The sequence below is a fragment of the Schistocerca piceifrons genome, chromosome 8 (genome assembly GCF_021461385.2).
Source record: "Schistocerca piceifrons isolate TAMUIC-IGC-003096 chromosome 8, iqSchPice1.1, whole genome shotgun sequence".
Lineage (NCBI taxonomy): Eukaryota > Metazoa > Arthropoda > Insecta > Orthoptera > Acrididae > Schistocerca > Schistocerca piceifrons.
In genome coordinates this window covers 163,172,547-163,244,635 of record NC_060145.1, presented here as the reverse complement: position 1 = coordinate 163,244,635, position 72,089 = coordinate 163,172,547, and the positions used below count along the sequence as shown (strand labels likewise).

Sequence of the window (72,089 nt, the reverse complement as noted above, 5' to 3'; positions counted from 1 at the left end):
CCGGTAGCACCGCAACGGAATTTTTTGGCGGCACGGTAGCTCAGCGTGTTCGGTCAGAGGGTTACGTGCTCTCTGTAATAAAAAAACTGAGTTATTCGATTAACAACGAACTTCAATGGATGTTTTACGACGTCCGCCCTGAGCAGATGCAATGATCAAAAGCGAACAAAATGAGATTTTTTTAAAAAAAAAAAAAAAAGGTAGCTGAGTGGTCAGCGTGACAGACTGTCAATCCTAAGGGCCCGGGTTCGATTCCCGGCTGAGTCGGAAATTTTCTCCGCTCAGGGACTCGGTGTTGTGTTGTCCTAATCATCATTTCCATCCCCGTCGACGCGCAGGTCGCCGAAGTGGCGTCAAATCGAAAGACCTCCACCAGGCGAACGGTCTACCCGACGGGAGGCCGTAGCCACACGACATTTCCATTTTTTTTTACCTGTATCTTGAAAGCAGCTGTTCCGTAAACTAACTCCACGGCATAAACAGGTATGCTTTATTTTGCATCAAGATCAGTTGCGCATTTTACAAGACAATTATAATAAACTTCGCGTCGCTCAACAACCTGGTGCAAGTCTATCAATTGGACGCAACTCCAGCGATTTGAGTTTCCTTACACACTTCTAATCTCAACAATTTCACGAGATACCCGTTCACTAATATTAATAAAAGAAATTGTATTGAAACAAATTATATTTTAATTTTAATTTTTAACTAAATTAAATTTTTATATTTCATCTGTAAGTGCGGCATAATTACACATTGAACACCTTTCAATCGATACAAAACTTTCCAATACTATTATGAATTAATGACTCACATGGGCTTGACGAGTATTACAAATCTGTTTTATTTCAGGATGGATCTAGGACAAATTCACATGCATTTCCCCATCTAACTTTCTCAAGCTTCCACGTTTAACTTTTTCATGTTAGTCATAATATAAAATTCACTTTCATACGAATGTGTTGAAGGAAACTGCCATAAAGCAATGAGTGCTGTTTTACACTAGTGAGAGTAATCTTGCTGAACAGAAATATAGAATTTGCATAAGTCTGATTCTTAATACTTAAGTTTTAAAGCTCAGTTATTCTTCAGGTCTGCTAGTTCTTCCTCTTCAAGAAGTTTACAAGTACTGCAAAGCGCGAAAAGATTTCTTATCCAGTGTTACTGGTTTATATCTAGTGTTGGGAAATATTCATCCAACCTTTCTAATTGCACTATATGATCTTGAATCAATGCTTGTATTTTGTTGCTAACTGTACTCCTTTCATATGTGATCTGTGATTACACTGGACGAGGAGGAGGATGGTTTGTACTATTTTATCAGAAATTTTTCATTTGTTCTACATTCTGAATTTACCAGTCACTCGACACATTTGATACTACAGCTCGACACCTCAGGGAGACGGGGCAACGACTCTGGTAAGTTCTGCACAAGAGTTATGACACTGATTAATTCGATACGCCGTCGTTTATCTGATTTGGTCACTCAGTGCACACCCAATACTTTGTAAAATTACAGACTGAATTCGTGCACAGTTCTGTTAACAGAGTTTGTCAGGGCAGCAAATATGTGTGGTTATTGCACAAAGCTTTAAAACCATTCAGCAGTTTGCTGAGGACGATTGTATGGAAAATATTGACAGTTCAATAATTATTGTGTCCTATTTGAGCAGCAAATAGACAAAATGTTGGAAACTCATTCTTCAGCCGACTATAAAACTCTGAAAAGTCATATCCCATGTATTGCCAAACTATGCATTAATTGTTATATCAGCCTAAGACACGGATATATTATGAACATAATGCTTGAAGTATGCGTAAAAAACTTTAATAAAGAAACGAACAATGAACTGTTTGCATCTGCTAAATGCTAATGTACAAAGAAACAGCCAACTCGTTACAGCACGTTTAAGTGGAAATTTCACGAACTTAAGCCTTTTTAATTGCCGTACACGAAATTAAAGCCGACTCCTTCGACAATTTTGTCACGAACATTTTATTTTGAGCAATAAAAACATCACAGTAGAAACTCATGTTCGCTACACACGAAAGTTAATAAGAAAAATATTTATTTTGAGTAACAAAACGGAATAAGAGTGCAAACTTTTGTTGTCTCTTAATCTTCTAGGCTTCTTTTGGGCTGTAAATTTTTGAACAACTCGTAGTAAAAACCTGAAAAGAATCTGTGCAATCTGGTTGTAGTGCACTTTGCTGGTTTTGCTTACAAACACAAAGCAGGCGAGAGTGTGTTTGTTTTCCGGCGGGAAAGGCAACATAGTACACTCAAGTAGACTTGGCCACTGTTCCTATGTTTCGATACAGTGTATCGATACCTGGAACTGTTTCAGTGTTTCGGAACGGTTATGGTTCACTGTTTCGAAACAGTGGTGTTTCATTCCGCCCCTGTCTCGGATCTCGAGCCAGACACAGAAACTGTATCGTTGTTTCAAAATAAGACTGTTTCAGTCCACCTGCGCCTGGAACGGACTAATTGTATCGAAAAAGTGATGTTTCATTCCGCTCTGTGTCGGACGAGATTCGGGCTCGGCACAGGTATTGAAACACAACATACCACTTCATGAAACACTTTCAAGAGTGTCGAAATCTTTTGCCAAGCAATAGTATGAAGCTTAAGATATCCGAAAATAAAGCTTCGTTTCTAGCTGACTGTCCTATTCCGAAATGGCGTAACATCTGCTTTATAAACACTAACCAAACAATAAAACAACGCATACTATTCGCATTCAAAATAATAAATATGTGAAAATCATTCAGTTGAATTACACTTTTTTTTTTACAACATACGCTTCTCTATTCATGTACAGTAATCATATTAAGAAACGCAAGTAAGACTACAACATTTTAAATAAAAAAAAGGCGTAGAGTGACAGTTATTAGACATGTACATAAATTTGATGTAGGTATAATTGCAAGCAATCTGTTTGACATATCACTGACAGTGTAATGGTGAACGGGAAGCATCGTAAATTTATAGTAACGGTTCTAAACACCTTGAAACACAAAAATATTTTTTCTGTTATATTTTATTATTTGTTCGAATTATTTGGCGTTATTTGTGAGTCTATAGTCACTGTGTCTATTATCCACAATGATTCCCTTTGTGTGCATGGAAATTAGCAGGATGGGTATATTAGCCATGCTAATGGAATGTGGGAATCCCAGTAGCATATCTGTAGTTTCTGCAGTTTGCTCCCACCTCCAGTTCCGTTCGTGGTGGTTCTTCAGCCTTCAGCTAAGGCTTTCCTCAGCCAATTGAAAAGTATGAAAGTCACATGACACAAAAGCAGCGCATTTGCTGCAGGAAATACGAAACTGCCAAGACGCCTAAGTGCTAGTTTCATACTTTTTGCGATATGATTAGCGCTCTCGCACCTCATTTGTGTTTATATGGGCATACTTATACAGTAGACATTCAAGATGATAAACATCTAGAGGGTTGGATCCCCTCCTTCGAAAGCGTCAGATTGCAAAGCCTGGGCTACTCTCAGGGTGGAATCTCCGTCTTCGAAGATTGTGTTTCTCTGTGTCTGTCTGTGTGCCCGCCGCTTGCTGCTGTCGCTGTTCGTTCGTTCGTTCGTCCGTCCGTCCGTCCGTCCGCCTGCTCGCTGTCCATCGCCGTCGTCGTGACCGCTGCCGCTGCCGCTGCCGCCGCCGTTACCGCCGCCTGCTGTTCGTCCGTCTGTTCGCCGCCGACCATTGCCGACGCCGACGCCGTCGCTGCCTGCTGCACATCCATCTGTCCGTCGCCGTTCGTCTGCAATGAGTACGCCCACCTCCACCGTCATCTACACCTCCCCCTCCCCCTCTCCCACAGTCACTTCCCTCCTAACACCTCCCCTTCCCTTCCCCCACTTACCCATCCCCCTATCTCCTCCCCTGCTGTATACCCACACCTCTACACCCTTCCTCCAGCCTCCACACCCTCAACAGCTCCCACTCCTACCCCCGCCCTCACGTACGCCTCTGTTGCCGCCTCTGCTGCCACCCCTCAGGTGGTTGGCTTCCCCTCTCTCACCGACCCCGTCGCTTCGTCTTCTGGATCTCCCGCACGCATCACGTCGCGCCGAGCCAACATCGCCACCACTGAACCAGCTGCTTCTCCCGGTGCCTCCACTACGCCACAGGGATCTGCCACCTGCCACCTCCCTCTCCTCCCAGTCCCTCTCCCCTCCACCCAGCCTCCAGTCTCCAAAAAAACCCCAAAAGCGCGTCCTAACCGACTCTGCTCCCACCACTTCCCACAAAAAATCAACACCACCTCCCCCTCCCCCTGCCATCACCATGGACACCACCCCTCCTCCTGCCACCCATACCTTGGCCCCCACCCTCCACACCTTTGTCCTGTCAACTCCTGATCCTAAGTTCCTCGACGCTCGTACCCTCACCAAGGAAATACGAAAGTACTTACCTGGTGCTCCCATCTCCCAACTCATTCCCCGCAGGGACTCAGTCCTTATCAAGTCCCCGTCCCCATCCTTTCACACAGACCTCCTGCAAAAACTCCCACGAGTTATGTTTGGCCCCCACGCCTCTCTGACACCCTTCCTTTCCGCTTCCACTCCTCGTCAGCCCCAGCCTCCCCGTCGCCCCCCCACCTACACCGCCGTGATCACCAAGCTCAGCCCGGTGATCACAGAGGATGAGTTGTTGGTAGAACTGAACTCCCACCCGGACTTGGAAATCCGCTCTGCCCACCGTATCCACAATGCCTCTGGTCCCACCTACCTCATGCGGGTATTCTCTGAATCCGCCCCATCCATAGACCATCTCCTCACCCAGGGTGCCCTGATATAATACCGTCGCCACCCTGTTGAATCCTCCAAATCCCCTCCCCAATCCTACCATTGCCAGCGGTGCCTGATGTACAATGACCACTTGACTCCCAACTGCAAAAGCCCCCCCACCTGTCCCCATTGCAAGGCCCCCCACTTTCTTAAGAACTGCCCCAACCTCGCTGCTCCTCCTTCCTGTAATACCTGCAATGGCCCCCATCCCACATACTCCCACAAGTGTAAAGCTAAACCCCCTCCAGCCACCCCTGAACTTACAGTCCCAGTTCGCCCCGTCGATCCCCCTGTCCATCCCAACAATTCCCTCCGTCCACCCCCCACGGCCGAGGACATCATCCAGTTCATTACCGTTGTACTCCAAAACATTCACCCTTTTCAGTGCCCCCACACCTTCCAACAAATATCCCTTGCTGCTCGCTCTGTTTTCCACCTGAACACCTTCGCCACTTACTCCCACAACCAAGCCCACTTCACCTTCACCCGCCTCGACACCCTAGTTTAAGTCTCTTCCCTTCCCTCTCTTCCCCTCCTCCTTCCCGTCATAGCGCGGCACGAGTCTCGCATCCTCTTCCAGAACATTCGCTCCTTCCGCTCCAACAAATACCTCCTCATGCACACCCTCTCCCACCACCAGGTCGACACCTTCCTCTTGAACGAAACCTTTCTCCAGCCCCACCATTCTATCCGCACCTCCCCCTATCTCCTCCACTGCACTGACGCTCCTGGTCCTCGTGCGCAGGGTGGAGTCGCGATTGGCCACCTTAAGCATATCCCTGTCCGGCCACAACCTCTCCTCAATGACCCCACTGAACACCTTATCCTTAGCGTCTTCTTCCCCTCCCTCACCATTACCTGTGCTACCATCTATGTCCGCTCCACTGCTCCTCTTCCATATGACTTCATCTCACACATTGACCACACCTTCTCCACCTATGTGATTGCCGCCGACCTCAACATCCATAGCCGCACTCCTGCTGCCCTTCGGCGGTGGCATCAGTTCCTCTCCACAATCCAAGGTGACCTTGTTCCCCTTCCCCAGCACACCCGACCCGAAAGTAACACCACCCCCGATGTCATTGCCTCCGCCAACCTCCTTGGGCACATCACTGTCGCCGTCCTTGACCCCACAGGTAGCGATCACCTCCCTGTCCTTCTCACCATAATGTCTGCATACCGCCCCCCTCCGGCTCCGCATCCTGCACCCTCTCCCAAGGTCGTCCATGACTATCGCCGTGCCAACTGGGATGCCTACCGGGACTCCATCTCCACCCAGGTCGAAAGCCACCCTCTTACCTATCGCCGTCCTGACGACATCGTCCACGCCTCGTCCTTCCTTCAGAAGGTAATTACTGACGCCGTGGAGGCCCATGTTCCTACTAAAACCATCCACCCATACCGTCCCACTCTTCCTCTGCAGGCTGTCCTCCTCCTCCGTGAATCCCGCCGCCTCTATCGCTCCTTCCTGCGCACTCGTGACAGGGATACACTCCAACGCCACCGGCAAGTACAGCGACACGTACGGAGCCTTATTACAGCAACGAAACGCCGAGACTGGCGCCAGACCTGCACACGACTCAACGCCACCCTCCCTATCAACTCCTCCAAGTACTGGTCCGCCTTCCATCGTCTTACTGGTTCCCTTTCCGCTCCCCACTACCCGCTTCTCCATAACGATCGCCCCCTTCCTGACAACCTCAGTAAGGCCAACCACTTTACTTCCCACCTTTCCGAGGTCTTCTCCATCCCCGATGATCCCCACTTTGATTATTCTCTTTTCCCCACCGTCATGGAACGTGCCAATACCTCGGTCGCTCCACTTGCTCCTAGTCTCCAGTACTTGGGGCAGTTGCCCCCCTCCGACATCAACACTCCCATCACAGCACAAGACATTAAATTTCTCCTCCAATCCAAACGCAACACGGCCCCTGGTCATGACTGTCACCTACCGTCACCTTCGAGAAAGCCCCTATTCCTTCCTAACTGTCCTCGCCCATCTCTATAATGTCATCCTCTCTGCTGGCTTCTACCCTGACCTGTGGAAGACCTCCCGCATCCTCTTATTCCTCAAACCCAACAAACCCCCTTCTGCCGCCTCTTCCTATCGTCCCATCTGCCTCACCTCCGTCTTCAGTAAGGTCTTTGAATCCATCCTCTCCCACCGTATCCATCAGCACCTTGCTCAACACCACCTCCTCCCCCTTACCCAGTGTGGCTTCCAACCCTCCTTCTCTGCTGACGACCAACTCCTCAACCTTGTTCACCTTCTGTCACTCCAGCTCAACTCCCGTTGCTCCACCATTTTTGTTTCCCTTGACCTCCAAAATGCCTATGACCGTGTATGGCATCCCGGTCTCCTCTTTAAACTCCAAACCTACGCCCTGCCTATCAATTTTGTCCGTCTGGTCGCTTCCTTCCTCTCGCACCATCCTTCCTATGTCACCTTCCACAACACCAACTCCCGTATATTTCATCCCACGGCTGGCGTCCCCCAGGGTTTTGTCCTCTCCCCTCTCCTTTATCTCTTGTATACAGCTGATATGCCCAAGCAACCCCCACCAGTCCACCTTCTCCAATCTGCTGATGACACCGCCTTCCTGGCCCTCTATCCTACCCTTCAACGGTCTCAACGTACCCTCCAAACCCACCTTAACCAGTTCACCACTTGGTGTAACCAGTGGTTCCTCCGTCTCAACCCCTCCAAAACCCAGGCAATCATCATAGGCCGCACCACTCGCTCCTTTCGCCTCCATGATTTCTACCTCACCCTTTATGGTCGTCCTATCCAACTCACCCTCACCCTGAAATACCTTAGCCTCACCCTTGACCGACACCTCACCTGGACCCCTCATCTCCTGACCATCCAGCAGAAAGCCCATTCCTGCCTCCGCCTGCTGAAACTCCTGTCCGGCCGAACATGGGGATTGCATCCTTCTACCATCCTCCACACCTACGAATCCCTCATCCGTCCTATCCTCTGTTATGCCTGCGTCACCTGGATCTCCGCCCCCACCCGCTTTTACAAGGCCCTCCAAATCCTTGAACGCCATGCGCTCCGCCTTGCCTTCCGTATGCGCCTTCCTTCCCCCACACGGCTCCTGTATGAACTGATCCCCTTCCCCCACCTCCTCCTGTTCCTCCAACATCTCCGCATCCTTTACATTGTTCGCAGGCTTGATCCCCCCCACCCTCTGGTTTCCTCCTTCCTCTCCACCCCCCGCCCGTTGCCGCGCCTCTATCGCTGTATCCCTCCATCTCTCCACCTCCACACCCTCCATCTCCTTCATCAGGGCAATTTCCAACGCCTCCCCCTCCCGGATGATGAACTTCGCCGTGACATCTACCCTTCCTTCCAACTATAAACTGGCCTTGTTCCCCCCCCCCCCCTCCCCAAGGGCCCCCTTTTCCTCTTTCCTCCTCCTCCCAGAGCGGATTTTCCTCCGTCCCCCCCCCTCCCCTGAGACCCTGCACCCCATACTTGCCTCTCTCCTTCCCACATCCCTCCCTACCTGGCCCTCTTCCACGCGCCCCCCGCTCCCCTCCCCCATCTCTTCCCCTCGCTCTCTTCTTCAGGTCTCCCTCATCTCCTAGCGCCTGGCAGATCCTCTGTATTGATCATCATCAGTGTGCCACATCAGTGTTGTGTTTAGTGCTGTTTCTCGTGTGCGTCAAGAGGTGTGATTTTAATTGTGTACTGCCTTGAGGTTCGCCGTCAGTGTTACGTTATGTGCTATGCCATCCGTCAACACCTTTATGCTCCCGTCATACTGTGCCTTGTGTTCTTTTAATCTTCACAGTGTGTGGCTTTTTGTGTGTGCTACTTTTGAACAGTTTTTTTTTATCTCCATTTTACAGACACCCCGTTTTTTGTCTATTGCCTTCCATGATGTTCCCCTTTTTTATATCTATGTTCACCTTATTCTCTCCTTTGCTGTTTTTAAATGTCTTCTATTGTTTTGTCCTATGTCTTTCGGCTGAAGAGCAGCGCATATGCTGCTGCCAGCCCGCCCCGATGGGGAATTGAAATACAATAAAGAAAAAAAAAAGATGATAAAATGTGTAGGTTTATTAGATTACAAAACATAAACTGTTTCACTGTTTCGAAACACCGTATCGAAACATTACATTGTACTGTTTCATTTGTTTCGAAACATTTACGTGTTTCAATTTGCCCATCTCTACACTCAAGTAAAACCAGGAGCGCTGGCAGTCACGCCCCGCCTCCTGTCCGTGTGGAGGTGGAATCATGTGACCGGCCTTTGGCCGTTGTGGAGGGGAGACTGCAAATTCCGTGTGAAACTTGAGTCTTGCCCGCTCAACGCCGGCCACTGCGCAAGCGCGGTGGGGGAACACATTATATCGGACGATCAACGATTAGAAGTAGAATGGCACAGTTTCAAATGTTCAAAAGTGTGTGAAATCTTATGGGACTTAACTGCCAAGGTCATCAGTCCCTAAGCTTACACATTACTTAACCTAAATTATCCTAAGGACAAACACACACACCCATGCCCGAGGGAGGACTCGAACCTTCGCCGGGACCAGCCGCACAGTCCGTGACTGCAGCGCCTTAGACCGCCTGGCTAGGCACAGTTTACAAGAAGAATTAAGAAGGAAAAGCATGCTCCAAGACAGCTGTCGCAGTCTATTGAAAGCTGACCGTAGCAAATGCTAAAACTAACTTATCAGTAACGTTTAGATCACTTTAAGAGTGACAGCGACCAAAACAGTACAAAAAATTGCAAATTGCCTCTCTATTTACTACATGGTAACGAAGTTTAAGGTTCTGAATATCCATGCTTAACAATCGTATACAACAATTCGTTCGACGAAAGATGAGTACCCAAGGACTGGAAAGTTGCGCAGGTCACACCAGTGTTCAAGAAAGATAGTGGGAGTAATCCACTAAATTGCAAACTGATATCACTAACGCCGATATGCAGCCGGCTTTTGGAATATATACTGCGTTCGAACGTCATGAATTACCCCGAAGAGAACGGTCTATTGATACTCTATAAAACATCGTTCTTGTGAAACACAACTAGCTCTTTACTCGCACGAAATGCTGAGTGCTATTGACAAGAAATTTAAAATTGAATCTGTATTTCTAGATTTACGGAAGGTTTTTACAGTGTACCACACAACTAGCTTGTAGTGAAACTGCTTAAAGAATATCGTCTCAGTTATGTGACTGGTTTCGTGATTTTCTGTCAGAGACGTCACAGTTCGTAGTAATTGGCGGAAAGCCATCGAGTAAAACAGAATTGATTTCCGGCGTTCCCCAAGGTTGTGTTATAGCTCTCTGCTGTTCCATATCTACTAGGTCTACAACTTTGCTTCCACCGTTTTTTCTCGAAGTTCGGAGCTTTATTGCGAAAATCTTACAAAAAAATTATGAGTCATAGTATTGCCCATCGCTGGCCGCTACATTCTCGCCTTTTTCGGATAGTATACGAATTCCGTGGCAGAAGAACTGGGCGTCTTTTGTGGGGGGGGGATCCATGAAACGATTCAATTTTGCACTTGTTCATATGATCGGAAGTACTGGTCAGCCAGACAGTATGACACTGATCGAAAAAGGTGGTAGTCAGAGAAAGCAACGTATGGAGAATACGGCGGGAAGTATAGGACATCTCATTTCAACGTTTCCATGTATATTTAGACGGATTTTGCGACGTGGGGTCGAACACTGACCTGCTGCATAATTACCTTTACGTGTCTATCGCTGTATTGTGGCCATTTGTGTTCTATATCTACATCTACATCTACATTTATACTCCGCAAGCCACCCAACAGTGTGTGGTGGAGGGCACATTACGTGCCACTGTCATTACCTCCCTTTCCTGTTCCAGTCGCGTATGGTTCGCGGGAAGAACGACTGCCGGAAAGCCTCCGTGCACGCTCGAATCTCTCTAATTTTACATTCGTGATCTCCTCGGGAGGTATAAGTAGGGGGAAGCAATATATTCGATATCTCATCCAGAAATGCACCCTCTCGAAACCTGGCGAGCAAGCTACACCGCAATGCAGAGCGCCTCTCTTGCAGAGTCTGCCACTTGAGTTTGCTAAACATCTCCGTAACGCTATCACGCTTACCAAATAACCCTGTGACGAAACGCGCCACTCTTCTTTGGATCTTCTCTATCTGCTCTGTCAACCCGACCTGCTACGGATCCCACACTGATGAGCAATACTCAAGTACGGGTCGAACGAGTGTTTTGTAAGCCACCTCCTTTGTTGATGGACTACATTTTCTAAAGACTCTCCCAATGAATCTCAACCTGGCACCCGCCTTACCGACAATTAATTTTATATGACCATTCCACTTCAAATCGTTCCGCACGCATACTCCCAGATATTTTACAGAAGTAACTGCTACCAGTGTTTCTTCCGCTATCATATAATCATACAATAAAGGATCCTTCTTTCTATGTATTCGCAATACATTACATTTGTCTATGTTAAGGGTCAGTTGCCACTCCCTGCACCAAATGCCTATCCGCTGCAGATCTTCCTGCATTTCGCTGCAATTTTCTAATGCTGCAACTTCTCTGTATACTACAGCATCATCCGCGAAAAGTCGCATGGAACTTCCGACACTATCTACTAGGTCATTTATACAGGGTGTTACAAAAAGGTACGGCCAAACTTTCAGGATACATTCCTCACACACAAAGAAAGAAAATATGTTATGTGGACATGTGTCCGGAAACGCTTACTTTCCATGTTAGAACTTATTTTATTACTTCTCTTCAAATCACATTAATCATGGAATGGAAACACACAGCAACAGAACGTACCAGCGTGACTTCAAACACTTTGTTACAGGAAATGTTCAAAATGTCCTCCGTTAGCGAGGATACATGCATCCACCCTCCGTCGCATGGAATCCCTGATGCGCTGATGCAGCCCTGGAGAATGGCGTATTGTATCACAGCCGTCCATAATAAGAGCACGAAGAGTCTCTACGTTTGGTACCGGGGTTGCGTAGACAAGAGCTTTCAAATGCCCCCATAAATGAAAGTCAACAGGGTTGACGTCAGGAGAGCGTGGAGGCCATGGAATTCGTCCGCCTCTACCAATCCATCGGTCACCGAATCTGTTGTTGAGAAGCGTACGAACACTTCGACTGAAATGTGCAGGAGCTCCATTGTGCATGAACCACATGTTGTGTCGTACTTGTAAAGGCACACGTTCTAGCAGCTCAGGTAGAGTATCCCGTATGAAAGCATGATAACGTGCTCCATTGAGCGTAGGTGGAAGAACATGGGGCCCAATCAAGACATCACCAACAGTGCCTGCCCAAACGTTCACAGAAAATCTGTGTTGATGATGTGATTGCACAATTGCGTGCGGATTCTCGTCAGCCCACACACGTTGATTGTGAAAATTTACAATTTGATCACGTTGGAATGAAGCCTCATCCGTAAAGAGAACATTTGCCCTGAAATGAGGATTGACACATTGTTGGATGGACCATTCGCAGAAGTGTACCCGTGGAGGCCAATCAGCTGCTGATAGTGCATGCACACGCTGTACATGGTACGGAAACAACTGGTTCTCCCGTAGCACTCTCCATACAGAGACGTGGTCAACGTTACCTTATACAGCAGCAACTTCTCTGACGCTGACATTAGGGTTATCGTCAACTGCACGAAGAATTGCCTCGTCAATTGCAGGTGTCCTCGTCGTTCTAGGTCTTCCCCAGTCGCGAGTCATAGGCTGGTTCAATGGTTCAAATGGCTCTGAGCACTATGGGACTTAACATCTGTGGTCATCAGTCCCCTAGAACTTAGAACTACTTAAACCTAACTAACCTAAGGACAGCACACAACACCCAGTCATCACGAGGCAGAGAAAATCCCTGACCCCGCCGGGAATCGAACCCGGGAACCCTGGCGTGGGAAGCGAGAACGCTACCGCACGACCACGAGCTGCGGACTCATAGGCTGGAATGTTCCGTGCTCTCTAAGACGCCGATCAATTGCTTCGAACGTCTTCCTGTCGGAACACCTTCGTTCTGGAAATCTTTCTCGACACAAACGTACTGCGCCACGGCAATTGCCCCGTCCTAATCCATACATCAAATGGGCATCTGCCAACTCCGCATTTGTAAACGTTGCACTGACTGCAAAACCACGTTCGTGATGAACACTAACCTGTTGATGCTACGTACTGATGTGCTCGATGCTAGTACTGTAGAGCAATGAGTCGCATGTCAACACAAGCACCGAAGTCAACATTACCTTCCTTCATTGGGCCAACTGGCGGTGAATCGAGGAAGCACAGTACATACTGACGAAACTAAAATGAGTTCTAACATGGAAATTAAGCGTTTCCGGAGACATGTCCACGTAACATCTTTTCTTTATTTGTGTGTGAGGAATGTTTCCTGAAAGTTTTGCCGTACCTTTTTGTAACACCCTGTATATATTGTGAAAAGCAATGGTCCCATAACACTCCCCTGTGGAACGCCAGAGGTTACTTTAACGTCTGTAGACGTCTCTCCATTGAGAACAACATGCTGTGTTCTGTTTGCTAAAAACTCTTCAATCCAGCCACACAGCTGGTCTGATATTCCGTAGGCTCTTACTTTGTTTATCAGGCGACAGTGCGGAACTGTATCGAACGCCTTCCGGAAGTCAAGGAAAATAGCATCTACCTGGGAGCCTGTATCTAATATTTTCTGGATCTCATGAACAAATAAAACGTGCTGGGTCTCACACGATCGCTGTTTCCGGAATCCATGTTGATTCCTACAGAATAGATTCTGGGTTTCCAGAAATGACATGATACGCGAGCAAAAAACATGTTCTAAAATTCTACAATAGGTCGATGTCAGAGATATCGGTCTATAGTTTTGCGAATCTGCTCGACGTCCCATCTTGAAGACTGGGACTACCTGTGCTCTTTTCCAATCATTTGGAACCTTCCGTTCCTCTAGAGACTTGCGGTACACGGCTGTTAGAAGGGGGGCAAGTTCTTTCGCGTACTCTGTGTAGAAGCGAATTGGTATCTCGGCAGGTCCAGTGGACTTTCCTCTGTTGAGTGATTCCAGTTGCTTTTCTATTCCTTGGACACTTATTTCAATGTCAGCCATTTTTTCGTTTGTGCGAGGATTTAGAGAAGGAACTGCAGTGCGGTCCTACTCTGTGAAACAGCTTTGGAAAAAGGTGTTTAGTATTTCCGCTTTACGCGTGTCATCCTCTGTTTCAATGCCATCATCATCCCGGAGTGTCTGGATATGCTGTTTCGAGCCACTTACTGATTTAACCTAAGACCAGAACTTCCTAGGATTTTCTGTCAAGTCGGCACATAGAATTTTACTTTCGAATTCACTGAACGCGTCCGCATAGTCCTCCTTACGCTATCTCTGACGTCGTTTAGCTTCTGTTTGTCTGAGAGGTTTTGGCTGCGTTTAAACTTGCAGTGAAGCTCTCTTTGCTTTCGCAGTAGTTTCCTAACTTTGTTGTTGAACCACGGTGGGTTTTTCCCGTCCCTCACAGTTTTACTCGGCACGTACCTGTCTAAAACGCATTTTACGATTGCCTTGAACTTTTTCCATAACCACTCAACATTGTCAGTGTCGGAACAGAAATTTTCGTTTTGATCTGTTAGCTAGCCTGAAATCTGCCTTCTATTACTCTTGCTAAACAGATAAATCTTCCTCCCTTTTTTTATATTCCTACTAACTTCCATATTCAGGGATGCTGCAACGGCCTTATGATCACTGATTCCCTGTTCTGCACTTACAGAGTCGAAAAGTTCGGGTCTGTTTGTTATCAGTAGGTCCAAGATGTTATCTCCACGAGTCGGTTCTCTGTTTAGTTGCTCGAGGTAATTTTCGGATAGTGCACTCTGTATAATGTCACTCGAGCTCTGTCCCTACCACCCGTCCTAAACATCTGAGTGTCCCAGTCTACATCTGGTAAATTGAAATCTCCACTTGAGACTATAACATAAGGAAATTTATGTGAAATGTATTCCAGATTTTCACTCAGTTGTTCTGCCACTAATGCTGCTGAGTCGGGAGGTAGGTAAAAGGAGCCAATTGTAACCTAGCTCGGTTGTTGAGTGTAACCTTCACCCATAATAATTCACAGGAACTATCCACTTCTATTTCACTGCAGGATAAACTACTACTAACAGTCACAAACACGCCACCACCGGTTGCATGCAATCTATCCTTTCTAAATACCGTCTGTGCCTTTGTAAAAATTTCGGCAGAATTTATCTCTGGCTTCAGCCAGCTTTCCATGCCTATAACGATTTCACCTTCGGTGCTTTCTATCAGCGCTTGAAGTTCCGGTACTGTACCAACGCAGCTTCGACAGTTTTCAATTGCAATACCGATTGCTGCTTGGTCCCCGAATGTCCTGACTATGCCCCGCACCCTTTGAGGCTTTTTTTTTTTTGTGGTTTTAGGGCGCACAACTTTAATGGTCATTAGCGCCCTGACTACGTTAAGAATGCACCGCGAGGCACAAGTTTAAAACAACAACTAAAAGGGAAAACACGATAAAAGACAGACTGACAGGCACAGGATTAAAAAACAGCATCATCAAATGTCCTTAGAGAGGTTTGTCAAATTCATGAAACGAAGAACACGAGCAGCTGCTCGTGGGTCATCCGCTAAAATGGCATCTAAAGTACATGGCAGGTTAAGATCTTGACGCAATGTGTTAAAATCAGGACAGGACATTAAAATGTGGCGGACCGTCAGCAATTGCCCACATGGGCAGAACGGCCTCGGCGCAGCCGTCAGCAGATGGCGATGGCTGAACCGGCAGTGTCCAATGCGTAACCGGGCCAAAACTACCTCCTCCCGCCGAGAAGGGCGGGAGGAGGACGTCCAAGCCGCGGGAAGAGGTTTCAAGGCCCGAAGCTTGTTGTCTGTAAGTGCAGCCCAATCAGCATGCCACAGCGATAAAATGCGCCGACAAATGACCCTGCTATAATCTGATGAAGGGACACAACAAGAAGCTGTCCGAGGCTGGAGGACCGCAGCCTTGGCCGCGGCATCTGCAGCTTCGTTCCCAGGGATACCGACATGGCCAGGGACCCACATAAAGCTAACCGGAGAACCGACGTCCACCAGCCGCTGAAGAGAGCGTTGGATCTGGTGCACGAAAGGGTGAACCGGATACGGATCACTGAGGCTCTGGATGGCGCTCAGGGAATCGGAGCAGATGACATAAGCCGAATGTCGGTGGCGGCAGATGTAAAGAACAGCCTGGTAGAGGGCAAAGAGCTCAGCTGTGAAGACTGAACAATGGCCATGGAGCCGGTATTTGAAACTTTGTGCCCCGACAATAAAAGAACACCTGACCCCGTCATTGGTCTTTGAGCCATCTGTATAAATGAAGGTCATATTGATGAACTTTGAACGAAGTTCAACAAAACGGGAGTGCTAGACTGAACCGGGGGTAACCTCTTTTGGGAGCGAGCTGAGGTCAAGGTGAACGCAGACCTGAGCCTGGAGCCAAGGTGGCATGTGGCTCTCGCCCACTCGAAAGGTTGCAGGGAGTGAAAAATTAAGGAGTTGAAGGAGGCAACGAAAGCGAACCCCAGGGGGTAGCAGGGCAGACACATACAACCCGTATTGACGGTCGAGAGAGTCGTCAAAAAAGGAACGATAAGACGGGTGGTCGGGCATTGACAGTAGCCGACAGGCATACCGACAAAGCAGTATATCGCGCCGGTAGGTGAGTGGCAATTCGCCAGCGTCAGCATGAAGACTCTCTACGGGACTAGTATAAAACGCTCCGATCGCAAGTCGTAAACCCCGATGTTGTATGGAGTTGAGGCGGCGTAAGATGGATGGCCGTGCAGAGGAGTATACGAAGCTCCCATAATCCAGCTTGGAGCGGACGATCGACCGATATAGACGAAGCAGGACGGTTCGATCCGCTCCCCACGACATACCACTGAGAACACGGAGGACATTTAAAGAACGGGTACAATGGGCAGCCAAATATGACACATATGGAGACCAGCTAAGTTTCCTGTCAAATGTAAGACCTAAAAATTTTGTTGTCTCCACGATTGGGAGAGCAACGGGACCGAGTCTTAAGGACGGTGGGAGAAACTCTTTGTAGCGCCAGAAGTTAATACAGACCGTCTTCTCGGCAGAAAAACGGAAGCCATTGGCGACACTCCAGGAGTAAAGACGGTCAAGAGAACGCTGAAGACAGCACTCCAGGACACGTGTACACTGCGCGCTGCAATAGATGGTAAAATCGTCCACGAAAAGGGAGCCTGATACATCAGTTGGGAGGCAATCCATTATTGGATTGATCGCGATGGCGAAGAGAGCGACGCTCAAAACTGAGCCCTGTGGCATCCCATTCTCCTGGCGAAAGGTGTCTGACAGGACAGAACCCACATGTACCCTGAACTGTCGATCCATTAAAAAGGAACGAATAAAAAGAGGGAGGCGACCGCGAAGGCCCCATGTATGCATGGTGCGGAGAATGCCCGCCCTCCAACAGGTGTCGTAAGCTTTCTCCAAATCAAAGAACACAGTCGCGGTCGGACGCTTCCGCAAGAAGTTATTCATAATGAAGGTCGACAAGGTAACCAGATGATCAACAGCAGAGCGGCGCCTACGAAATCCACATTGTACATTGGTAAGTAGGCGTCGAGACTCGAGCAGCCAAACCAATCGAGAGTTAACCATTTGCTCCATCACTTTACAGACACAGCTGGTAAGCGAGATGGGTCGATAACTGGAAGGCAAGTGCTTGTCCTTCCCCAGCTTAGGAATCGCGACAACAATAGACTCGCGCCAGCATGCGGGAACATGTCCCTCAATCCAGATGCGATTGTAAGTACGAAGAAGAAAACCTTTACCCGCAGGAGAAAGGTTCTTCAGCATCTGAATATGAATAGATTCAGGCCCTGGAGCGGAGGACCGTGATCGGCCAAGTGCGTTTTCGAGTTCCCGCATGGTGAATGGGGCATTATAACTTTCACGATTCGAGGAGCGGAAGTTAGGTGGCCTAGCCTCCTCTGCCTGTTTGCGGGGGAGGACGGCAGGGTGGTAATGAGCGGAGCTCGAAACCTCGGCGAAAAAGCGGCCGAAGGCATTGGAGACATCCTCAGGGGCCACAAGGACGTCATTCGCGACCGTCAAGCCAGAAACTGGTGAGTGGACCTTAGTGCCAGATAGCCGGCGCAGGCTACCCCAGACAACAGAAGGAGTAAAATTGTTGAAGGTGCTTGTGAAAGCAGCCCAGCTGGCTTTCTTGCTTTCTTTAATAATACGACGACACTGAGCACGTAATCGTTTATAATTGATACAATTCGCCACTGTAGGGTGGCGTTTAAAGGTGCGTAAAGCACGTCGACGAGCACGTAAAGCGTCTCTAGATGCTGCAGTCCACCAGGGGACCGGTACGCGACGTGGAGAAGAAGTAGGGTGAGGGATGGAATATTCAGCAGCAGCGAGAATGACTTCCGTGAGGTGTGCGACCTGACGATCGCAGCTTGTGAAGGTTTGATCCTGAAAGGTCGCCCTGGAAGAGAAGAGCCCCCAGTCTGCCTTGGAGATGGTCCAACTAGAGGAGCACGGAGAGGGGGTATGCTGCAGGAGATGGATAACACGCGGGAAGTGGTCGCTCGAATATGTAACAGAAAGTGCATACCACTCAAACCGGCGTGCAAGTTGGGGAGTACATATAGAGAGGTCTAAATGGGAATAGGTGTGAGATGTGTCCGAAAGAAAAGTAGGGGGCGCCAGTATTGAGGCAGACAAGATTGAGCTGGTTGAAAAGGTCTGCTAACAGGGAGCCCCTCGGGCAGGATGCTGGAGAGCCCCAAAGGGGATGGTGGGCATTGAAGTCTCCAGTTAACAAAAATGGTGCAGGTAGCTGAGCAATAAGTTGCATCATGTCTGCCCTGGTAACGGCAGATGACGATGGAGTGTAAATGGTACAAATGGAAAATGTAAAAGTGGGGCGAGTAATGCGGCTGGCAACTGCCTGCAGGCCGGTGTGCAACGTGATGGGATCGTAGTAAATATCATCCCGGACCAGCAACATAACCCCTCCATGAGCCAGGATACCTACCACAGAGGGTAGGTCAAAACGCACAGAGGTGTAGTGTGCCAAGGCAATTTGATTGCATAGATGTAGCTTCGTTTCCTGGAGGGCTACGACGAGCGGACGGTGCAAGCGGAGCAGCAACTTCAAGTCCTCTCGGTTGGAGCGAATGCTGCGAATATTCCAGTGAATAAGTGCCATCGTAAGAAGAAAAGGAAGATGAAAGAAGGGGTCACCTCGAAGGCCGCTGAGGGCCTGGCTTCGAGCGAGCACTGCCGCCGCTATCAGTAGGCGGACAGTCATCGTCCATTGGGTCTATAGGTTCATCAGCCATCTTGGGAAGATGGCCGGGAGGAGGAGCTTCCTCCGCCGGTGAACGGCCAGATGTTCGGCTACCAGCGGTGCGGCCAGGCGAAACGGATGACGGCCTGGGGCGGCAATCGCTGGGTGGCGCAGGAGAAGAAATGCGCCGTGGCGGAGAAGGAGAACTGTGCTTCCTATGAGCCTTCTTGGAAGGACGTTTGGTGGTAGTACTGGTCGAAGGCTGGGAGGTCGAGGTACGTAGGAAGTCTGCACGGGACGGTTCCTTCTTGAAGGCCCGTGCATCTGACTTCTGGGTCTTCATCTTGGCAGAAGCTGATGAAGGTGCTTGTGTCTGAGGGGTGACGGGAGGAAGAGGAGACGTCGACCGGGCGATCTTAGCACTGGCCGAACGGACGACCGTGGTGCTGAAGGTCAGATCGCATGTCTGGGTTGCCACCTCCCTGGTAGTCCGAGGAGAGGCGAGGACAGTACTGTATTTCCCTGCTGGGAGCAGCGTGGGCTTCCTACTAGCCAATAGCTTGCGAGCAGCCGAGGTGGACACTTTCTCTTTGACCCGAATTTCTTGGATACAGCGTTCTTCCTTATAGACAGGACAGTTGCGGGAGGATGCGGCATGGTCACCCTGACAGTTCACACAACGAGGAGACGGAGGTGGACAGTCACCCTCATGGGCATCCCTGCCACAAGTGACACATTTAGCCGCATTAGAACTAGACTGTCGAGTGTGATTGAAACGCTGACACTGGTAGCAGCGCGTAGGTGTCGGGACATAGGGGCGAACAGAAATAACCTCGTAGCCCGCCTTGATGCACGATGGCAGCTTAACACTATCGAAGGTCAAGAAAAGTGTCTGGGTCGGTACAAGGTCATTGTTGACCTTTTTCATGACCCTATGGACAGCCGTCACGCCCTGCTCAGCGAGGAATGATTGAATCTCCTCATCAGTCAATCCGTCGAGGGAGCTAGTATAGACCACACCACGAGACGAATTCAAAGTTGGGTGAGCCTCCACCCGCATAGGGAACGTGTACAGGAGTGTGGCCCGAAGCAGTTTTTGTGCCTGAAAGGCGCTCTCAGTTTCTAGTAATAAGGTACCGTTACGCAACCTGGTACAAGATTTGACAGATCCGGCTATGGCATCTACACCCTTCTGGATAATGAAAGGGTTGACAGAGGAAAAATCCTTTCCGTCCTCAGATCGAGAAACGATGAGGAACTGTGGGGCAGGCGGTAGTACTTTTGTCACTGGTGGCTGGTCACGTTTCCGTTTTTGGGCAGAAGTCGAGACAGATGGAGTGAAATCCATTGCGGAGGAATCCTCCATGATTGCCAGCATCTCCGATGGCGCGCTCCTTCCTTGTGGGGACCCTCTCAGAGGGCACTCCCGCCTTAGGTGAATGTTTACACCTCAGGTCACACCTCCCGAGAAACAGACGGAGGGACCAATCGGCATGGTCAGAAGGTATCAGCTCAGGCAATCACCCCTCCCTGGGCCTGGCCTTTACCAGGGGGCACGTGCGTGCCTTACATGTCTACCCAGGGCAGGGAATTACGCGTTACCCCGTCACCGGCTACGCGTGCGAACGCGTGGGTCGGCCTTCAGGCACGCACAGGGAGGAAGGAAGAAGAGGAAAAAGAAGAGAGTGAGGGAGAGAGAGGACAGACTGTCTCAAACGCTGAGGCGGAGACCAGAGAAGGCAAGGAGAAGAAGGCAATGAGAAGGCAAGGAGAAGAAGGCAATGAGAAGGCAAGGAGAAGAAGGCAATGAGAAGACAAGGAGAAGAAGACAAGGGAAAGAGTAAGGAAGACAGTGAGATGGAAAAGAGCAAAGAAAGGAACCAACCAAAGGAAGGAAGAAACGAGAAGTGAAAAAGCAAAATGACCGCAAATAGAGGTCGTGGAACCGTCCGTCTCCGGATGCAGGCGCTAACGACCCCCTTGAGGGGGTGGGACTCCTTTTAGTCGCCTCTTACGACAGGCAGGAATACCTCGGGCCTATTCTAATCCCCGGACCCGCAGGGGGGACCCTTTGAGGCTGTTGCCCTTTCTGTACTTTCCCGAGGCCATCTAACCTAAAAAAAAACGCCCAGTTCACGCCACACAACCCCTGCTACCCGTGTAGCCACCTTCTGGGTGTAGTGTTTCAGTGCTGGGCTTGAACACATCAATTGCTTTCCATAAAGATGTCCTGTCACTGTCTTCGTCTGTTTCAGTAGCTACGAATACGTTCTGTCTTCCACCGCCAAGCCCGTCTTCGATATAAAAATCACCGTTCTTAAGGCGTTGAAAACATTCTCTGCGCGTTCTCCCACTATTAGTTCCCTCACCTTTGGTCTTACCCATCATTTTAAGAGCCACAGCCGCAGATTTCTTCATGTTAAAGCAGAAAATTAAAACTTCCTGCAAATGTCGAGAAGTGGGTACGTAAGTTGACGTACTTAATCAAGAATAACCTTATGATGCAGTAACAAATCGACTAATATTTTTATGGCATTGTCTTTACAGATGCCTAAGCTTATTGTATTACATCTATGACCAGCCACCCGAATCCCACTTGCCGCTACTGCCGTCTATTGCAAAACGGTGGAAGCAAAATTGTAGACCTAATACGTAAACTATTTAGGAAACAATCTGAGCAACTATCTTTGGTTGTTTGCAGATGATACTGCCGTTTATCGTCTAGTATAGTCATCAAAGATGAAACCAAATTGCAAAATGATTTAGAAAAGATATCTGTATGCTGCGAAAATTCTCAATTGATCCTAAATAATGAAAAGCGTGAGGTCATCCACACGAGTTCTAAAAGGAATCTGTTAAACTTCGGTTACACGATAAATCAATCAAATCTAAAGGCCGTAGATTCAGCTAAATACCTAGGAATTACTATTACAAACAACTTATGTTGGAAGGAAGACACAGAAAATTTTGTGGGGAAGACAAACCAAAGACTGCGTTTTATTGCAGAACACTTAGAAAATGTAACATATCTACTAAAGACATTGCCTATACTACGCTTGTCCGTCCTCTTTTGGAGTACTGCTGTGCGATCTGGGTTCCTTACCAGACAGGATTAGCGGAGTACATCGAGGAAGTCCAAAGTAGAGCAGCACGTTTTGTATTATTGCGAATTAGGGGAGAGAATGTCACTCAGAAGATACAGGATTTGGCGGGGGGGGGGGGGGGGACATAATTAAAACAAAGGCGGTTTTCGTTGAGGCAGAATCTTCTCACGAAATTTCAGTCTATATCTTCCTCCTCCGTATGCGAAAATATTTTGTTGACGCCGCCTTGCATAGGAAGTAGCAGTCATCGTAATAAAATAACTCATCCTCATTATATCTTTGGGTCTCTCTAACTGTCACTATCTCCTGTCTCACAGCCACAGTCGCCTTTGTTCTGTCCTGTTAGTGGCTCCTCTCACTGTCATTGTCTCCCTTTTGCTCTCTCTTACTACTACTGTCTCATTCATTCCTTCCCACTTGTGCTGTCTCTTCTCCCTGTCACTATCTCTCTCTTCCTCGTTGTCATTATCATAGACTGTCTCTCATTACTATTGTCAATCATTCACTTTCACTTTCTCCGTGTATTTAGTGCTCTTCCATGGCACTGTCTCCTTCACTCTTTTCCTAGCACTGTTCTGTCACCGTAAACTATGTTCCACCGCCACTGTGTCCCTGTCTTTCTTTCACACTGCCATTGTCTCCTGCGCTCTTTCTATACCATAATCACTGTCTACTATTTTCCAGTATTTGTGACTTTCTCGTCTGTTTCCCATTGCCATTATCTCCTTCAGCATAAAAAAGAGCGAATATGATCGTACGCAAAAACCTTTTTAAAAAAAATTTAAAGTTGCCGAGGAAGGTAGAATGAGGCAGCTAGTATCCCTCTCTTCAGACAGTCTTTTAAACATGAACATATTCGCCTTTTTTGTGCTCCGATAGGAGCATTTTTTCCCTTTCTTTTCTCCCTGCCACAGCGGGACACGAGACTCATGAAAATAACTTTATGGACTCGTAAACTTTTGATAGTTTACTTATGTGCCATTAGCATAACGCGAAACTAATTTCATAACTCAGGCCGGATTTTCCATGTACAAAGATTTTGCGTGTGTTTCAGTACTACAACATTGGGTGCCAGAAACAACGCTTCAGATGATAACGGAGACACATTACAGCATATTTCTCCGTGTTGCGACAGTTTCGAGGTAGTTCGAGTTGGGATCTTAGGAACATAAGATAAAAATTAAACCCATTTGCTGTGCATAGTCGTCTTGGAGCCTGTGGCTAGGTTTTGGTACACGATAACGAGTAAAGGTTTTTGAAAACGGGAAGTTGACACTTGTAGATAAATACCTCGAAAATATAGCGGTAAAATTTGAGAGATTCTGGGCAATTATTTATTATTTAGATCTCATCTCATATCGGATTTCACGTGCGTATTTACCCCATCTGAATTAAATTTTCAGAGGCGTTCGAGATCGTGATCTTACGAATGTATAGTATAATTTCAGCCGTTTGTTGTGTGTAGCTGTCTTGGAAACCGCGGTTCGGTTTTGGTGCAAATGGTCCCTAGGCCAAGGACTATCCAAAAGGCTTGACTCTACTTTTCTATCACCAATAGGAGGGCCTCGGCGAAGTGTGATAGACTCGCTATTATTTTCTACATGCATAAATTGTCTGGAGGACAAGGCAAGCGGCAGTCTACCGCTGTCTGCTTATGATGCTGTGACGTACGCGAAGGTGTCGTCGTTGAGTGACTGTAGAATGATACAAGATCACTTAGACAAACGGACTGTGCGGCCCCTCCCGCCCAAGGTTCGAGTCCTCCCTCGGACATGGGAGTGTGCGTTGTTCCTAGGATAAGTTAGTTTAAGTAATGTGTAAGTGTAGGGAGCGATGACCTAAGCAGTTTGGTCCCATAGGAATTCACACACATCTGAACATTTGTGTGCTGCTTGACACAGTCATGTCGATTAAATATCAAGGCATAACGTTGCACAGCAATTTGGAATGGAATGAGCATGTAGGGACTGAAGAAGGGAAGGCGAATTGTCGACTTCAGTTTATGGGGAGAATTTTAGGAAAGTGTGATCCATCTGTAAAAGGGATCGCAAATAGGATGCTAGTGTGACCCAGTGTTGAGTACTGTTCGAGTCTTTGGGATTCGAATCAAGTCGAATTAAAGGTAGACATCGAAACAATTCAGAGGTGGGTTGTTAGATATGTTACCGGTAGATTCTAACAACACCTAAGTATTATAAAGATGATTCGGGAACTCAAATGGGAATCACTAGGGGGGCGACGTTCTTTTCGAGGAGCGTTATTGAGAAAACTTAGAGAACTGGCTCTTGAGGCTGACTGCAGAACGATTCTAGTGCCACCAACGTACATTTCACTTAAGATTAGAAAGATTAGCGCTCTTATGCAGGAACAAAGACAATCATTTTTCCCCCGCTCTAATTGCGAATGGAACAGACAAGGTATTGACTAGCAGTGGTACAAGTTACCCACCGCCACGCACCGGAGTATGTATGTAAATGCTAATTTAGAATAGAAGCCAAGGCATGGGTCCCAGGAGAATCCGATAATATGCTCGGCGTTTTGGAGCATACGCTATGTGATCAAAAGCATGCGGACACCCGGTTGAAAATGACTTACAAGTTCGTGGCGCCCTCCATCGATAATGCTGGAATTCAGTATGGTGTTGGCCCACCCTTAGCCTTGGTGACAGCACCCATTCTCGCAGGCATACATTCAATCAGTTGCTGGAAAGTTTCTTTGGAAATGGCAGCCCAATCTTCACGGAGTGCTTCACTGAGGAGAGGTATCGATGTCGGTCGGTGAGGCCTGGCAAAGAAGTCGGCGTTCCAAAACATCCCAAATGTGTCCTATAGGATTCAGGTCAGGACTCTGTGCAGGCTAGTCCATTACAGGGATGTTATTGTCGTGTAACCACTCCGCTGCAGGCCGTGTATTGTGAACAGGTTCTCGATCGTGTTGAAACATTCGATCACCATCCCCGAATTGCTCTTCAACAGCGGGAAGCAAGGAGGTGCTTAAAACATCAATTTAGACCTGTGCTGTGATAGTTCCACGCAAAACAACAAGGTGTGCAAGCCCCCTCCACAAAAAATACGACCGCACCTAAACACCACCGCCGTTTGGCATTTACCGGCGTGACGGGTGGCTTATGAGCAGCCGCTCGACCATGAAATCCATGTTATCTCACCTCACGCCTAACTGTCATAGTACTTGCAGTGGATCCTGATGCAGTTTGGAATTACTGTGTAATGATCTGGATAGATGTCTTCCTATTACACACTACTATCCCCTTCAAGTGTCGGCGGTCTCTGTCACTCAACAGACGAGGCCGCCCTGTTCGCATTTGAGCTGTACGTGTCCCTTCACGTTTCCACATCACTATCATATCGGAAACAGTGGACCTAGGGATGTTTAGGAGTGTGAAAATCCCGCGTACAGACGAATGACACAAGTGACACCCAGTCACTTGACTACGTTCGAAGTCCGTGAGTTCCGCGAAGCGCCCCGTTCTGCTCTCTCACAATATCTAATGACTACTGAGATCATTGATATGGAGTACCTGACAATAGGTGGCAGCATGATGCACCTAATATGAAAAATGTATGTTTTTGGGGACGTCCAGATACTTTAGATCACACAGTGTATTAGATAGTGCATGTTGCCGCATGCGTACCGTTTAACATTTCCGATCAAATATTTGACGAACCATAATATGTGATTTAATACCTCTGGCTATATACTCCGTTCACTTTTATTCTTTGTCAAGGAGATAACGAACACCAAGTTCACTTCTTGAGCGCTATTAGCAACCATCAGGCTAAAGACCATATCACGGAGGCCACTGGAATACTGAAAGAAAGGATTCATATAATTGTTAGACAAAATTATCAAGCAGTGGGAGAAACAAGTTAAAGGAATACAGCTGGGAAGAACACGTGAAACCAAAACAATCATAAAATGTCAGGCATTTGCAGATGATATTACCATACTCAGCAATAATACACAGGAGGCAAAGGAAGCACTGGAATGCTTGCATGAAATAGCTGCCAAAACAGGTCTGCAGGTATCTTACGAGAAGACACAATATATGGAACGACAGACCAACAATGTACACACCATGCATACTGTATATGGATCCGTAGAAAGAGTCGAAAAATTTAAGTATTTAGGGGAGTACATACAAATGGGAGGATCAAACAAGGCGGCTAACATGGAACGAACGAAGAAACTCCAGAAGGCATACAAACTCACATGGTCACATTATAATAAGAAAAGCATATCGAGGCAGGCCAAACTTAGGCACTACAAAACAGTTGTATTACCAGAAGCATTGTACGCGTCAGAAACAACCACAATTGGAGCATCAGGCATCATAGACACAGAAAAAATAGAACGCAAAATTCTCAGAAAAATATTTGGACCAATTCACAGAGATGGCATATGGATGAAGCGACCTACCAAAGAGCTGTACCAGCACACTGACAGACTAACAGACGCGATCAGAAAACGCAGATTAACTTTCTATGGGCACATACAGAGAATGGACAACAACCGACTTACAAAGAAAATTTTTGATGTAGTAAACAGCTCAAGCAAGAAAACAAATTGGTATCATGAAATAGACGAAGACTTAAGGCAGATAGGGATCAACAGGCAAATGATAGGAGACAGGAAATACTTCAGAAACAAAGTTAGGAGTGCAAAATTTATTGTAAAGGAGAGAAAGAAGACAGGAACATTATGGACAGAGCAAAGGAAACAGGAGCACAGCCAAAGGATGAAGAGATTTTGGGAAGAGAAGAGGAAGAAAGGAAAGAAGTGAAAATTGTGTCATCATGTGATTTTCGAGTTCAAACACTGTCCATAAGGGCAACAATGAAATGAATGAATGAATGAATGTTAGACGACTTATTCGGGAAATAGCTGCTACAAAGATGAGCATTCAATAAAAATCAGCCATGTAACAGTACCATTTAGTACAGCATACCATTATTTAATTTATATTTTGAAGTTCGTGGCTACAGATAATGTTATCTTGCCTCTGCCTTGTTAGTGAAATTTGATTAAAGTTTAGTCTAGGTAAGTATTAAAGTAAAATAGTGAAAGAAAGACAGGATAACATAACCAATTAAGAAAAATAACAAAGCCGCATTATAAATAGGTGACTGTCTGAGGATGTGCAGATGTTTCACTTCTTCGAATTGTGGAGAAGAAGCATTAAGCAGGTGACTGTCTGAGGATGTGCAGGTGTTTCACTTCTTCGAATTGTGGACAAGAAGCATTACAGGTTGTCTGTCCAAAGTACGTTCCAGACCTAACATTCGACTAACAATATGGGGAAACGTCCTAAAACCACCTTCAGACTGGCTTGTATAGTTAATTCTTAACAGCCCAGGTCTTAACCGATGCCGTCTTCGTGGGATTTAGGGTTGGATATCGCCAGTTATAACACTAAAAGCACGTTTATATACCGCTGGTGCTGGACGAGAGGCTGCTCTGGTGATTGGTGGTTGATTTCGTGTTGGATGTCCAATCGGGCTTTTGCTGCAGCTTGATGGGCGCTGTATCACCAAGCGAGAGAGAATATTTTGAGGTTTTTATTTTGGCAATGTTCTGTAAAGTTTGGAATACTCCTTGATTGCTGGACAGTACCAAAATCGACTCCGCGCCAAGGAAAGGGCCAGAATTCCCCATGAACAGCACGATAAGCAATTGAACCCTAGTTATGTAGCTACTGTCAAACTCACAGCATTTCTCGTCGCACTATGATATGCTATATCTGCGGTTTTGAAGACGTACTGATAACCGTTTCTAAAAATGTGTCAGAATTCTGAAAGGAAGAAAATGTCTACATCCAAGTTCCGAGAAGGGAGAAGCTGCCCCGTCTTACTTCCAGTCCTCCTTCCCCTACAGATGGGAAAAACCAACTGGTTAAAACTGATACCGGTATTTTAGTTCTGAATAAGCTGTATTTTTCGTTATTTGTTTGGTCTCCTTGTAACAGATCATTTTTTGTTTTACTAATAACTTTGTAGGCAACCGCTGTACCAGTTTTTATAGGAGTGATGCTAAAACTTTCGGTTTTTCAATAAAACTTTTTTAAAAATATGTAATATTTATTCATAAAATTTCCATTGGTTTGAAATATTGCGTGATTATAGAAAATGGAAAAAGCAATCAGAGCTACGTTAATAAGAACGCCGACGGAAACGAGCACCAAGTAGATAATATAAGAATCGCTAGAGCATTGCTGAGACATACTTTCCTTTACTATCCAGAAGAAGCGATCCATACTTTGGTGGTGGTGGTGGTGGGGTTGGGGGGGAGCAGAGTAGAAGGTATATGGCAGGCTTGTCATTTGTAATGCAGAAATATTTATTGTCAGTATGAAAGTCCTGACTTTTGGATGATTGGTAGCTTCTTTGAATGATATTGTTTCCGATGACAGGAATAGGCTTATAGATCAGGACATTATATAACGAGTATTTATGCTCATATTGGACAATAAATATTGGATTAATTAAACTGAAATTTTAACTCTCGCCAACTGGTAAATGTTTTATTTTGCTTACTAGCTAAATTGCTCATTTGAATTATTTGAAGGAGCATTTTTAGTTTTGTCATCAAAAAGTCGATTGTATTCAAATTCCTGTTAAAAAGTAAATAAATATATTTGGCTACAAAACAGGTTTATCATTAGAAATAATCAAAGAAAAAGAACGTTACCAATTTTACCCAAAACCTTATTTATCTGTCATTTCTATGAAATACTAAAAGAGGAAATTAAAGCAACAGTAACAAACTAAAAACTTTGATTCATTGTTTATAATAAAAATAGAAGGCAACTGATCTGCTGTCTATGTTTGCACAGTATGCCTTTATCTGTTTGTAGCCCTTTACACACAGACAACACGAAAAATAGAGTTCTCCATCCCCAATTTTCATACTTTAACACTAACTATTCGTTATGCCCAAATATTAGTATAATTCTCGATTGCGACATGATTATTGAGCAGAGTTTTTCAAAAAAGTACGATCAGTGGGAGAAAACTGTTGATTTTTCATAGTATTCAACCCCTCATTACTTTTCGAGGAAAGCAAAGAACAGCATATGGACAAAGATTTTTTTTTTATTTGCCTATTTTATTTGATATTTTGATTCTAGGTATCTTGAAACTTAAAATGCAAATGGCTAACTGAGTAACAGAATTTTTCAATCACCATTCGATGTCTACGTCTGCTACTGAAAAGAATAATAATAAAACACCGAAAAGCGATTATTTCAGAAACCGGTTATTATGAGCGGTTTCAACTGTCAGGTTAAACTAGGGATGAAAGAAACCGGTATAACCGAACCGTTTGTTTCAGCGATATCGCCGTCTCTACCCTGCTCCACCCCCAACCCCTTTCCCGATGCCTATACCAGTCAATAAGATAAGATTCGTAACCGGAAAAGTAACAAATAATCCTTAGTCATTTACAAAACGATCAAAGCTTGTTGCCTAGTTGCTGCATGGTAGGTGACAAAAAATCCGTTAGGACGCGTATGTTCCATGCTCGGATAGCAGGGGTCTCCATCCAGGAACGGGAAGTACAGAGATCACTAGCTGGAACGTTTCAATATGTATCCCACTATAGTTTCAGTTATTCTGAGTCGTTGACCTGTACGCTTCCAACGCTGAAGTTTATCCCTAGGCGGATATGTAGCACACGCGAGAACCTGAAAAACAATGCATGCTATCTGCGCCACGGGGATCGGGGCCCAGGAAGTGGCGGCGTGCAGGGCGAACCATGTTCTGCACGGATTCCTCGCTCCAGGAAGACCGCATGCCAATATAAAGCGCTCTGTGCAGCAAACAAGCTATTACTGTCCTGCACCAACAGCACGAGCGCAGAAGCCATGAGCCACCTCGGACTGTTTGCCGTAGCAGCGGTAGCTCTTCTTTCGGTGAGACTAATTCGCTAATGTTCTTGCCATTAACGCTTGCATTTTGTTCTGGAAACTTTCTAGAAACATGACCGATAATTTCGGAACGTGAATGTGAAACCATCTTTGAATGCTAACTAACTTTAAATTTTCTTTATGAGTGGCTACCGAAACCAGATTCTTTTTCTGTTATTTTCCGCTCAATGAGGACACGTTTTCATAAGCGACTGTGAAAGCTGTTAGTTTTAAACTATCAAAAATTGTAATAATTATTATTAGCCTGATGAAAGACGTACAGAAAAATTGTAAAGCTCCATCTCTGACAATATTATCGTTTACCTATACTTTTTCTCTAAAATTGCAAATGGAATCTAGTAAAACTTTTATTATCGTTATCATAAAATATGATATGAAGCAGTACAACCTGTACTTTGAAAACACTTATTCCGACATGTCAGTATTCAAACATTTTCTGGAACCACCTTTTCTCGGACATTTCAGTATTCTGATAGAGAACAAAAAACTGAAATTAATCATTCTTCCTATAAATCATGAAAAAACAATTTTCTAGTATCTGACTGCGAATTTTAAAATATTGTCTAATATCTCTTAACAGTTATACTGCAATGCTCCTGTACGCAACGGACAACTTACCTTGTCTTGCAGCTGTAACTGCGTGATCAGCAACGTGTTAAATAATTCAAAAGAAACGCTGCGATCCATGCAGAGTGCAATCCATGGTTACAACTACCGATGCAACTACTAGTATGTCTTTTATATAGAATCTGAACGATCAGAAGTGGTTTGGTCAACAAGCCCTAAGCGGTGTATAAAAAAAAAGAAAAAAAAAGAAAAAAAACAGGACATAAAATCCCGTCTTAGGCTTGCGATCATTTTTATGTTAATAATTGGCAACCAATGCTGTACAATCGCAATAAAGTCATGAGATGTTCAGTTGACTCTTCTATTAGAACATGTTACGCGTTTAGGGATTACACCCATCTTCAGACATCTGTTACAAAAAAGTACAAAACATAAGTGAACAGTACACACAACACGTCTCAACGTTACAGAAAATGAGATCGGGTCATATGAGTTCCATACCACAAACTTCAACTCCTTCCTAATCAATCAGGCGTACTGCCTTGACAACTCAAAGAAAGTGTCCAATAACATACGACTATAACTGCGACACAAGCAGTCTTGAAGCAGAGCGTATACTGAGGCTAAACAAGTCAACCAGCCGCGAAGCGCCCTCGGTAGGGGGCGCTGCATGGTCATGTGCTCCATGCGTTACATGTAATTTAACAATAGTATACTCAGCATATAACATCTAACAGGGTGTAATGTAAAAATTTTGGAGTTTTTAAAAATTAAAAAGAATATCCTTTAGTGTTAAGGTGCTAGTCGTAATTACACATTATCCTTTACCCTACACTCCTCGGAATATGGGACCTCATTATCTCACTCAGACAGTGTGAACGTTACAAATTTTTACGCAAATCGGAGAATACGTTCACAAGGCAAAGTTATAATTTTATATTGTTCGTCTCTCGTTATCAATCAACGATAACCTCTATAAATAGCGCCTTGCTACAACAGTATCCTTGACTCTATTAAAATTTTATCGTAATAAACTAATTCGTTAATCTCAACCTTTCAGAATTAAATGGAATAACTTTTCATTTATAATTAATCACTTTGCAATAAAACATAAACTTGCTTTCCCTATTTAAATAATTATTAATTATCTTTCTTTCCGTTGCAAGTTATTACCTGAAAAAATACTATTCCTTCTCTTCTTTTTCTTTGAACTTTGCTTGTACCAGTATCCCAGTCTTTTTAGTTTATTCACCTTTGGATTTACTTTATTCCATAAAGATATATTCAAGATATTAGTCTGCTTTCAAATAAACCTTTGATTATTTTTTCTTGTAATAATTTATGGATAAAGGACATGTCAGGTACTGATTTTTTCAGTTTAAAATCGTTTTCTTTATTTCCTTCAATTAATTCATTTACAGGTACAAGTCAGTGTCTTATTTTATTGGTGCTGGTTCTCTATTCAAAACCCCACTAAGCGAAAACATAACTTTAAAAAAATTAAAAAAACAAAAAACCTGAGTGTCACAGCCAATTTTCAGCTATATGAAGTTCAAATAATCAGGCAAACCTCAATCACTCCGGGAGTTGACTTACGTGACCCACTGATATTTAAAATCCAAAACATAACACTCGATGATCTTTTTCAGAGAGAATTAGCGTGTTCTCTAATAAATGGTTCTTGATATGTCGTTTAGGGACAAGGGGAAAAGCCACCAAATTCTCAATAAATTTCCGACTGTTTCTCCATAAATAACTATTACGTACGACGACCGTTCCCTTTAATGTAGACTACACAATCAGCGTATCCAACGAGATTTCCGGAATTTAATATATTACGACGCTCACGGTGAAGTCACACAATAAATCCAACCAAATACTGCTAAGTCACTATTCCTCAGTACTTGCGTACACCTATACTATCACAATAACAATATGCAAGGATACTATCCCTTAGTGCGTGCTTCAATCCTCAACCACAAAATAACTAAACGAATTCGCGTGAACACGTCTCTTCAGGTACACCATCCAACAGAAAATCTCACAAAAATATTGAAACCCGGTTCTCCTACCATTGTGTAGCTATTAAGCAGCGCAAGACACTATTAATCACATCTACGAGAAATTAATCTCGCACTTCAATAAATCAGAGCTTTTCCCTATGCCTGGCGTGTCTACCAAAATCGGCGAAATAATCATTGTATACACAAGCCGATAGTCTTCCCAAAATACCTTTCTTAACGACTTAGAACTGCTTTGAACACATTTGAGTTCTATCTCCATTATATACCTGTTGACGTATCGTGCGTGTGAGCTGATCTCATCACACTCTTGAGATAATCTCTCTTGAGGCTCACTACTTCAGCAATCTACTGAAATTCTAGAAGGACAAACCAAGAACTATTCTCTGTGAACAAAAGAATCACACTAATTCTCTCATTAACAATAAGCGTTTCTTCTTAGCAGTCGCCGGCAAACGTTCTTAGTGGCCAGCTGCCTCGTAGTTGTTATTTTTGCCGCACGCCGCGATTCAACAGTTGGCTGAGCATTGCAAACCCGCTGACTTGACAGGACACAGCTTTTCTCGACCATCAGGAGTTATATATCTGCAATATTTTAACACAAAAATATAACAAAACTATATAAACAACTTGACAAACTCTTTATTCTTGTAGCACATAAAAATCGATAGTATTGTGTATTTAAACCAGAGACCTAGAAACGACGGAGAGGCTTTGTCCCGCCGTAACCCTCAATAGTTCACAACTCCACAACAGGCCACAGCAGTCCGCCCATCCCACCGCCGCTCCGCACCGAACGCAGGGTTATTGTGCGGTTCGGCCCCCAGTCGACCCCACACCCCTCCCGGGAGCATCTAATAGCAGACGAGTGTAACCCTAAATGTTTGCGTGGTAGAGTCAATATGGTGTACGCTTACGTGGATCATGATGTTTGGTTTGTGGGGTACTCAACTGCGCGGTTATCGACGCCCTTACAGATTCCCAACTTTGCTCAGTCCAATCTCTCCACTTTCATGAATGATGACGAAATGATGAGGACAACACAACCACCCAGTCATCTGGAGGCAGATGAAAATCTCTGACCACACTGGGAATCGAACCCGGTACCCTGTGCTCGGGAAGCGAGAACGCGACCGCGAGACCACAAGCTTCAGATGAGCATATGTGCAGACAGTGTCTGCACAGCAATCGCTGACATAGCGTACCTGAGGTGGAATAAGGGGAACCAGCCCGCATTCGCCGAGGCAGATGGAAAACTGCCTTAAAAACCATCTACAGGCTGGCCGGCACACTGGACCTTGACACTAATCCACCAGGCGGATTCGTGCCAGGGACCGGCACGCCTTCCCATTCGGGAAGCAGCGGGCTAGACCGCGTGGCAAAATCGATAGTAAGTTGAGGTGATACAAAAAAGTCATGCACATTTTTTTGTGCTGAGAGTTTTGGAGATGTGGATGCTAAGGGGTACAGCTCCTATAGCCGACTAGAAGGCTCTGGTTGTGGAACTTAGGAGTGTCCTACCAATCTTCACATCATTTTCACGTTCTGATGTTAACAACGGTGGGGAATCAAGTGAGCAGCTGAATCATCAGTCTCTGTATATCTCCATTATGTATCTTTAATTGACGTTTATTATTAATGTTTTGATAGCAGGAGAGATACTTTCTTGTTTCTGGATTTGACAATTCAGTACACTGTAGGAAAGATATGCTTTTTTTTTTTTTTTTAATTTATCTCTATAGTGCACCAAAATACAGTAATATATGCATCACCATCTAGCTCGAGTTTCGCGAATGATAGAGGAAATAAAGGCATGAAATATGTGCTACTACCCTCAATTGTTAATCATTTCTTTGTTTTCTGGCGGTGTTTCCGGTATAAAGTGCATTATCGGCAAATTTCTTTTCGTGACTGTATTGTGCATACTTCTTGCGAGTTTTATTTTCTTGTGGAAAACTGCCGCAGATGGTGAGTCAGTAAAAAGCATAATGTGAATTAACATGTTTAGCCGACGACATCACAGTTTCCAACACATTATCACAACAAATTACACTAAAACAGACGTGTGTCGGAGAGATTTTGAATGTATGTGTATCGCTCAAACAGTATATTGTCGTAATACTAAAGTGTGAGTATAAATACAAGATCTGCCTATTACATCATGTTAACTTCGCAACTTAAATCTACATCTACATCTACATTTATACTCCGCAAGCCACCCAGCGGTGTGTGGCGGAGGGCACTTTACGTGCCACTGTCATTACCTCCCTTTTCTGTTCCAGTCGCGTATGGTTCGCGGGAAGAATGACTGCCGGAAAGCCTCAGTGCGCGCTCGAATCTCTCTAATTTTACATTCGTGGTCTCGGAAGGAGTAAGTAGGGGGAAGCAATATATTCGATACCTCATCCAGAAACGTACCCTCTCGAAACCTGGCGAGCAAGCTACACCGCGATGCAGAGCGCCTCTCTTGCAGAGTCTGCCACTTGAGTTTGCTAAACATCTCCGTAACGCTATCACGCTTACCAAATAACCCTGTGACGAAACGGATCTTCTCTAACTCCTCCGTCAACCCGATCTGGTACGGATCCCACACTGATGAGCAATACTCAAGTATAGATCGAACGAGTGTTTTGTAAGCCATCTCCTTTGTTGATGTACTACATTTTCTAAGGACTCTCCCAATGAAACTCAACCTGGTACCCGCCTTACCAACAATTAATTTTATATGATCATTCCACTTCAAATCGTTCCGCACGCATACTCCCAGATATTTTACAGAATTAACTGCTACCAGTGTTTGTTCCGCTATCATTGTTAGTTCCGGGGTTTGGTGTGATGGATGTAGTAGTTTTTTCCACTGGGGGGACTGCAGTGGCGTGGGTGTTGGGAAAGTGGATCAGGCTCATCAGTGGTTATGTAGGATTTGCAGCAGAGATAGGAAGATAGTGGAACAGGAGGGGAAAATTGCTGCCCTTCAGGCTGAGCTAGATCAGGCTAGGGAAGATCTGGACAGGTTAAGGAGGGAGAAGGGCAAAGAGAGGTGGGAAGTGGCAACAGGTAGCAGAAGCAACAGGCCTAGAACTAAGTCTGACAGTTTTGTGGTGAATGTCAAAAATAAGTTTGACCTGTTGCTTCAGTTAGAAACTGATGAGCCTCAAGCTGAGGTAGGTGTAGACAGGACACAACAAACTTTCAATAGGAAATTGAAAAAGAATGTAGGAAAGTCATTGAAAAGGAAGAAAGTTTTGTTGTTAGGCAGTTCTCATGCCAGAGGCGTAGGCCAACTTCTGCAGGAGGAATTAGGACCAGAATACCAGGTCACAAATTTTTTCAAACCAAGTGCTAGTCTGGATCAGGTGACAGAGGATTTAGGTTCACTCTGTAAAGGATTTACCAGGGAAGACACCGTGGTTATTGTGGGAGGGCCAGGGAACAGCATCGACAGAGATCCTGGGTACAGTATAGAGTGTGACCTGGTAAAGATTGCGTCGGCATCGAGACACATCAATGTTGAATTTGTATCTGTCCTGAGACGCCATGACCGGCCTCATTTGAACTCTTCTGTTGGGAGAGTTAATTTGGAGTTGGAATGGCTGCTTGGGTCAGGTGCGGGGGCTCATATTGGTGTGGTTCCTGTTGATGATCTCAGTAGGTGGGACTATACCAGGCACGGCCTACATCTCAACAGGAAAGGGAAGGGGAAAGTGGCTGGGGTAATAGCAGGATATTTAAGGGGGGGAGGCACTGCCATAAATGGTAAAATACCAGTGGTTACAGGTGTTGGAACAGCACCTTTTTTAGGATAGGTAAGACAGAAAGATGTCAAGTTCTACGAGAGGTCAGGATTGAAACAAATCTTCAGTTTAGGAAAGAAATTAAACAGCACAATTCTAGCACATTGGATCACCAATCACAGCTATCAATTATAAATTTTCACCAATCACCAGAAATTTTATCTCCACCAAGTTGTATCTCAGTCTTAGGTAATTGCATTGATGAATTAAAGTCACCCAACCCAGTTGACATAATCTGCCTCTCTGAACACCGTGTGATCACTGGTATAGGAACTAGGCCTAAGCACAATGAGAAACTCAGACAGGAGAGTACTGCAAATGTTAGAATAAGGAAAGGTTCTCAGAAAAGTATAATTAAAAATAATGTAAGTATATTTCATCAAAATATTGGGAGTTTAAAGAATAAAGTAGATGAGCTTCTGGTTTGTTTAGATTTAGAAGCTGAGAATGAAATATATATACTATGCCTGTCTGAGCATCACATTGTTACTGATATGGATAAGGTAAATGTAAGTGGATATAAGCTCTCTGCACATGTAATGAGAGAAAATATGGAGAAAGGAGGAGTTGCCATATATGTCAAAAGTTATCATTGTGCAAAAAGTATAGAAACAAAAAAGTTTTGTGTAGAGAAACATATAGAAGCATGTGCCTGTGAGCTTAAATTAAATAAAGGCACATTTATAATTGTAACTGTATATAGGTCCCCATCAGGAAATTTTCAGCTATTTCTGAAAAATTTGGACTCCTTGTTGTGCTATCTGTCAGACAGGGGGAAGCAAATTATTATTTGTGGGGACTTCAATGTAGATTCTCTGAAAGAGGGTAATAGGAAAAATGACCTTGAAGTATTACTCGGTTCTTTCAATTTAACACCCGTTATTGATTTTCCTACTCGGGTGGTAAAGGATAGCAGCTCACTGATAGATAACTTCTTTATAGACCAAGATAAGTTTAACCAGATAAATGCTCAGTCTGTTGAGAATGGTCTTTCTGATTATGGTGCACAGCTAGTTACAATATATGACATAGCTCCATTCAGCAATACTAAACAGTCCTCCAAAGTAGTACGTTCAGTCAACGACTTAACAATTGCAAATTTCAGGGAAAGCTTACAGCAGTTAGACTGGGATGAGGTGTACCGTGAACCTGATGCCAATTTAAAATATAATTTATTTCATGACATTTTTGTAAATGCATTTGAAAACTGCTTCCCCAAGAAAATAGTTAAATATACTCGTAACAAACCCTGTAACAAACCATGGCTTACTAAGGGTATAAAAATATCTTGTAACCGGAAAAGGGAAATGTATCTGACAGCAAGAAGGAGTAGTGACCCAGAAACTATCAAAAATTGTAAAAACTACTGTGTTATATTAAGAAAAGTTATTAAAAAATCCAGGAGTATGTGTATCATGTCTGAAATCAGCAACTCTGATAATAAAATTAAAACAATTTGGAATATTATTAAAAGAGAAACAGGAAAGAGCAGAGGAAGACAGTATTACCATCAAATTGAATGAAAACTTTACGAACAAAAAGTCAGAAGTTGAAAATATTTTTAATAATCATTTTCTAAATGTTGTGGATATAGTAGGATCCAGGTGTTCATTAGAAGATGCTAGGCTGTTAATGGAAGAGGCCATACCTATGCAATTTGATACAATTGAAATCTCACCCACTTCTCCCTCTGAAATTAGGAAAATAATAAACTTGCTTAAAAGCAAAAACTCACATGGAATTGATGGCATTTCCAGCAAAATACTAAAAGCTTGTTCTCAACAGATAAGTAAGATTCTCAGCCACCTGTGTAATAGCTCTCTGGAACAGGGCATTTTCCCTGATAGACTGAAATATGCTATTGTTATACCTTTGCATAAAAAGCGGGATAGATCTGATGTCAACAATTACCATCCAATCTCCCTTCTAACAGCTTTATCCAAAATTTTTGAGAAATTAATGTATTCAAGAGTAGCTTCACATATCTGTAAAAATGAAGTACTAACAAAATGTCAGTTTGGCTTCCAGAAAGGTTTTTCAACAGAAAATGCCGTATATGCTTTCACCAGTCAAATTTTGAATGATCTGAATAACCGAACACCACCCATTGGGATTTTTTGTGATCTCTCAAGGGCTTTTGATTGTGTAAATCATGAAATTCTGCTAGACAAGCTCAAGTATTGTGGCATCAGTGGGACAGTGCACAAATGGTTTAATTTGTACCTAACTGGAAGAGTGCAGAAAGTTGAAATAAGTAGTTTTCGTAACATGCAAAGATCAGCACATTCCTCAAACTGGGGAACTATCAAGAATGGGGTTCCACAAGGGTCAGTCTTGGGTCCTTTGTTGTTCTTATTATATATTAATGACTTGCCATTCTATATTCATGAAGAGGCAAAGTTAGTTCTCTTTGCTGATGATACAAGTATAGTAATCACGCCTGACAAACAAGAATTAACTGATGAAATTGTCAATACTGTCTTTCAGAAAATTACTAAGTGGTTCCTTGTAAACGGACTCTCACTGAATTTTGATAAGACACAGTACATACAGTTCCGTACAGTGAATGGTATGACGCCATTAATAAATATAGACCTTAATCAGAAGCATATAGCTAAGGTAGAATATTCCAAATTTTTAGATGTGTCCATTGATGAGAGATTAAATTGGAAGAAACACATTGATGATCTGCTGAAACGTTTGAGTTCAGCTACTTATGCAATAAGGGTCATTGCAAATTTTGGTGATAAACATCTTAGTAAATTAGCTTACTATGCCTATTTTCACTCATTGATTTCATATGGCATCATATTTTGGGGTAATTCATCACTGAGGAATAAAGTATTTATTGCACAAAAGCGTGTAATCAGAATAATAGCTGGAGTCCACCCAAGATCATCCTGCAGACATTTATTTAAGGATCTAGGGATATTCACAGTAGCTTCTCAGTATATATATTCTCTTATGAAATTTGTTATTAACAACCAAACCCAATTCAAAAGTAATAGCAGTGTGCATAACTACAATACTAGGAGAAAGGATGATCTTCACTATTCAAGATTAAATCTAACTTTGGCACAGAAAGGGGTGAATTATACTGGCACTAAAGTCTTTGGTCACTTACCAAATAGTATCAAAAGTCTGACAGATAACCAACAACTCCTTCTACTCCATAGAGGAATTTTTAGATATAAATTAAGAAAAAAAAAATTAAAAAAATTAAAAAAAGAAAAAAAAAAGTTATATTAACTTAAGTATGTTGTTAAATTAACCTAATTATGTCATGTATTGGAAAATTTGACTCGTTCCACATCATTACGAAATATCGTATTCATGATCCATGGAACTAGTATTAATCTAATCTAATCTAATACAATACAATAAAGGATCCTTCTTTCTATGTATTCGCAATACATTACATTTGACTATGTTAAGGGTCAGTTGCCACTCCCTGCACCAAGTGCCTATCCGCTGCAGATCTTCCTGCATTTTGCTACAATTTTCTAATGCCGCAACTTCTCTCTATACTACAGCATCATCCGCGAAAAGCCGCATGGAACTTCTGACACTATCTACTAGGTCATTTATATATATTGTGAAAAGCAATGGTCCCATAACACTCCCCTGTGGCACGCCAGAGGTTACTTTAACGTCTGTAGACCTCTCCATTGATAACAACATGCTGTGTTCTGTTTGCTAAAAACTCTTCAATCCAGCCACACAGGTGTTCTGATATTCCGTAGGCTCTTACTTTGGTTATCAGGCGACAGTGAGGAACTGTATCGAACGCCTTCTGGAAGTCAAGGAAAATAGCATCTACCTGGGAGCCTGTATCAAATATTTTCTGGGTCTCATGATCAAATAAAGTGAGTTGCGTCTCACACGATCATTGTTTCCGGAATCCATGTTCATTCCTACAGAGTAGATTCTGGGTTTCCAAAAACGACATGATACGCGAGCAAAAAACATGTTCTAAAATTCTACAACAGATCGACGTCAGAGATATAGGTCTATAGTTTTGTGCATCTGCTCGACGACTCTTCTTGAAGACTGGGACTACCTGTGCTCTTTTCCAATCATTTGGAACCTTCCGTTCCTCTAGAGACTTGCGGTACACGGCTGTTAGAAGGGGGGCAAGTTCTTTCGCATACTCTGTGTAGAATCTGTTGAGTGATTCCAGTTGCTTTTCTATTCCTTGGACACTTATTTCAATGTCAGCCATTTTTTCGTTTGTGCGAGGATTTAGAGAAGGAACTGCAGTGCTGTCTTCCTCTGTGACACAGCTTTGGTTAAAGGTGTTCAGTATTTCAGCTTTATGCGTGTCATCCTCTGTTTCAGTGCCATCATCATCCCGGAGTGTCTGGATGTGCTGTTTTGAGCCACTTACTGATTTAACGTAAGACCAGAACTTCCTAGGATTTTCTGTCAAGTCGGTACATAGAATTCTACTTTCGAATTCACTGAACGCTTCACGCATAGCCCTCCTTATGCTAACTTTGACATCTTTTAGCTTCTGTTTGTCTGAGAGGTTTTGGCTGCGTTTACACTTGGAGTGAAGCTCTCTTTGCTTTCGCAGTAGTTTCCTAAATTTGTTGTTGAACCACGGTGGGTTTTTCCCACCCCTCACAGTTTTACTCGGCACGTACCTGTCTAAAACGCATTTTACGGTTGCCTTGAAGTTTTTCCATAAACACTCAACATTGTCAGTGTCGGAACAGAAATTTTTGTTTCGATCTGTTAGGTAGTCTGAAATCTGCCTTCTATTACCCTCGCTAAACAGATAAACCTTCCTCCCTTTTTTTATATTCCTATTAACTTCCATATTCAGGGATGCTGCAACGGCCTTATGATCACCGATTCCCTGTTCTACACTTTCAGAGTCGAAAAGTTCGGGTCTGTTTGCTATCAGTAGGTCCAAGATGTTATCTCCATGAGTCGGTTCTCTGTTTAATTGCTCGAGGTAATTTTTGGGTAATATGGCGACTCCTTGGGTTGCTTCTGTTAGCCAACCATAGCATAGAAACCGTTACTGGAACATCATGCTTCTTTGCAGACTGAATATACATGAAAAATGATGAATGTCTCTATTTTAATATTTGGTTTTTTCGTATTAATACTTTCATATTACGAAAATATGCGTCTTCAGTGATCCACCAGATAAAACAAAGTAGGGATGCTATGCCGATTCTGGCTCGCCTAGTCAAAAGGATTTAATTTGTCATCATTATGAAGTCACTATCCACACCTCTTTTTCAGTGATATCATCAGATGTCAGATGGTGGGAAATTTAAAAATTAATGACGGAAGATGATAGTAAATTTAAAACCTATACATGGCGGATGGAAGTAAATTAAAAAAATGCAATAGGACGCTACCAGAAAATTTTTTACAATCAGTTACAGTGTAGTAAGGCTGTCAATAAAGTATCGACATATTGACATTTTTTCCAAAAAAGTTCAGATATACATCGGCGATATTTTTCCCCTGTTGTATCGATATCAAAAAGGCAATATCAAGTGCCAATATTTTTATTTTATATTTTTTCACAATATTTGGTAAATATTTGAAGATGTTCTTTCGAAGTTGTAGTAGAACACAATTTTACTTTCACTGCTTGAAGAAGTTTTACTACTCTTTGAGCTTCCATCGTGTCCAATCTTTTCTTCTGACTGTATGAAGCAAGTAGACGTGGCACAAAAGAAGAAGTCAGATTGCACTGAGGGTTGGCGGCATGAATGGAATAACAAGATTTCCGATGTGAAGAAATACCACACCAGCTGTCTAAAAAAATAATTTTTAAGTGTGCTGTTTCTTCACATTGACATTCTTCAAAAACATTTGTGAAAATGGTGAAGAAATACAAAACTGGTGTTTGTGGCGGGCAGAGATATGTGAGTGGAAATGCTGGTGTAATTGATGCTCGGTGGTACCAACAGAAACTGCAGTGTTAACTTCCCCATGCAGTGATGCTATGACTGCGAGGTCGTTGCGTTTGCAGAACTGCAAAAACAGGGAAGTCGACATGAAATGCTTTGTACAAATCGATATGTGACGAAAACTAATGAAGGACCCATCAGACTACTTTTATTGAACCACTTACATGTAGTTACCATTCTTAGCAAGGTGGTTATTACCAAGAATGAACATGCATAATTTTCTTTTCAATTCTTGCTGTAAGGCGGATAGGCAGGCTGCTAGCTTGTTAATGTACAGAATATCTAATAAAAAAGTCAGTACTTAAAAATACAGCTCTACAGCCAGCAGTGCATTTACAATGTGCAGCCGAAATTTTTATAGGCACGTATGTTGATAGTTTCTCGATACTTTTTCGATATATCAAGAGCAAATAATGATATTTTTTAAATATTGAGATAGATTCCCGATATTCACTATAAATTTTTTGCCAAACTCTCCATTTCAGAACTATACACAGTAATTTCCCACAGAATCATTTATGGAAAAAAATTCGAAAGCACACACACACACACACACACACACACACACACACACACACACACACACACACACACACACACACAAGCGTCAGAATTCTGCGCTATGTTCGGAACTATTGTCTCTAACAGTATTTCCGATGTCAAAAAATAAATAGGTAAGCACTTAATATTCTCTCTCATCAGAAAATTTCATCTCTTTGCATAGTATATTAGGGATGGAGGAGTTTGTGGAGAAAAATTAGACAAAAGTATTCTATACATAAATTTCCTTATAAAAAGATTGCATTCCAAAGAAAAAGTAATGTCTGTTCCTGCACTTTCAGCTGCCCACTTTCAATGTCAGTCAAACATTACAGTAATTCTGTGCTAGGGTATTAACTTTATCTTGCAGTACAAAACATTTGTCATGTTCTGCTGATAATACTAAATCATCAACCAGAGGGAACTACATGATATTTGGGTGAAATAGCATATTGCCCAGTAGCTGCTGACTGGTATTATGCAAATTGTAGTGACTACCATTACTGTGAATGGTGACCTTCGTTACCCCAATAGTATTCATCATGCATTTGGGGTAATGTTAGCCACCATGATTGGGACAACGGCAGTTCCTGCCAGGGCCAACTTGCATTTTTTTTTCAATATTTACCACCATTTGCCCTCTTTATTTTTGTAATTTCCTTCCAACTACCATTTTTAATTTTTAATATTACCACTATTTTTAAATTTCCTGCCGTCTTGGAGATGTCATACGCTCAAGATCATTGAAGACATCAGTGTTCTTGTGATGGGCATGTTATTACCTTCATGATCATGTGATGTCCATGAAGGTAAAATCAGGTCAGAATCCTCATAGCATTCCTACTACAACATCTCGAAAACTTATGATTTCTAGTACATTTGTTACACTAAAGTATCCAAGAGAGCCCTAGTACAACCATTTTGACCAATGAAATGTTGCAACCCTCCCTGATATAGAAACCAAGAGCCGTGTTTGCCTTAAAGTATGAACAGCTGTAGTAGCATGTATAAAATTATTTCAGTGAATGGAAGGCCCCCCCCCCAGCACCAAAAAAGGCAAAGTCGATTTCATTTGCCACAAAAGTTTTGAACAGATGTACTAGTATGTATGCTTTGACACTTTGTTGCTGAAATCTGCCTTTGTTTACTGCTGACAAGTATAAAAGTTTACTGACATTTCGTCTTCTTTTTTTTTTCATTTCAGGTAGCCGTTCACAGTGATGCAGCAAGTGTAAGTAACAATAGATTGACAGTCACAAAGCAAATCATCCAGTGATATAAACAAAATAGAAACAGAATCCTCAATAAATTAACTTAAAGTCTATGAACGCAGACTTCAACAAAATCTGTGTTATACACAGAGAGACGTTCCGACTACTGTACCAATTTTATGCAAGAATTAGAACATGATTTGGTCTAATCTAAATTAATAATAAAACTGTAAAACTGACATGCTTGTCTGTTTGAACACGCTTCTCCTAAGCTACCAGACGAATTTTCACAGGGCTTCACAGATAACTTCAGCATACCTTGGGGCACTGTACAGACTTTAGCTTACAAAAATCGGATCACAGAAAAAAATATCGTGATTTAAAGTTTTACCAAAAGTTTCTTGTCTGCCCATTTGAACATGTTAGCCTTCAAAATTACTAGACGAATTTTCATGGGATTTTCGAATGTAACTTGAGGACAGCCTGGGACACCATATAGGCTTTATTTCATCACAACCATATAACAAAAAAAAAGATATCCATACATATTATAAAAATGTATGTATGTACATATGTTACACATCATCCAAAACCCAGGATCAATTTCAACCAACCTTGGTAACATATACTTACAGTCTGAATAGAACTGCTATGGAGGTAATAACCACCTACCTATCCAAGGGATGGGGGTGAAAATGAAGTGTAGGCCATAACACGTGAATACTCAGTTTTTATTCATCCAGTATTTGACTTGCATCAGATTCTATACATAAACACACTACAAGCTTTATGAATTTTTTTCTCGCTGACAACCCCTACAAAATGATGAAAGGAAAACAGTGTATCGCTTAATACAGATTCACTGCTCATTTTTGCATCAGGCATGGCATTTCAATTTATTGTTTCTTTCCTACAACTGTAGGCCTATTCGTAACACTTCTTGCAGACAGTGTTCACATATACCACTGAAGGTACCTCCAAAATCATATCACTGTGCGACTCGTAGTTCAAGATATATAATGTCATATTACTAAACCAATGAACCAATTTCGATGAGATTTGGTAAGGAGACAGTTTGAACCCTGAGTAGGCTGCTTTAGACAGTGTGTAATACAAGTTAGTTATTGATTTAGAAAATATAATGCGAATTAGGGAATTATATTTACTCTTTGAAATAGCTATTTACTCTTTCACTTTTGAAATTTGTCATATCTGCGAAAATAGTTCTATAAGTTCGTATGTACTATGTGATATGATTCAAAGTAAAGTATGCAATGCTTATACAATATTGAGTGTGTTTGATCCATACTTCCACACTATTTCTTGCATAATGTACACATTGTATAATGTATAGCCACTTCAATAGCAAGATGCATAGATGCGGATGCGCCCAGCTGTCCATGCTCCTCTGCACGCACTCCTTGGCAGCACCATTGCGCATGCCGATGCGGTGTGTGATGGGACAGCTTGGGATGGAGAGCAGAGCAGAGAACACATCAGGGGATATGCTTAGCCTTGAAGTATGCTACAAGCTGGGATATGCAGATGATTAGCATTTTAGAGAAACTGCACAAAGTAGATAGGAGTAACACAACAAACATTCCTTGTATAAGGGAAGATTATGCAGCTATTTTTCCTACTGTACTGTATATACTCAACAAGTAAACTTCCTTTATTTTCTGTCCTTCCTGGTGTTGTAATTTTATTGGTGTTAAATGGACTGGATAGTATGTTGAAAGGAGGCTATGAGATCATCAACAAAAGTTAATCATTGGTAATGATTGTAGTTGAGTTAAACCAGATGATGCAGGGGGAATTAGGTTAGAAAATAAACTAAATGTAGAAATGAGTTTTGTTATTTGAGAAGGGAAGTAACTTGCAGTAGGAGAAGTAAGTAGGACATAAATTGCAGACTGGCAATACCAAGAAAACCTTATCTGAAACAGTTAGATTGGATAAGTAGTAAAGAGGTATTGAATGGCTTCGGTGAGGAAAGAAATTTATGGCCCATCTTCACTAAAATAAGGGGTTGGTTGACAGAACACATCAATGGACGGCTGGAAGAATGTGATATGTCGCATTTCATGACTTTATAGGAAGTGTGTGTGTTCCATGTTTTCGTGGACAGAACTCTGGGGAGTGCTGCAGTGGTGACATGGCAGTACATGTTATTCCTCTGCACTCTTGTGGATGATGTCACTTATAGGAAGGGCTAAAGAATCATGCCATGACACAAAACCATTTCAGAATTAGACATGTGCTATTACGAATGTGCTGTACAGAATTAAACAATACACACTAACTAAGATATGTGACACAGCATACATTAAAACAGAACATACGGGAATGGTTTGAAAAGTTCTCAGAACGGAAGAGGAAAAAAGTACTGACATCACTGAAACCCTTTTTTATTTTTCAATGTAGTCTTGGGCCAACGATGTTCCAGTGCCTTGATCCCATCTCGAAAATGAGTTTCCTCCAGTCCTGCAAAAAGTTGTCAACTCTGGCTATCAGTTCTTCGTTTGAAGTGAATCTTCGTCCACCAAGAGAAATTCTCAGTTTTTGGATGAGCTGGAAGTCTGACGTAGCCACATCAGGTGAATAAGGTGGGTGTGGCAACAATTCATACCTTAGTTTGTGTAATTTTGCCATGGCAAAAGCACATGTGTGCGGGTGCGCATCAAGAGTCGCGGCACCCATCTTGCAGATAATTTTTGCATTTCTAATTCTTCACTTAAAATGTGATATGCCCTTTCAGATGACATCTGGCAAGAATGAGCAATTTCATGCAATTTCAATTGGCAATCCTCCATGACCATTTTGTGCACTTTTGCAATGATTTCTGGAGTAGTGACACATCTTGGCTGACCACTGCACAGATCATCATCTGAGCTATCCCAACCATATTTAAATTCATTTTTCCACTTGGCAACATTTGAATAGGAATTAGCAGAGTCCTCCAGTGTATTCTGGAAATTGGCATGTATGTCCTTTACTTTCATACCTTTCTTTACAAAGTACTTAACACTGCTCGAATCTCGATTTTTTCCATCTTCACAAATCACTATGCGGGAACAACAGAGCCATGTCACTGCCACAGCTCTCTTCAGAGAGCACTGATGTTACACTTGTTTACAGAAAACAGTCCAACGAATATCATGTGAACAACTCGTTGCGCTAGTGCTGACATCTCATGGTGATTCCAAGAACTTTTCAAACCACCCTTGTACAACAGAATAAAATTCTTGTGAATTTGGTGGTGTTCTTGTTTGTCCATCAACTGAGTAATGTTCAACACAGATAATTACATCAAACTTGCTGTTGCCTTTAACAAAACAGGCCTTTCATCTAATTTCTGCACATTGAAATGTAACACATAGCAGATTCATTCGGAGGGCAGGTTTTGGTAGAAGTCAGATGTTCTTGTTTATTCATGAACTGAATCATATCTATCAGATCCACATTTTTCTTGTTACTGATCAGAAGCTACATGTGGTACAAGGCAGCAACTGATCAGGGTCAAGTAACCCGTAAGTAAGTGGAAATACTGGACAACAATTCCTCGGTCTCAGAATATTGTGTTTTATCCTTGCATAGAGTGAGACAGGGTGATCTTGGGGTATTTTGAGCCAGTATCCACTGACAGTCCTTGAAGTCATTTTGGCTTATTTCTGTCACAGAGGACGGTTTTTTCATCCAAGATTTGGCAATGACATGTGCCCAATCTTCAGGAGCTATAGGTTTAAATAATTTTTTATGACATTCAATGAGGACGAAGGTCCAGTCACATGGTAAGAAGCTATGGCCAGAGACCATAATTTTCTGATTTCTAGAAATCAAATACATATGTAAGGACACACTGCACCAATTTTTGTTCTGACCAACACAACAGTCTGGCCAAATTATCAACTTCCCTTCTTCACCATGGGTTAGCTTCTGAAAATTTATTACAATATGTTTTAATATACATCATGCAATTTCTTTAGAGTCCCTTTTGGCAACCGATTAATGCCATAAATACATAGAAGCAAGCCAAATATTCAAGTTGTGAACAGCAAAGTTGTAACATGTGTATTATCTTTGGTAGTACATAGTTGAACGCATAAGAGAAGGGTAGTAAAGTACACTCATGTTCAGAAAAAAACAGAATACCTCGAATGACTAGAGACAGGACATTCATATTTGCAGGACATGTACATTAGTAATCTCTGCAAAAATGATTAGCATTTCAATCACATTGGCCTGTGATATCACGGTGCAACACCACCTACCGGTGAAATGTGCCTGTGGGTCTCGTTGTCACTATAAACCAAAGTTAATGGACCAGTGTGACTTGAGAAAATGTGCAGGATACCTTGCAGACATATGCCTGAGCTGTACCATCAAATCAATGAGTCTGAAAGAGGGAAAATTATTGGCATGAGAAAATGTGACGCAGCCATCTGGGAAATAACTGCTCGTCTGAGATGAAGTGTTTCAGCAGTGCAACAGGTGTGTCTAGAATGGTTGACCGATGGTCATAGAACACAATGAAATGGGTCAGGTTGCACCACCCAGACCACCCCAAGAAGATCGACATCCCAACCACATGGCATTGTATGACGGACATGCGTCCTCCTCAGCTCTGCCACACAGTTGAACAGTGTAACACATCGTACATGATCAGCAGTGACAGTCTGCCATCATTTATTACAGCATGGGTTACATGCATGTCATCCACTTCTCCACCTACCTTTTACAAACGTGCAGAAACATGCTAGATGGCAATGGTGTATGTAACGACGTCACTGGGGACAGGAATGGGATCAGATAGTATTTTCAAACAAATCCAGATCCTGTTAGTGTCAAAATGATAGCAGCATTTCGTTTCACCACAGACAGGGTTTGTGGCATCATAGTGACCACATTCCCACAAGACATACAGCGCCAACTCTAGGCCTAATGGTGTGGGGTGCTATTGGTTACAACCTCAAATCACAGTTAGTGTTTGTCCAGGGCACTGTGACCAGTGTGACCTACATGAATGACATCGTGCAACCTGTAGCCATATCCTTTCTGCACAATATCCCAGACGCCATTTTTCAACAAGACTGTGCACGGCAACATGTTGCTGAATGAACATGTGCCGTCTTGGTGTCACAGGATGTCAGCCTTTTGTCCTGGCCCGCCAGATCACCAGACTTGTCGCCAGTCAGAAATGTGTGGAATATGGTAAAACAACAAGTGCAGTGCTGTGGCCCGGTGCCAACCACCACAGATAAACTTTGGAACCAGGTGAATGCAGCATGGATGGCCAAACCACAGGGCACCATTTGCGCCTTATACACATCGATGCCATTACACATGGAACAACTTATGAGGAGCCATGGCTGACCCATTGGCATCTGCTGTTTTACTGTGTTGTATTTCATTTTATTTCTGTTTCCTTGCCTTTTGTGATACATAGCCTATGTAACTATTGCAATGACGATCTTTATTAAATACATGAGCAAATGAGACAATTTCAATTATGAACAACATTTAAATGAATTTTACCTGTACATAGGTCCTCACCCCATAGTGGCCAATATGAAGGCATCCTGCACTCCCCATAACCCACTCTAGGAATTGGCCAACTTACAGACTTACAGTTAGCACACTGTAGAGGCAGACTAAGGCCCGACTATACCGAAGTCACAAAAGTCATCTGATAGCGATATGCACACATACAGATGGCAGTAGCACCACATACACAAGATATAAAAGGGCAATGCGATGGCGGAGCTGTCATTTTACTCATATGAGTCGTGAAAAGGTTTCTGAAGTGATTATGGCCGCACCATGGGAATCAACAGATTTTTAATGCAGAATGGTAGTTGAAGCTAGACATAGGGTCATTCCATTTCATAAATTGTTAGGGAATTCAATATTCCAAGATTCACAGCGTCAAGAGTGTGCCGAGAATACCATATTTCAGGCATTACCGTGGTAACTGACAAGCAACACTGCATGAAATAACTGCAGAAATCTATGTGTGATGTACAAAAAACTTATCCGTTAGACAGTCCAGCCAGATTTGGTGTTAATGGACTATGACGACACATGACCGACGCAAATGACTTTGCCAACAGCACATCACCTGCAGGATCTCTCCTGGGCTCGTGACCATATCGGTTGGACCCCAAACAACTGGGAAACTCTGACATGGTTAGGTGAGTCCCAATTTCAGTTAATAAGAGCTGATGCTAGGATTCGAGTGTGGTGCACAACCTATTAAGCCATGGACCCAAGTTGTCAACAAGGCACTGTGGGAGGTGGCGGTAGCACTGAAATGATGGGGGCTGTGTTTACATGGAACGGACTAGGTCCTCGGTTATGTTCGGCAACTTGGAGACCATTTGCAGCCATTCATGGACTTCACGTTCCCAAACAACGATGGAATTTTTAAGGATGACAATGTGACATGTCACCGGGCTACAGTTGCTTGTGATTGGTTTGAAGCACATTCTGGACAGTTCAAGTGAATGATTTGGCCACCCAGATTCCCCAACAGGAATCCCATTGAACATTTATGGGACATAATCATGAGGTTAGTTCGTGCAGCAGCAACACTTTCGCAATTATGGATTGCTATAGAGGTAGCATAGCTCAATATTTCTACAGGGGGCTTCCACTGACTTATTGAGTCCATGCCACTTAGAGCTCCTGCATTAAACCAGGCAAAAGGAAGCCCAACACGATTTTGGGAGGTATCCCATGACTTGTCATCTCATTGTATACAGTACACAGGTAAATGTGGATTTAGATTGCAGCATTTGTACAGAATTAGAGATGTTCTTTCAGAATAGACTTGTTTGGAGAACTTCATCGAACCAGCCTTCATACGTAAGACCGTAACAACAATAGTATTGCTCTTCCCACAGGTGGTGAATCACCATCAGTGGTCCAGCAGCTTCAGAGCCACCTCTGGTGTCACTGATGGATCAAAGACGGTGGTGAAGCGGCAGGCAGACAGCATTGGGACAGATGGTGGAATGATTGGTGGTGCTGCTGAGGCAGCCAAAGGTGGAATTGACGCCGCCAAGACCGCCATACAGACACCCATTGAGATGGCCAAGACGGGTGCCGCAGGTGGCATCCAGGCTGCCGAGAAAGTTCAGGGCTGATGCCTGCTGGAGAGCAGAAAACATTCTACTGGTAAATATTGATTGTCTGTAACGGGAAGACTCTTCACTGGTGGCTTACGGGAATGCTAAATGGCACATCAGTGTCACCAATGGAGGAGCAGTGCAATGTGAGTGGAGGTGACACCTATATCTGCATTTGTTCACAATGTCCTGACTGAATTCACAGCAGGGTACGATGAGCTGAGGAAGCAAGCTCTGCCCACTGATGTCCAATACATTGACTGTCTCAGTGAGAAGGGGGATGTGGGTGCAACAAATTGTACATTTCTCACACAGTGCAGAACTACACATGTGCCTACTGCTGCAGCATAGCTGTTACAACGTAATGACTAGCGTACGCACAAATGCTGTCTCTTAAGATTGTTAGTATTGGCAGCAACCAGACATAAAACACTAGTGGCCCAAAGTTGACCAACTTCTGATGATTCAGAACTAGGGAGACTTGGTCAGGATGTTGTGAACAAATAGTACACCTAATTCTGTAATAGCCAGCTGAGAAGAATACCTGTGAGGGGTAAAGCAGGGGGCTGGGAGATATGCGTACCGCTTACTCCCCTCCACCCTGCTGCTGTCCATCATTGGTGTTATTGGCTGTTCAAAAAATATTTCCTCACTAGTAACGTTCATTGGCAGTCATATTGTGTTTCATTGCATGTCATTTATGGTCTCCAGTTTCTTTTTTTTTTATGTACATCACTAGTGAGAAAGAGACAAATCCTAGTGAGATATGCATGCAGACATGACATCCAAATTGCATCAGTAAACAGGTAAGGAAAACCTACAATTGGCAGTGGTTTAGCTGAATAAATCGAAGTGTTGATTATGACAAAAAACTCATTTAGTAGTTGCATACACAGTAACACAATTAATAAAGTATTTATACAGCAGCTGTTGATACTATTTACACACAAATAGAGAATCTGACTGATTATTTTGGAAGTATCGGTAAAATGTCATGTGACTAGGGCCTCCCCCCCGTTCGCCGGGTGCAAGTCTTTCGATTTGACGCCACTTCGGCGACTTGCGAGTCGATGAAATGATGATGATTAGGAAAACACAACACCCAGTCCCTGAGCAGAGAAAATCTCCGACCCAGCCGGGAATCGAACCCGGGCATTAGGATTGGCATTCTGTCGCGCTGACCACTCAGCTACAGGGGGCAGACATTGGTAAAATGAATAGGTGATATAAATTAATATGTTTATGAGAGGCAGTCAAATGAGAACTGAATACTGGCCACAAGAGGATCATGGAATGGTTCCATTCAAATTAATCACCACTTCCGTTAAGACATTTATCCCACTGGGAGACGAGATGATCAATTTCTGTTTCATAGAACATGGTTAGCAACAGATGGATCCACAACAACATCCACTATTGGACTTCTTCATCTGACTGAAATTGGAAATTCATGGTAAGGACTATGAGACCAAACTGCTGAGGCCATCAGTCCTTAGGCTAACACACTACTTAATCTAACTTAAACTAACTTGAGCCGAGGGAGGACTCAAACCTCCGCCGGAACTGTGCGAACCATGACAAGACGCCTAAGACCGCATGGCTACCCCATGCAGCATCTGACTGGAACAGACATCTTCAAGTCGCCAACGGTGTGAAAATCACATTGTGAAAGATATGGACTGTACAGAGGATGTTCCAGTGTTTCCAAACCAAATCACTGAAGAGTAGCCTTTCCAATTGACAATGTCAGGGCAGACATTATTGTGCATCAGGATGATTCTGTCCAACAGAATTCTGACAGCCCAAGGGTAAACAACAAAGCTAACAGTGAAAACATCCCACATCTCTTCTGCCAAAGAAATCCAAAGCTGTTCACAAAAGTTCTGTTAAGGTCATGATGACCTTCTTCTTTGACTGCAAAAGCATGGAACCACAGTCAATGTGCTGTGCTATGAAGACACTTTGCAGAACTGTGACACACCCTAAAAACAAATGCCAAGGAATTCTGTCAGACAAAATAATCCTGTCGCATGATAACACGAGCACCCAGTCTGCCGATCAGATGAAGGCTATGTTTCAGTGATTTGGTTTGGAAATACTGCTATGTCCTCTATACAGTCCAGATCTTTCACCATATAATTTTCACATTTTTGGTGACCTGAAGAAAAATGCATTTGAACTTTGATTTTAGTCAATCAAGGAAGTACAAGGATGGGTGCAGTTGTGGATATGTTAGCAGCTGACCATATTCTAGAAAACAGGCATTGATCATCTCATCTGCCAGTGGGATAAAAGTCTTAATGTATGTGGTGATTACTTTTGAATAGAACCATTTTATGATCAAGTTGTGGCGGGTGTTCGATTTTCATTTGACTGCCCCTCATACATTGCTCAGAACTGTACAAGCCACTCACAGTTATGTCCTATAATTACATTTCTGAAAATGTTTTTAGAAAAGTGTGCACTATTCTGTCTAGGGCATGCCACCAGCTCACAGCAACATTCCTGTTGTGTGCATTCTTATGAGCTACAGGCACTAATCCACACTTTTGCAAACCACTCTGAAGTGCATGGCAGAGGATACCAGTACTTCCAAATGTACCATGTGTTAAGAGTTTCTTCCATATCTGCATCCACATTTGGAAACCATTGTGAAGTGCATGACACAGGGTGCTTTCCATTGTACCAGGTACTAGGGCTGCCTACCACTCCATTCACATATAACCACAAGAAGAATGATTGTTTAAATGCCTCTGTCCTACACATAGTTCAATCTTATCTACAAGGTCCCTAGGGGAGTAATATGTAGGGTTGTAGGATATTTCTAGATTCATCACTTAAAGTAGCTCTTGAAACTCTGTAAGTATACTTTTGTGGGATACTTTATGTCTATCTTCAACTGCAGTTCAGGTTTTTCAACATTTCTATGATGCCCTGCCATGAGCCAGACAAATCAGTGACAATTTGGCTGCCTTCTTTGTATACATTCAATAGCCACTGTTAATGCTATTTCGTAAGGGTTCTACACACCTGAGACAGATTCTAGGATGTCACATATGTGTTTTGTACACAATCCCTACTATTCTACCAATCAGTCAAAGCCTCCCACCTGATTTACCGATGACTTAGCCCATTGATCATTCCATTTTATATCCCTACAAATTGTTACACAATGGTATTTGTATGAATTAAGTGATTCCAATTGTGATTCATTGCTATTGTAGTCATAGGATACACATTTTCAAATGTTTTTAAGCAAACTGGCAATATTTGAACCACTTTAAAATATTGCCAGGATCTGATTGATTATCTAAGTAGTTTCCACAGGCAATAGGCCTAGTTCATTATAGAGAGACACACCATATGCGAGAAGTCTAAAGTTAAAACATTGTCTACAAGGTCATTAATATAGAACAGCAACAGCAAGGTTTTCAAAACAGTTATATACGCCTACCTGAAGTTACGTCTTCATCTGTCAATGATTCTCCATCAAGGATGACCAAGAATTCCTCAGTCCAGGAATAAATTTCATTCGTTCTTTTAAAAAAAAGCATAAGTATGGAACTGATTGAATGCTTTTTGGAAATCAAGAAATACTGCATCTACCTGGCTACCGCACTTTGACCTATATGTTTCAAGATGTCATGTGAGTGAAGTGTGAGTTAAGTATCACATGAAATGTTTTTGGAATCCATGCTGGTTGGCACAGAAGTCATCCTGTTCAAGATACATCATTACATTTGAGCTCAGAATACAGTCTAAGAATCTAAAACCAATGGATGTCAAGGATATTGGATGTTATCTTTTTAGATTACTTCTGTTACCACCCACTGGATAAAGCATTTCGTTCGAGGTGTGTACTATGGTTGAAAGAGGTGCTAACTCAAATGCAAATTTGGTGAATAAATTGACAGGGATTGCACTGGGTTCTGGAGTTAGACATTAGCGACTGCAGTTCCTCGGTACTGCTGACACCTGTATCTATTTCACTGATCCTTGCAGTGTTGTGAGAATCAAACTGGCTTTTCTTTCATAAAGAAACATTTGGAAACAGGGTTCAGCATTTCTGCTTTACTGCCCTCAATTTCAGTTTCTGTTTTGTCCATGAGTGTCTGGACACTAACCTTTGTGCCTCTAACAACATATGATCTCTATATGACTAAAATTCCTTTGAGTTTTATGAGAGATCTTTCAATAACATTCTGTTACAGTTGTAATTGAAAATTTCATATATTACCCTCATAATAGCCAAAGAAGTTTCGTTCAGCATATTCCAATCTATAGCTCCATTATGAAGTAGTTCCTGTTCCTTTAGAAGGTACTTTATTGTGACTGTAGGGCATATATCATAGAAGGTCCCTCCCATTGTGAACTCTTCTAAGTACCAGTACACATCTATCATGTTCATGGTTAACTACTCTTTTAAACTTGATCCATAGTTCCTCTACAGTCTACCATCCAGAATAAATGTTTCAGGTTTCTCATGGAGATATGACACTACTACCTCTTTGTCTAGCTTGCTGAACATACAAAATTTTCTTCTTGGTTTAGTTCCCCTTTGTATTTCATTAATTTTTGTTGCTACAACTGTCTCATGATCACTAATAAAGTTTCTATGTGGACATCCTCAAAGATTCAGGTGTGTTTGTTGCTGCTAGATCCATCATAATTCCATCATGAGTGGGCTTCCAAACTATCTGTTCTAGGTACTTTTAAGACTAGATATTTATTAAAGTTTCACAGGATGTACTGTCATGCCCACCACTTACAAATATGTAATTATCTGAATTGATTGTTGGGTGATTTAAGTTCCCTCTGAAGATGATAGTATGACTGCGGGACTTATGTACTAGCAAATTGAAGTTTTCCCAAAGTTTCTGGTTACAAATGGTGGTGAGCTTGGTAGGCAATAGAAAGATCCAATTAAAGTTTATCCCCATGCTTAATACTGTGTCTTGCCCTAACACTGTGACATTTGCTCTCAATTTCTACCTTGGTGGATCTGAGTTTCTTGTTTACCATGACAAATACACCACCATTTCACATTAGTCTATTCTTTTAATATACACTTAAATTTTCCACAAAAACTCACTGTTATCAATTTTTGGCTAACCATCTTTCTAAACCTAGTATTATGTGAGCTCCACTGCCTCTTAGGAGCACATAAAGCTATGGCACTCTGTTGTGAATGCTTTGACAGTTAACCTCTATCATTTTAATACTCCACCCAAAGGGGTGTTTGTTTGGATTTTACACTAATGTTTCCCAGTCTCCTATAGTCATAGTTATCGGCACTAAAGGAGAGTTGCTTAATCCAAAAAGCCGTAGTGTGTACACACACACAGTCACCAATCTGGGTAGAAGCCGCTGAAGTGAAATGTGCACCTGGGATATTTTGAATGATGTAAGTCTAGAAAGTCACAGCCTAGCTTGTCACAGAACCTTTGAAGTCTCTGATTCAAGCTTTCCACTCAACTAAGAACCAGCAGGCCAGGATCAGTTCTGAGGACAGAGCTGCAGAGTGTGAGTTTTGTCAAATCTTCATGAACAAGGCTGGTCTTCAGAAAGTGCTCTGCCAGTTGCTGGAATGATCCAAATATTACCTCAGAGCCCTGATGACAGATACCATTTATTCCAATGTACACCACAATTTGTCTCTTTGGCTGCTGGAACAATCTCTTAAACTTGTTGAATCAGGCCCCCACGCATAGACACTAAGTGCATCTGCATTTCTACTCCTTAATGCCATTTCCCTAAGGAGTAGTAGTATTCAAAATTTCTTTGAACTGCTTGTAGTGTGTTTAAAATTAGTTGTGACTTTTGATGTTTGGCTCGCTGGAGGGTATGTGATGCCAGTGACCGGGTAACACCAATGGCGAGCCGGCTTTCCCTACTTCACTGCCGGGTGTTTGGTTGGTAAAGAGCCACTGTTGCAACACCATGGATAAACAGTACCACATTGTGTCAAGCATTAGATGCAAATCTGCATTCATCAGCTATCATTGTATTTTTGGCACTGAAGTGTTTTGCGGTATCAGGTATTGTGAACAAGTGTTTTGTGTTGATGTTGCATTAATAACAACAGTGCAGCATATCTGAACATGAGATTCACATTAAAATTTGTCATCCAAGAACACATTCACTGGCTGTGGAGGTAAACATTCCTCTGAATTCAACAACAGTAATGGACAATGCTCATACCACTCTCCAACAATGCAGTGGAGGAAAGTGGATATTTTGCTCCAGGTAGAAAGAAACGTTCCATTGGATGAAGTTCAACATAGCATGCATAAGGCAGAGTTAATGGAACTTGTAGTGTTGTACAAGCCAAACACCCATGTCACCAGGTCAACAAACTAGCTAATGCTAAAGGAAATAATTTCATCAGCCTTCCTCTTTATCATGCTCATTTAAATCCAACTGAGAATCTGTGGGTCTAGATGAAAAGTAATGTGGCAAAAAACACTAAGAAATGTACGTTCAGTGAGGTTGAAATGCTGACAAAAGAAGCTGTTGCAAATTTTACACCACATGACTGCTGTCAAGTTGTTAGCCACACCAAGAAGCTAGTTGAGGAGAGGGTTCATGAAGGACTGTGACAAGTATTGAGTAATGCCTAACTTTTCTTATTGCCATGTTAAAATCTGCTTATTTTGCCAAAACACAACAGAGTGTCACTAACATTATAATGCAGTTGAAAAAGAAATTATGATAGAATACTGAAACAGTATAATATTAAACAAGCAACTAAGGGCAGAACAGGTAAATAGTTTATGAAAAACCCCATTCTCAGTATAAAAATCAATGTATAATTTCTTCACTTATATAGCTGCAAAACCCACAACAATTCTCATTTCACCAGCTATCAATGGTTCATAAAAATTACATTATTTCAATGAAAAAAAATGCAGTTACTTGAATACCATGGTAGATATGGAATTTTAAATATTAAACTATGGAAAATCCAGGATGGAATGTAACAATACCAGAGAAGGAAAGTTGCTACTCACCATATAGTGGAGATGTTGAGTCGTGATAGGCACAACAAAAAGAGTCACACAATTAAAGCTTTCGGCCATTAGGGCCTTTGTCAGCAGTAGGCACACATACACACACGCAAACACACACACACTCACATAAACGTAACTTACACAAACGTCTGCAGTCTCAAAGACCTGAGACCACACTGCAAACAGCACCGCCAGTGCATGATGGGAGTGGCAACTGGGTGGGGGGTAAGGAGGAGGCTGGCATGGGGAGAGGAAGGGATAGTATGGTGGGAGTGGCAGATAGTCAAGTGTTGCAGTTAAGACGGAGGGCAGGAGAGAAGGTGCAGAGGGGGGAGGGGGTAAGTAGCGGACAGGAGAGAAATAAAAGAAATTAAAAGACTGGGTGTGGCGGTGAAATGACAGCTGTGTAGTGCTGGAATGGGAACAGGGAGGGGGCTGGATGGGTGAGGACAGTGACTAACAAAGGTTGAGGCCAGGAGGGTTACGGGAACGAAGGATGTATTGCAGGGAAAGTTCTTACCTGCGCAATTCAGAAAAGCTGGTGTTGGTGGGAAGGATTCATATGGCACAGACTGTGAAGCACTCATCAAGATGAGGGATATCATGTTTGGCAGTGTGTTCAGCAACAGGGTGGTCTGCTTGTTTCTTGGCCACAGTTTGTCGGTGGCCGTTCATGCAGACAGACAGCTTGTTGGTTGTCATGCCTACATAGAATGCAGCACAGAGGTTGCAGCTTAGCTTGTAAATCACATGACTGGTTTCACAGGCAGCCCTACCTTTGATGGGATAGGTGTTGTTAGTGACTGGACTGGAGTAGGTGGTGGTAGGAGGATGTATGGGACAGGTCTTGCATCTAGGTCTATTACAGGGGTATGAGCCATGAGGTAAGGGATTGGGAGCAGGGGTTGTGTAAGGATGGATGAGTATATTGGTGGATGGCGGAATACCACAGTAGGAGGGGTGGGAGGATAGTAGGCAGGACATTTTTCATTTCAGGGCACGACGAGAAGTAATCAAAACCCTGGTGGAGAAAGTAATTCAGTTGCTCCAGTCCCGCATGGTACTGAGTTACAAGGGGAATGCTCCTCTGTGGCCGGACTGTGGGACTTTGGGAGGTGGTGGGAGACAAGAAAGATAAGGCACAGGAGATTCATTTTTGTACAAGGATGGGAGGATAATTATGGTCAGTGAAGGTTTCCGTGAGACCCTCGGTATATTTTGAGAGGAACTGCTCATCACTGCAAATGCGACAATCACGGGTGGCTAGGCTGTACAGAAGGGACTTCTTAGTATGGAATGGGTGGCAGCTGTCGAAGTGGAGGTATTGCTGGTGGTTAGTAGGTTTGATATGGCCGGAAGTACTGATGTAGCCATCTCTGAGGTGAAAGTTAACATCTAGTAAGGTGGCTTGTTGGGTTGAGTAGGACCAGGTGAAGGAAATGGGGGAGAAGTTGTTGAGGTTCTGGAGGAATGTGAATAAGGTGTCCTCACCTTCAATTCAGATAGCAAAGATGTCATCAATGAATGTGAACCAGGTGAGGGGTTTAGGATTCTGGGTTTTTAGGAAGGATTCCTCTAGATGGCCCATGAATAGGTTAGAATAGGATGGTGCCATGCGGGTTCCAATAGCCGTACCGCAGATTTGTTTGTAGGTAATGCCTTCAGAGGAGAAGTAATTGTGGGTGAGGATATAGTTGGTCATGGAGACTGGGAAGGAGGTTGTTGGTTTGGAATCCATAGGGTGTCTGGAAAGGTAGTGTTCGACAGCAGTAAGGTCCTGGGCATTAGGAATGTTAGTGTACAGGGAGGTGGCATCAATAGTGATGAGCAGGGCACCATGTAGTAAAGGGACAGGAACTGTGGAGAGTCGGTCGAGGAAATGGTTGGTATCTTTTATATAGGAGGATAGGTTCCAGGTAATAGGTTGAAGATGTTGGTCTAAGAGAGCAGAGATTCTCTCAGTGGGGGCACAGTAACCAGCCACAATGGGGCATCCTGGGTTTATGGACTTTTTGGAAGCATGTAGAAGGTGGGAGTGTGGGGAGTGGCAGGTGTAAGTAGAGAGATGGACTCTGGGGAGAGGTTCTGGGATGGGCCTAAGGATTTGAGTAGTGACTGGAGAAATTCTGGAAAGTTAACAAGGGGTGGTTTGGAGGCAGTGGGGGTGGATCACAGTTGGATGGAGGAGAGAACTGAGTTAGGCAAGGTTCAATATTGGTCTTTGGTTGAGTCTGATTGGTTGGGTTGGTAGCGAAAAAGTGTTTCCACTGTAGGGACCGGGAGAAGGAGAGAAGGTCTTTAACCAGTCCTGCATGTTTGAATTTGAGAGTGGGGCAAAAGGTGAGGCCTTTGGAAAGGACTGATATTTCTGTGGACCTAAGGCTTCGGGAGGAAAGGTTCGTAACTGTGTTGTGGGTCTGTTTAGGTTCTGGGTTCTGTGTGGTGGTGGGAGGGAGTTTTGGAGGGTGTGGTAATTGTAGTAGGTCTGCGGGACAGGGTTTGTCAGCCATGAGGGGGTGTGGAGGAGGTTTGGAGGTGGTTGTGGTTGTAGAAGGGGTGGACTGTGGTACACCAAGGCGGGAGTAGGAAGTGAGTAGGATGGGGAGCTTTTTGAGGTGGTGTTGTGCATGGTGCTCAAGTTCCTGCAGGGCAAGAGTTTCAATGTGTGTTATGGATTCCAGGAATTTGGGATTGCATAGTAGGAGGATTTTGCGGATGGAGAGAAGGTACTGCAAGGAGGATTGGGCTTGATTGATACAGTTTTGCAGAACTACATTGGTGAGGGCTAAGGGTTGGCGGAATCTGAACACGTGGAGGTCACTGTGGAAGGAAGGGTGGCAACCAGAGATGGGTAATTTGATGGTAAGGCCATTAGGGGGGATTTAATGAGCCAAGCAACAACACAGGAACAGTATGTGGGACTGGTATCTGGCTAGGGATAAGGAAACTTTTCTGTATTGATGCAGGTGGAAGGAGCAAGGCTCCACGGTGGTGCAAAAAATTACGTATTAAAGTAGAATTACAACCGAAAAATTACACAAAAATACGCCCAAATACGTGTGAAAAGTACGAAAAGCACGAAATGGACACACAAGGGAGGGGGGGGGGGGGGGGGACACGAGATGTAATCTGAGGAAGATGACGATAATGGAATGTGAAAACTCACTAAAATTTGCAAGAAGTCACAAGGATCAAAGTAGAGAATAACTAATCAATGATAAACATATATTACTGTGGGTAGCAGGTTTAAGGGTGGATAAGCATAAGGGAGACAGCAGATGTGACTGGACAAGGAGGATTTAGTGGGTGCGAACAGGCATAGATGTAAGATCGTGTGGCACCGGAAAAGTGTGGGAAATAACATGCAAAAATCTGGGAACTGAAACAGGGAGCATGATCAGTTTGAAGGTATATGCTTCATTATATCAGCGGGAGTAATGTGGGACCTAAGATGCTGCACTAGCAATCAGCGTGGTCTTGAGGCCATCTGTTGCACATGGTCGAGACAGTTGATACAGTGTGGCAGTGCGGTTTGTATGGCAACAAGAGAAACACAGGAAAGGAAAGAAAGAAGGGTGGACATCGAGTATAGTGGATGCAAAAGAAAGTAGTTACAAAGGAAAACAACACAGGGTTAGGATCGAAGAAAAGCCGTCAGGCAAAAATCAAACAATGGAAATTCCAGGATGGAATGTAACAATACCAAAGAAGGAAGGTTGCTACTCACTATATAGTAGAGATGCTGAGTCACGATAGGCACAACAAAAAGATTCACACAATTAAAGCTTTCAGCCATTATGGCTATTAAGGCCGAAAGCTTTAACTGTATGAATTTATTTATTTATTTATTTTTTGCCTATCATGACTCAGCATTTCCACTATATGGTGAGAAGCAACTTTCCTTCTCTGGTATAGTTTTAAATATTAGTCATATGCTGTCATTCACCAAAATATTCAATATCTCAGACCATTTATCAGATACAAGGGATTTATGAATACTTCATTCTGCCTCTTTCACAGGCTTTCATATAAAGCAACATGTTATCTACATCTCATATGCAGCAACATATGACGTAACATATACCAAATGCAGATCCATAGTGACCCATATTTTGCACTTGCAGTAGTTTACCTAATGCAACATGTTATCTACATCTCATATGCAGCAACATATGACGTAACATATACCAAATGCAGATTCATAGCGACCCATATTTTGCACTTGCAGTAGTTTACCTAATACCAAAATATCACAATAACTGTGACCATTAGTGATATTATAGGCAGTTCATCATGAAGCTGACAAAATAAGCTATGAGGTGTGAGAATCAGATTATTATTGAATAATTTCTTTAAAATCATTTGAGGAAGATCACAGATTGGCCAGCTCGTGCAGCTTGCTTTTCACACAGTCAAAAAAGCTTGACAGATTCTGCACCAAGTAGGCCTGGCATCATCATCACCTGCTGATACACTCAGCACATGTCTGCAACTACACTTCCCTCTAATCATTCCATGCTGAACTTTCAAAAGTTACAACTAATTTCATACACACTGTATGTTAACAGACACCAATTTCATACACACTATACTTCCCTCCAATCATTCCATGCTGAACTTTCAAACGTTACAACTAATTTCATACACACTATATGTTAACAGACACCCACCCTTTTGCATTTACCTCCCAGTGGCATGGCAACCAATAGGTTTCCAAACAAGTGAAGTGAGTCTCAGTGGTTCAATTTCAGTTTTGGTGGAAGAGAGTATCTCAAACTTGTTGGTTATAGGAATTGTTATAACAGCCTATGTTCTCCCAGGTCCCTGCCTCCCTTGATTGGGATACCTGCCCTACCATTGCTTTCCTGATCCCTGTGTGTAGGGAGAACATGAAGAATGATTTCTTAGATGACTATGTGCACACTGTAATAAGGCTAATCCTGTATTCACAGTCATGACAGAAGCAATACTAGGGGTTTCCAGTAGATTCCTGGATTCCTCACTTAGTTGTGGTTCTTGAAACTTTATCAGTTGATCAATGTCCTTCTTCAAGGACCTGCTAATTCAGGTATTTCAGCATCTCTGTGACATTCTCCTGTGGTTCGAACAAACTTGTGAATATTTGTGCTGCTCTTCCTTGTACAGTTCAATATCATCTGTAAGTCATATCTGCTGTGGGTCACACACACTTCAGCAGTATTCTGGGATGGGTTGCACAATATTTCGTAAGCAATACCCTGTGTAGCCCAACTGCATTTTTCCCAGTATCCTGGCTATTAGCCAAACGTCTGTCACCGACTTTACCTGTGACTGCGCCTGTGTGATATATCTCTACAAATTAATACAGACAAGTATTTGTATCAGATGACTGATTCCACTTGTAACTCATTATTACTGCAGTCACGGATAGTAGTGTAACTGTCTGGAGTCTGGATAGTACATTAGGTGACAGTATTGGGTTGTCAAGCTCAGGATCAGGCCAGACCATCAGCCCTCAGGCATGAGAGAAGAGTGGCTTGGTGCGAGACATCCTGCTCTGTACCCAAACACGCTAATAAAACATAATTAATAAACAAGCATTTATTGTTTCAAAATGCATATTTTCTTCATTCACACCTGCCAGCAGGCAGCAAGGTGCTAGCTGTGCCACAGTATGCTGACACATAAACATGCACTGCACTGTCTCAGCCATTGCAATTGTAGGGGTACGTACTCGGCAACCTGTGATGTAATAGCGTGTTGGCCACAGCATTGCTGGTATTGTCTGCACTGCCTCTGGTTTTAGCAGCATGGGGCAGTGGGTTACAAGAGCACGCTCGTTGACATCATAGACTGCACCCTGTTAAGTACCCACTGGCCCTGCACAGAGTGTATGGCACCAGACTGGGTCACTCTGCAGCCTCCAGCAGGAGTCAGGCCCACAGCATCAGAGTATGTCTGCAGGAATGGAAGATGGGTAGTGGCTGTGGCATGTCATTGTGCAATGATGATTATTGAGTGTTCCCTGATCTACCAGATAGGCCTCTAGAAGGCCTGATGGTAAATGTCACCCACAGCTTCCCATTAGCCTTGACTCGAATGGCAGCACTGTGGCTTGCAGTGGCAAAGTCCACCTGGTAGGACTCGCTGTTCCATCAGTCTTTAAAGATGGTCTTAACAGTTACAGGATGTAATGACACACATCCTACCCACAAGTTTGTCAACTGTGAACTGAGTACAAGTAGATCAAGCCATTGGACAGGTGTAATATTTATAAAGGAGCTGCCTCGAGTGTGTTGCTAATGCTTGGTGATGATGACTTCACTTCACCAGCTTTTCATGACTGGTCTGATTTCTGGATGCTTCAGCTGTAGCTGAAAGGCATCTTAACTTCATCTTTCAGAAAAAGTGGAGGACATATTCTGCAGCATTGGTGCTCTGAGTAACCATTCTTACATCTGACTTATGGCTTGTTACTTGATTCTGCATGGTCAACACAGTGACAGCATCCTCCTCTCTCTGTTATGTCATTCTGTTTTACTGGCACTTTGGACACTCAGCTCTTACAGTGTGTATGAATTACCTCTATCTTGTGATGACAGTACATGTGCCATCAACAGTCCTTCCTTGTTGGCATTCTGCCCAACAGGTGCATATTGCTCTGCTTTCCTCACCTCTTGTATTAACAGGGGAAGACTTCTAAAATTCTACTCGAACATGAGCCTATTATTATGGGACACTTCATTCCTTCATCCTTCAATAATTTTTCCTCATTTAATTAGTAACACATTGCTCTTATGCACACTTAATTATTCTTTATTCATACTGGTTTTCCAGCTAAAGGGTGTCTAATAAACTGGTGACGCTGAAGGACATACTGGTTTCATCTAATTTAGAAGGTCATATAAATCACATTAAAACCACTAAATTACTGGAAACTGTGACACTTATAGTCATGATACCATTATGCTGTCTACTACAATACTGATGGAAATACTGAAGCATTTGCTCTACTGAGATTCAGCCCTTCTGTGACACTACTAATACTTCTAGTGAGCATAAGGGATTCGTGTTCAAGGTAACATTCAGGATAGATAATTCTAAATCCCCACCCCCATGAGCCATGGACCTTGCTGTTGGTGCAGAGGCTTGCATGCCTCAGCGATACAGATAACCGTACCGTAGGTGCAACCACAACGAAGGGGTATCTGTTGAGAGGCCAGACAAACATGTGGTTCCTGAAGAGGGGCAGCAGCCTTTTCAGTAGTTGCAGGGGCAACAGTCTGGTTGATTGACTGATCTGGCCTTGTAACACAGCCTTGCTGTGCTGGTACTGCGAACGGCTGAAAGCAAGGGGAAACTACGGCCGTAATTTTTCCCAAGGGCATGCAGCTTTACTGTATGATTAAATGATGATGCCGTCCTCTTGGGTGAAATATTTCGGAGGTAAAATAGTCCCCCATTTGGATCTTCGGGCAAGGACTACTCAAGAGGACGTCGTTATCAGGAGAAAGAAAACTGGTGTTCGACGGATCGGAGCGTGGAATGTCAGCTCCCTTAATCAGGCAGGCAGGTTAGAAAATTTAAAAAGGGAAATGGATAGGTTAAAGTTAGATATAGTGGAAACTAGTGAAGTTCGGTGGCAGGAGGAACAAGACTTCTGGTCAGGTGAATACAGGGTTATAAATACAAAATAAAATGGGGGTAATGCAGGAGTAGGTTTAATAATGAATAGGAAAATAGGAATGTGGGTAAGCTACTACAAACAGCATAGCAAACGCATTATTGTGGCCAAGATAGATACGAAGCCCACGCCTACCACAGTAGTACAAGTTTATATGCCAACTAGCTCCACAGATGACGAAAAGATTGATGAAATGTATGATGAGATAAAAGAAGTTATTCAGATAGTGAAGGGAGACAAAAATTTAATAATATGGGTGACTGTAACTTGATAGTAGGAAAAGGAAGAGAAGGAACCTTAGTAGATGAATATGGAATGGGGCTAAGGAATGAAAGAGGAAGCTGCCTGGTAGAATTTTGCACAGAGCATAATTTAATCGTAGCCAACACTTGGTTCAAGAATCATAAAAGAAGGTTGTACACATGGAAAAGCCTGGAGATACTGGAAGGTCTTAGACAGATTGTATAATAGTAAGACAGAGATTCAGGAACCAGGTTTTAAACTGTAAGACATTTCCAGGGGCAGATGTGGACTCTGACCACAATCTATTGGTTATGAACTGTAGATTAAAACTGAAGAAACTGCAAAAAGGTGGGAATTTGAGGAGATGGGACCAAGATAAACTGAAAGAACCAGAGGTTGTAGAGAGCTTCGTGGAGAGCATTAGGGAACTATTGACAAGAATGGGGGAAAGAAATACAGTAGAAGAAGAATGGGCAGCTTTGAGAGATGAAATAGTGAAGGTAGCAGAGGATCAAGTAGGTAAAAAGATGAGGGCTAATAGAAATCCTTGGGTAACAGAAGAGATATTGAATTTAATTGATGAAAGGAGAAAATATAAAAATGCAGTAAATGAAGCAGGCAAAAAGGAATACAAATGTCTCAAAAATGAGATCGACAGGAAGTGCAAAATAGCTAAGCAGGGATGGCTAGAGGACAAATGTAAGGATGTAGAGGTGCGTATCACTAAAGGTAAGATAGATACTGCCTACAGGAAAATTAAAGAGACCTTTGGAGAAAAGAGACCACTTGCATGAATATCAAGAGCTCAGATGGAAGCCCAGTTCTAAGCAAAGAAGGGAAAGCAGAAAGGTGGAAAGAGTATATAGAGGGTCAATACAAGGGCGATGTTCTTGAGGACAATATTATAGAAATGGAAGAGAATGTAGACGAAGATGAAATAGGAGATATGATACTGCGTGAAGAGTTTGACAGAGCACTGAAAGACCTAAATCAAAACAAGGCCCCGGGAGCAGACAACATTCCATTAGAACTACTGACAGCCTTGGGAGAGCCAGGACTAACAAAACTCTACCATATAGTGAGCAAGATGTATGAGACAGGCAAAATACCCTCAGACTTCAAGAAGAACATAATAATCCCAATCCCAAAGAAATCAGATGTTGACAGATGTGAAAATTACTGAACTATCAGTTTAATAAGCCATGGCTGCAAATTACTAACACACTAAGTCACAGCTGCAAAATACTAATGAGAATATTTTACAGATGAATGGCAAAACTGGTAGAAGCCAACCTCGGGGATGATCAGTTTGGATTCCGTAGAAATGTTGGAATACGTGAGGCAGTACTGACCCTACGACTTATCTTAGAAAATAGATTAAGGAAAGGCAAACCTACATATCTAGCGTTTGTAGACTTAGAGAAAGCTTTTGAAAATGTTGACTGGAATACTCTCTTTCAAATTCTAAAGGTGGCAGGGGTAAAATACAGGGAGCAAAAGGCTATTTACAATTTGTTCAGAAACCAAATGGCAGTTATAAGAGTCGAGGGACATGAAAGGGAAGCAGTGATTGGGAAGGGAGTGAGACAGGGTTGTAGCCTATCCCCAATGTTATTCAATCTGCATATTGAGCAAGCAGTAAAGGAAACAAAAGAAAAATTCAGAGTAGGAATTAAAATCTATGGAGAAGAAATAAAAACTTTGAGGTTTCCATGACATTGTAATTCTGTCAGAGACTGCAAAGGACCTCGAAGAGCAGCTGAACAGAATGGACAGTGTCTTGAAAGGAGGATATAAGATGAACATCAACAAAAGCAAAACGAGGATAATGGAATGTACTCGAATTAAACCAGGTGATGCTGAGAGAATTAGATTAGGAAATGAGATGCTTAAAGTAGTAAATGAGTTTTGCTATTTGGGGAGCAAAATAACTGATGATGGTCGAAGTAGAGAGGATATAAAATGTAGACTGGCAATTGCAAGGAAAGCGTTTCTGAAGAAGAGAAATTTGTTAACATCGAGTATAGATTTAAGTGTCAGGAAGTCGTTTCTGAAAGTATTTGTATGGACTGTAGCCATGTATGGAAGTGAAACATGGACGATAAATAGTTTAGACAAGAAGAGAATAGAAGCTTTCGAAATGTGGTGCTACAGAAGAATGCTGAAGATTAGATGGGTAGATCACATAACTAATGAGGAGATATTGAATACAATGGAGAGAAGAGAAATTTGTGGCACAACTTGACTAGAAGAAGGGATAGGTTGGTAGGGCATATTCTGAGGCATCAAGGGATCACCAATTTAGTATTGGAGGCAGTGTGGAGGGTAAAAATCGTAGAGGGAGACCAAGAGATGAATACACCAAACAGATTCAGAAGGATGTAAGTTGCAGTAGGTACTGGGAGATGAAGAAGCTTGCACAGGATAGAGCAGCATGGAGAGCCGCATCAAACCAGTCTCTGGACTGAAGACTACAACAACAACAACAATTCTAAATTGACAAAACTTACAGTTGTTTTCCGGACCAATACAAAACTGACTGTGTCAGTTTAATAATAGTTATACCATTGACTGTAGCCAGGAGATGGAATGTTTTGCACACTGTTACGGGTTGTACCCTTAATTTGTATCCTGCTGTCCTGCAATTCCATCCCAATCATGTCCTTTGGTTATCCTTACTCATAACAGTTTACTATTATCATATCTGGAGTTAAAGCTGAATAGATCCAGCGCATACCCACATTCTGGAAATAAGGGTGTAGAGACAGCATTTCTTTTTTACATTCAACTGCTTCCATCTCCTTATATGCCTTTTCCCCAATCTGAACTATTCTAGTTGGACAGATCATAATGCTCTCTCTGTGACACTCTTGTAGTTCCTTTATTGGCATTAGCAAAGGGTTCTGTTGTCATTGCAGTATTAATAATACTTATTGGACCTTCATTTGTACCTATTTCCATCTAGTTCCCCATCTCAATAGGTATGGATGAACTGTGCAGCTGTGATAATGTGCAGCCATGCTTGCTATCGAGAATTGCACCGACACATGCAATCTTGCTGCATCCAGGCTGATTTCAACTGCTGATGTATGGTGAAACAGTGACAGGCTACACAATTCCACTACACATTGCAATTCCACAGTGAATTCTCCTCATGCCTTCCAAAGCCCAGATATGAACAACTGTGAAGGTAATAACATAGAGCTTAGTTGTCCATGCACAGTGCGATGGACTGACTCCTGCAATGCAGATACTTACATTTCTGCTTCATTCACACAATCTGCCAGCATGCATAGTTATCTCACCACAATCATTCTACCATTCAGTTAATTCAGCCAGGTCGCCACTTTATTCAAATTGTTCTTTACTGCTCATACTGTATGCCATGTATATTGTGCCAACTCTGAGGTTAATTCTCATACTACTTTGGTGTTATTTAGACACTGCACTCTAAGTTTGTGAAGTTAGTGTTTTGCCACAGTTGTTTTACTACTCTGCTTCAGGTGCCTGATCTAATTTCTGTTTAGTTTGATGTCTTCATCAGTTTATCAATAATTATTTAATGTTAATGTTTTGTATTTTCATGTATATTTACATTGTATTACAGACTCTGTCATATGCAAAACAGAGGATTTCAAAGGGGTTCAAATTGTTACCATTACTCCCACCTGTAGTTAAGAGGTCAGATTGACCACACCACGGCGTTAGTGTCCCATGTTTGCCACTATGTTAGTTAAAGGTTAAGGCACAAGTAGCCGCTTGGGATGCTAAGCTGATAGGGGCACTAGAGGCACCCCTGACACAAAGTTAGTTCACAGGATGTATCATAATCAGTAGCAAAAATAACCCATTTCCACGCTAATAGATTTCAGTTTATTTTTAAAGGCCTTACCAATAGCTCAAGGAATAGCAACTAAGTTAAGAGGGAAGAAGGAAAATGAGGGAGCGGCAAACAATTTGTCACTTGTATGAAAGAATGTTCTCTTATGTGCATCACTCAGCATCAAATGGCTTTCTTTGTTTTATGTTCCAGCATACCTGTCATCTCTCCAATCCACACTGATGACACCAGAAACAACATTCCAGGCCTTCAGGAGCATCATTGCACCTTTCAGTGGAGTCTTATTTTTTTAATTTCTGACATGAAATGTAATTTATAACTGACAAGGAAAAAATACAAGATAAAGTTAAAAATAAGTTCATCATGTGGTCATTATGCTATAAGACAGAAGGAAGACAAATAAAACATTGTGACAGAATGATAACAGATTATTATTTTTTACTCAATTGTGCTTGCTATATATGTACAAATATACTCAGGCTTAACAAATGTAGCCCCTAGTACCTAAAATTTGTCTGCTGATCAGTAAGATTGTATTATAACAATATGGTAATGACAGTCAACTTTCTACTATCTAGTGCCCTGAGAGCACCAGTGGAGAGAATCTGTGTGTACTAATGACACTGAAAACTGATAAACATTAGTAGTTTCACAAATTCATAACATACTAAAATCCACCCCTGTAACCAAGTGGTCAGCATTGATTGCTACCATGAGAAGAGCCCGTGTTCAATTCCCAGCCCTGCCAAGGGTTTTTCCTTGTTGAGAGGACTTGTGTGGGATCCATTTAGCCTTGTGATGCCAATTGAGGAGATTCTCAATCGAGAAGTAGCAACTCAAAGACCTGGAAAGTTGGCAAAATGGCTGAGAGACTGGAGTGCTGACCACATGCCCCTCCACACTGCATCTGAATGACTCCATGTGTCCGAGGATGACAGGGTCATCGGTTATCATTCATTAGGCTTTCAGGGTCTGGATGAAGATCTCATTTATACTATAAATCTCAGATATGATAGTTTCACCTCAATCCTTTCATTGAGGGGTTGCATTGGAGATAAATTTTCTCTTTCAGAAAGTATGTGCCTCAACATTAATTAAACAAATTCTAATCAGGATTTCCTCAAATTTTGGTACTAGATCTGTTACTATTCGTAATATTTGTCAATCATCTATCAGTACATTGAAGTAACAATGGTCTACATGTCCAAATAATAGCTTTTACACATGTGCATTTAATGAAACCACAAATTCCATGGTGTCCAGAGGAATAGCAAATTGAAGTGAAAAGAACACAGTGATATGTTTCCAGAAGTATCTCTGTGTTGGTCTGCACACAAAGTGTTTACATATTTTAGTTACTTTGTAATAGGCTGTTCCAGTACTGCCCCTTGGGCATGAGTGCTGGACAGGACCCCGCAACTCACTCGGAGGCCGGTGCATTTGGAAAAGGCTACCTGCCACATAACACAACTTCAAGCATTCTATGCATGTGTGAGTCACTTGGCCACTGCTGCTCATGGGTGTGAGCCCTGGGAATATGGTCATGTACCCTACAGCCAGGCTGGCTGGCTACTCATGCCTCAACTGTTTGCACCCCGCCCCCTCCTGCCCTTGCCTGTAAGCAACTGGCTATCCACAGGTGGCCACTCAAGCTGGAACAGCCTACTTTATAATGTCGCTGTTCACATTTTGAGCACCAATGTACTACGCCTTCTATTCTGTTGTGCAGGCAGGAGCCCTGGCTGTAAAATGGGAATGTTTACGCGTTCCCCTGTTCTCCCAGGTATAAGCTACATCCTTGGATTAGCAAATGCAAGAACAGTTATTGTGCTTATAAAGAATGGTATCAACAAAATCTCAGAAATGAATAGTGAGGATTCGACTTCTATTGCATTTCCGTATCAAAAAAGTGAATGGATTCTCATGAATATGATATGCACTACACCTGATCACAGTGA

The 72,089-nt window shown here is 43.0% G+C and overlaps 1 protein-coding gene across 1 annotated transcript; it reads left to right on the top strand.

The window, feature by feature from the left end:
- Nucleotides 1–30,075: 30,075 nt before the first annotated feature.
- On the top strand, nucleotides 30,076–70,552 carry LOC124711912. The gene is made up of 4 exons (XM_047242167.1): nucleotides 30,076–30,163; nucleotides 44,241–44,267; nucleotides 51,150–51,423; nucleotides 70,324–70,552. Exons 1-3 carry the CDS (start codon nucleotides 30,116–30,118, stop codon nucleotides 51,390–51,392), a joined length of 318 nt encoding a protein of 105 aa, XP_047098123.1. The 5' UTR covers nucleotides 30,076–30,115; the 3' UTR covers nucleotides 51,393–51,423; nucleotides 70,324–70,552.
- The last annotated feature ends 1,537 nt before the right edge of the window (nucleotides 70,553–72,089 follow it).

What these genes read in the sequence shown, in the direction of transcription:
- LOC124711912 (XM_047242167.1), top strand. Translation starts at nt 30,116, where the DNA reads ATGAGCCACCTCGGACTGTTTGCCGTAGCAGCGGTAGCTCTTCTTTCG. An exon ending in CAGCGGTAGCTCTTCTTTCG is followed by an intron (nt 30,164 to 44,240) that starts GTGAGACTAATT and finishes TTTTCATTTCAG; the next exon opens with GTAGCCGTTCACAGTGATGC. An exon ending in TTCACAGTGATGCAGCAAGT is followed by an intron (nt 44,268 to 51,149) that starts GTAAGTAACAAT and finishes CTCTTCCCACAG; the next exon opens with GTGGTGAATCACCATCAGTG.